Below are 72,089 nucleotides of genomic sequence, written 5' to 3'. Positions count from 1 at the left end.
ACTAGGAGGGCTGCACCCCCAACTTGCAACCAAGCAAGAAAAACTTGCTTGGTTGCAAGTTGGGGGTGCAGCCCTCCTAGTACTGAGACTGAACAGCTGATTGCGTCTCACTTTGCTGTGTATTTTATCTGGGACACAGCTAACCACTTGCCACCATCCATATTGGAGTTCTGACATGACACAAGTCAGGTATTGATAATTTTTTTAACTTCAGTAGGTTAGGGACTGTCTCAGATGGGTACACCGTGACGAGGTGAGACAGCTTTTTACCTTTTTGCAAAAATGTATACACTAAGTACCCTGTTATTAAGCACTTGCAATTTATTTATTTATATTCAGGGTATTTTTCATACAATTTTTCTCCTTGGTTTTTTCTAGTCTTAAGGCTGCAATTCACATGCTTAATGTTGCATGTTTACTGAACATTGTTTCAGCTCAGGTTTTTGTGTTTTTTGTATGTTTTCTTGCTTGGTTGCAAGTTGGGGGTGCAGCCCTCCTAGTACTGAGACTGAACAGCTGATTGCGTCTCACTTTGCTGTGTATTTTATCTGGGACACAGCTAACCACTTGCCACCATCCATATTGGAGTTCTGACATGACACAAGTCAGGTATTGATAATGTTTTTAACTTCAGTAGGTTAGGGACTGTCTCAGATGGGTACACCGTGACGAGGTGAGACAGCTTTTTACCTTTTTGCAAAAATGTATACACTAAGTACCCTGTTATTAAGCACTTGCAATTTATTTATTTATATTCAGGGTATTTTTCATACAATTTTTCTCCTTGGTTTTTTCTAGTCTTAAGGCTGCAATTCACATGCTTAATGTTGCATGTTTACTGAACATTGTTTCAGCTCAGGTTTTTGTGTTTTTTGTATGTTTTCTTGCTTGGTTGCAAGTTGGGGGTGCAGCCCTCCTAGTACTGAGACTGAACAGCTGATTGCGTCTCACTTTGCTGTGTATTTTATCTGGGACACAGCTAACCACTTGCCACCATCCATATTGGAGTTCTGACATGACACAAGTCAGGTATTGATAATGTTTTTAACTTCAGTAGGTTAGGGACTGTCTCAGATGGGTACACCGTGACGAGGTGAGACAGCTTTTTACCTTTTTGCAAAAATGTATACACTAAGTACCCTGTTATTAAGCACTTGCAATTTATTTATTTATATTCAGGGTATTTTTCATACAATTTTTCTCCTTGGTTTTTTCCTGCTCCTATAGGGTAGATCAGAGCAACTGGGGAGGTGGGAGGAGCCACCAGAGGAAAAAGGGGAGACAAGGAAGGTCAAGTGGAGGAGTTGAAGTTGAAGTTGGAGAGGGAGGAAGGAGGAGGAAGTCTGCGGGAGGCAGACAAGAAGGAGAAGCAGAAAGAAAGCTTTAGTCAGACAGGAGCTAAAAGAAGAAAGTGACGCTTCCTGGTGAAGATCCTGGGACTCAGAGGGTCCAGGTGACACCAAGTAGAGAGAAGAAGGGATTCCAGGGCCACAGATAGCTTTTGAGCTGGTGGCCTGTTCCACAGGAACATCGGTGGAGGGATCAAGCTGCAACAGGGGACGGTCCCTAGAAACCGGAGGAGTGAAAAATCATCTCCAACAGTAAAAACCGAGGCCCAGGGAAAGTTGCAAACTCCCCGGGCCACAGCCCACAGCAGAACCTCTAGAAAGGGGGTAAAACATCCGACAGGTGAGCCCCCGGCCTGGAGGCTGTAGTGGAGGCTGAGCCAGGTTCATCCTACAAAAGGCAAGGCTTAAGGAGACAGCTGAAGACAGAGACACTTGAGAGAAGGGTACCGGCTTTCATTCCAGGAACTACCCAGGATCGGCGGAGGTCCCTGACAGTGGGTCTCAGCAGTCCAGAGGCACCAGTGTGCTTAAGCCCAGGAAGTGTGAGTAAAAACCTTGGAATTGCACCCTCTGGTGTTGTCTCAGTTATTGTCGCCTGCATAAACTTCCAACACACCATAGACTCTCACGAGCACCAACTGTGCCCCGGGGCACCGCTCCACCTGTGGGGAGCAGTCCCACCATTGCTGCCATTCCATCACCCCGTAGGCCTCAGACAGCAGCGGCGGCTTAATAGCCGCAAACCACAGGTGGCGTCACGACAACCATAAACTTTATTCACCAGCCCTATTTAATTGACACCCACCAGGGCCACGAAGTCGGGCCCCGCCACCACTGATGACCCCCGGACTAGTCCGGCCCGGCAGCGGGTGTCCCATAGCCCTGGGGTGGGTGAGTCACCTGCATCCCCCTTTCTCCTCACTGCTCCTGTATATGTCTGCAACCGCAGAATAAAAGTTTTGTGCAATTGACGGAGTGAGCTGCCGCCTTGTTCTTCCTTATGCAAGTCCATACAGGCCTTATCCAGCCTTGAGCATCCAGCCCCAATACAGCCTGGTCTACACAAACCTATTACTGCCTGGCGCATCCAGCCCCAGTACAGCCTGATGCATACTGATTGAATCCAGCCTGGTGCATATGTCGCTTCCCGGGGCAGCTGAGCTGCTCGGATCCGGGTGGTCCGTGGCTCGAGGGGTCCCAAACCCGGAGGCACCGTCGAACAGTTTTAAATGAAAAATAAAAATAAAATAAAAGTCCGACTACGCCACTCACGGTTTGCGGCCAGGGATGACAAGGCCGCCGCTGCAGGTTCCCACTGGGGATGATGGATGGGGGCAGCGTGGATGGTGGAGCCCCCCGCAAGCAGGGCTTTTCCCCAGGGGTAGGTGAAGGGTTAACGTGGAGGTGCGCGGCAATGAAGCAGTCCAGGCAAGGAGAGCAGTTTGATGGTGTTTATTCACTGGTTTGATACCCTGAGACGTACTGGATTCCAGGTGCGCCCGTGTTCTGATGGCTGTGCCTGCCAACCTGGTGCCACGCTCCACTTGTGCACTCATGTGTATGTGAGTCCTCCCTGGTGTGGAGCACTTGGAGGTCCTCCTAGTGTCTGGGTCCTGCCGCAGGCAGCTTGGACTATTTAAGGGAAAATGTCCCAGTCCCCACTTTGCTGCTGAGGCCTCGGACGTTAAATGGTGGCAGATGAGTCCTGGAAACCCACCCGCCTGGCAGAGTTAACAGAGGGCTTGAAGTCCGTGTCTGTTCTGGGATCTGCAACGCGTGCGTGCAAAGTACTGTGAGCCCTGGATGTCCACCCCATAGGGTCCCTCTGTCCTTGGGGCTTGCTCTCTCGCTCTGCAGCTACTTTCCTCCTCTGAGTGGCTGTTCTTACTACTCAGGTCTTTGCAGTCTCTTTACTACCACTCTGCCAACTTTCTTACTCCTCATTTTCCTTTCTGTGTGGGGCCCCTGAGTATATCAGGGTGCCACTGGGTACTGCACCCCCAGGGTGCAGGACCTACCCCCCCATGGTTCCAGGTTCTTAACAAACTGGTGTCGCTAACATCAGAACAAATGCCAATCACACCTCACATCCTGTCCTGTAAGACACACAAGTGGGTTGGATAAGCAGAATAAAGCCACCTACCTAGGGGTCAGGAAGACTGGTGGGAGGGAAGGAAGTCAGTTTCAGTTAGAGTTCAGAGGAGAGTTGAGTGAGAGCCCTCAAAGAGTGAGGAACTGGGGAGTAGTAGCTCTCGGGGAGCTAGACCGAGGTTGGGTCGCAGACGGTAGTTCAGAACCAGTGGAATTGGGGACCGGTGGCAGCAACATTGGAAGGGTGCGACGGACATAGTCTAGGAGGACTGTCGGCATCAGACATCCAAAAGAACTGACCGGTACCGAGCACGACGGGGCACAGGACCCTAGATCAGGAGCCAGTTCTTCGTCCTGATAATTAACCTCGGAGGGAGAGTCTCTTTATGAACTTCCCTAGGAGCTCAGAGATTGAAGGTGACAGCACACCGCGGGGGATAGGGCTTTCCAGTAACACAGCCCACTAAAATCCCAAGTGCCAGCCATCAATAGCACAGCTACACTAAAAACATAGTGAGCGGGGCCCCAGCAGCTGGATTACCCAGTGACACCGGTGGAAGCAGACACCTGGACGGGCTCCTGTGTAGATACAATGATGCACAGAGTCTTTGGTTTATCTTCAGTGTGAGTGTCTGCTTTATAATCCTACTCCTGCACCACGACTATCCACAGTGAGTAACCTGGCTCCCCTGCACCCTGCGATCCCAAACATCTCCCCAACAACCCCACAGGCAGGGTCCTTATCTACCTGAGGGACTGACACCTTGCTGCTCCCCACCATCTGCCCCGGTACTCCTTCCAGCAGCGGCGGTACTCCCATTACCGCAACCCGCAGGTGGCGCAACAAACTTCTCCCCTGTAAATAATAACATTTTCAATGATCTGAGTGTCTGCAGAGGTCCGGACCCCTCGAGCCACGACCACCCCGGATCCGAGCACCCTGGTCTGCGCCGGGGCAGCACATCTGTGTCTCAAAAGTCTCTGGTCTGTCTTGACACCCTTCCTCTTTCACTTTCTACTCCAGACTGACTGCTCACTAACACTTCCCAGGTCACTGTCTCCTCCCCCAGGTTTGGTCTCTTCCACCCTGAGTTAGCTGCCTGTTATCTAACAGTGCCCAGCCCTGTCATCTGGCTAGGTGAGTCTCCCAGCCGGGTACAGCAAGTGTAAATGTCCTGGTGTGCTAGTGCGTGTGTAGTGGCTGGCACAGTTATGTTGGACTTGGGCTGTTACCTTAATTGTTACTTTATTTTTGTGACACCTGGTTACTGTAGGGGCGTCACAAATACAGCCATAATACAGCCTGGTTCAAGCTGCTGTAATCCAGTGTGCTGCATCCAGCCCAAATACAATCTCTTCTATAATTGTAATTTTTTAATTTTAAAAACATGAGGAGAGCGTCAAATAGGGAACTAGGACATGGCCGAGGTCGTGCTGGTGTTTTAGGTACTGCAGGGAGAGGACCATCTGTGCCTGTTATGTGCCCAAATGAAACACCTTTCTCTGGTGCACACAGGCCACATGACGTTCTGCGTCATCTCGTAGACCCAAGTACCGCTGGACGAATTTTGAGGCCAGAACACATAGAGGTGGTTTTAGATTGTATGGCTGACAGTGCCTCCTGTTCGGTCACATGGTCTTCCTTCCGGTATCCTGCTAAAAGCTTGCAGTTATATACAGGTAGAGGAGAAAACCGGGTTTATTCCGCGCTAGATGATTTCTTTTCCTGAGGAAGGAGACGGATGTCTCTGAAACGCTTAGAACTGTATAATAAAAAGTAATCTTTTTAATCTACATGTGGCGCCCCAGGACCTGGTCGCCACAACAGCATTGCCCTCCCAAAAGGGTTAATGCTGAGCCTGGAGGTAATGGGGAGATCTATTGGCCAGTAAGTTAACACTCAACACAGTTCTCCCTCCGGCCAGCAGGGGGAGCTCTGAACCTGGAACTTCAGGGAGCATTCCTTAAGTCTGGCTGGAAGGAGGAAGTGGTGGTTAGTCTGGAGACAGGAGTGAAAGAGTGCAGACGCAGAGTAGTGCTGCCTTGTAAACTGGGGCCTAGAGCTGGGATAGCTTGGCCCAGTGAAGCAAGGGGAGCAGAGAGGCACAGCAGGGACTCGGACATCGGAGTCTGTAGTTGCCAGGGCATAAAATCCATCCCTGGTAGCTGAATCCGGAGGGCAGGAGAGCTGTAAGCCCCCTGTCCCAGAAGCAATCTGAAGGTACAGCTGCATCCCAAGGGCCCGGTGTAGACTCCAGCAGAGAAGCACCAGAGAGGGCCTGCGCAGTCTACCACACAGAAAAGGGGACGAACAACAAGTCCCAGCAGCAAGAGGGCAATTGCAAACCCAAAGTGCAGTGTCCTAACACAGCAGAGAAAGATTAAGGAGTAGGCCTCATACTCAACTGGCCAAAGATCACCCCAGGCACTTCCAGGCCGGCCGGATCATCTTTACCATCTGTGACGGTCTCCCTGGACTAAGTTTCTGCCGAGTAAAAGAGGAGAAGGTAAAGAGACTACTGTTTGTGCCTGTTTCTTTCATTGCTGGTCGGCCCTGCACCGTGTTAGTCACGCAGCACCATAGACTTCCACAAACACCAACCGTGCCCCGGGCATTGCTCCACCTGTGGGGAGCAGTACTACCATTGCTGCCATAACATCATCCCGGAGGCCTCACACAGCAGCGGCGGCTTAGTAGCCGCATACCACAGGTGGCGTCACGAACACAAACTTTAATTCAAGCCACATATTCAACTGACACCCACCAGGGCCACGGAGCCGGGCCCAGCCACCACTGACTACCACCGGACTAGTCCGGTCCGGCACCGGGTGTCCCATAGCCCTGGGGTGGGCGAGTCATACACGCATCAGTGGTTTCTAGCGTGGCATAAACCCGGTTTTCTCCTCTACCTGTATATCACTGAAACCTCCTCCGGGGCTGCTGCTAAACCACCAGGCACTCACAGGCTATCATAAGGGGTTGTGACTGGCACAACCTCATCAGGTGAGTGTATCTCTGTCTTGTCTTTCCACCCTCATACCGGGTAAACCCTATTGCGCCTTTTTCCCCTCCTACAGCTTCAAAAGCTTCAAAAGCTTGGATTTGGCACCTGAGGACGATGGGCATCTTTCTTCTTCCTCACCCTTTCGCAAATATGCCAAACAGTGCTAAGGCTATGTGTGCACGTTGCGTTGTCCCTGCAGAAATTTCTGCAGCGATTTGAACAGCACACGTGCGCTTCAAATCGTTGCAGAAAGAGTTCGTAATGGAAAAAAAAGGCGATTTCATGCGCTCTGAGTGCAGCCCCTCCCATAGACAGAGCGGGGTATGCATGCAGAGCGCACGGAATAAGTGACATGTCACTTCTTAGAACGCGCGCTTCGGGCAGCAGCCGAAGCGCTGCACTCTAATACGCCACGTGCGCACGTCTCCTGCATAATCTTCATAGGTTATGCTGGGGACGCAGGACACATGCAGTTACGCTGTGGTGCAGATCGCAGCGTAACTGCATGCAAATACGCAATGTGCGCACATAGCCTAAGCCCCAGGTTACGCAGTAAACACTTCTGCTTTTTGATGACTCTGCTGGCTGAGGTTCCTTGGTCCATCCACCTGGCCCAGATCCAGAAGTAGAAGAGACTGAGTGCACTGATGCCCAACCACTTGTGTTGAAGGATGTGGGAGGGCTAGTGCACATGGTCAGCGGACCACATCTGAGGATGATGGAACACAGGTCCGAACTACTGCGGGTTTTAGCAGTGTGCATACCAGCAAGGACGGCTGAAAACCAACTCTTTAGGAGCCTTTTTTAAATTGTTGCACTATGAGGGAACTATGCCAACCTTGGCTGTGTTGTTCAACTGTGAAAACAGGTTCTGTAGGAGTCTTTTTTTTTATTAAATTGTTGCGTTATGTGAAAACTCTACAAGTCTTGGCTGTGTGAGTCAACTGTGAAAATAGGTTCTGTAAGGGCCTTTTTGAAAATTGTTGCTCTTTGTGGGAACTCTACCAATCTTGGCTGTGTGAGCTGAAACCGGCTCTTTAGGAGACGTTTTTTTAAATTGTTGCTCTGTGGGGGATCTCTGCTAATCTTGACTGTGGCTCAGCTCTGAAAACTGGTTCTGTAGAAGGTCTTTTTTTTTTAAATTGTTGCAATGTGTGGGAACTCTACTAATCTTGGCTGTGTGGGTCAGCTGTGAAAACAAACTCTTTAGGGGCCTTTTTGAAAATTGTTGCTCTGTTGGGAAACTCTCCCAATCTTGGTTGTGTGGGTCATCTGTGTAAACAGGCTCTGTAGGGGGTCTTTTCTAAATTGTTGCTCTGTGGGGGAACTCAAATTAATATCTTTGGGGGCACTCTTAAAATGTTGGCTCTGTAGTGGTAGAATCTGTGATTTTCTCTTACTGCAGAGAAATGATAAATTAGGCTTACTAGACAGAAGTAATCCATAAACTATATATGATAGTGTTGTTAATTAATACCTATGTAAAATATTAGTATTGAAAATGAGAAATAATAGATAAATATATATATACCAGAAGGTGGCCCGATTCTACGCATCGGGTATTCTAGAATTTACGTATTGTGTAGTTAATGTATGATTTTTGTTATATATATATATATATATATATATATATAATATATATAGATGTTGTTGTCTGTAGTTAGCAAGTGTTTGTGTAGGGGCTGTTCATGTTCTGGGTGTTATCTGGGTGTGGCGGGGGGTGAGAGCGGCGTGGTTTGTGTGTTGCGTTGTGTCACGCTCCCCGGCTCCCCTGCTAGGCTCCCCGGCTCCCCTGCCATGCTCCCCGGCTCCTCTGCCATGCTCCCCGGCTCCCCTACCTTGCTTACCGGCTCCCCTGCCATGCTTCCCCGCTCTCAGGTCGCGCTCCGCCGCTCCCGTGCCAGGCTTCCCGGTCCCCCGCTCCACAGCCTTCCTGCTCCATCGCCTGCGGTCCCCAGGCAGCCCGGTCCCCGCTCCCGGCGCCCGTCGGCAACTCGGCCCCAGCCCGGCTCTCCTGCCTCCTGTTCACCGCTCCCTGCTCTGGCTTCTGGCACCCGGGCCTCGCGCATGCGCATTAGGGCGCGCGCACGGTCATTGACCCTCTCTTAAAGGGCCAGTGTCCTCCAACAGGATATTGAAGAATCAGGTACAGGGTATATAGGGGCATCCTTTCCAAGTGGACGGGGCCTGTTCTTCGTGTTTTGCTAAGCTAGGAGTCAGGTCTCCTTGTGTCTTGCGGTATACTTACCTATCTCTCTCCTAGAGCCGCTCCTGCCTCGCCATCCGGTCCTGACGATTCCCGAACCCCGAACGGTGACTGTCCGCCATCCCGTCAGTCCATACCATCTCTGATCCCTGTGGTGACCCGTCTTCTCGCACCGTCAGTTCCGGACTCTGCCTGACAACATCTCGGCCTCTGAACCTGAGCTCCGTCATCCGAACTACCTTCGGTGACTCCGTGGTCCCAGGGACTTCTACACTCCACTCCTTTGAACGGACTGTCCTGCTACCTGTAGTGCTCCAGCTACCGGACCCCTTGCCTTCAGTGAGGTGTTCGGCCCAGTGGATCCACCTCCTGGGTCTGCCCGTCCACCTGGCCCTAACACGTTGTGTGTCGTTATTTGTGGAGCGCTGTGTGTCTGTATCGTTGTGTATGTGTGTTGCGTGGTTTGTGTGGGTGTGGGGTGTGTGTGTGTTTTGGGGGAGGTATGTTTTGTGCAATGTGTGTGTTGTGCGATATTTGCGTATATTTGTGTGTGCCACGGTGTTTGTGTGTTGGGTGTTGTGTGTGTGCGGCGTTGTGTGTGTGGGTGTCTGTGTAGGGCAGTGTTTGTGGTTCCCAGTGTGTGTGTGGTGTGTTGTGCAGTGCGTGTGTGGCAGTGTGTGTGTGTGTTTTGGGGGGAGGTGTGCACCCCCCATCGTGCTCCATCCCCCATGCTGCGCACCCCCCATCATGCTCCATCCCCCATGCTGCGCACCCCCCATCATGCTCCATCCCCACTCCCCATTGTGCTCCATCCCCCATGCTGCGCATTCCCCATCGTGCTCCATCCCCCATGCTGCGCATTCCCCATCGTGCTCCATCCCCCATCGTGCTCCATCCCCCATGCTGCGCACTCCCAAACGTGCTCCATCCCCCATGCTGCGCACTCGACATTGTGCTCCATCCCCCATGCTGCGCACTCCCCATCGTGCTCCATCCCCCATGCTGCGCACTCCCAAACGTGCTCTATCACCCATGCTGCGCACTCCCCATCGTGCTCCATCACCCATGCTGCGCACCCCCCATCGTGCTCCATCCCCCATGCTGCACACTCCCAATTGTGCTCCATCCCCCATGCTGTGCACTCCCCATCGTGCTCTATCCCCCATGCTGCGCACTCCCCATCGTGCTCCATCCCCCATGCTGCGCACTCCCCATCGTGCTCCATCCCCCATGCTGCGCACCCCCCATCGTGCTCCACAGTCACATATCAGACAGTAAACACGCACACATCTGATCGCATACACACACACACACCCCACTTCTCCCTGTGCCCACCGGTGGGCGGTCCCAGCAGCTGTGCTGCACGCCGTGCTCCTCTGCCGACACTCACAGATCCGATCGCATACACTCACACACACACACTCACACATCAGAACACACTCACACATCAGAACACACTCACGCACATCCGATCGCATACACTCACACACACACTGACGATATCGCACATACGCGCTGGCACAATCACAACATCCGGAGATACCACATGCTTCCGGCCATGTGATCCTCCGGCAGGTCCTGGAAGATCACTGCACAGTATCGCCGCCGAGAAGCAAGCGATATCACGGGATGTTGTGAGTATGTGGATGCGATCTGATGTGTGTGTGAGGTGTGTGTGAGAGTGAGTGTGATCTGATGTGTGTGTGTGTGTCTGTTCTTATGTGTGTGCGTATGTGTGTGTTCCGCCGCTGCAGGACCTTGATGCGCTCACCTTGGGGCGAGAAACCATTCCGTGTGGGGGGCGGAGCCTGGGCGAGCGGCCAATCCGTGCGGGGAGCGGAGCCGAGGCGAGCGGCCAATCCGTGCGGGGGGGGGAAGAGCCGAGGCGAGCGGCCAATCCGTTAGGCCGAGCGGCCAATCCGTGCAGGGGGGCGGGGCCATGGCGAATCCGTGAAGCCGAGCGGCCAATCCGTGCGGGGGGGGGGCCATGGCGAGCCCAGCGGCCAATCCGCTGTTTGTCACCGTAAGGACATGGCCAATCCGTGCGGGGGGGGCGGACCCGAGGCGAGCGGCCAATCCGTGCGGGGGGGAGGAGCCGAGGCGAGGCGAGCGGCCAATCCGTGCGGGGGGGCGGGGCCATGGCGAGCCCAGCGGCCAATCCGCTGTGTGTCACCGTAAGGACATGTCACGGTAAGGACACAATTTTGGAGCAAGACAGACAGACAGACAGACAGAATAAGGCAATTATATATATAGATATATATATATATGTATATATTGATAGTTATATTATAGATTATGATAAATTAGGCTTACTGGATAGAAGTAATCCATGGACTATATATGATAGTGTTAAAGGGAACCTGTCACCACTTTTTTGCCTTATAAACTGCGGCCATTACCAATGGGCTCTTATATACAGCTTTCTAACGTGCTGTATATAAGAGCCCAGGCTGCTGGGTATAACATAAAAATTTTTTTATAATACTCACCTAGAAGGTCGCTCCGGTGCAGACTGGTCAGATGGGCGTCTTCGTTCTCAGAACCAGCGCCTCCCCTTTCGACCATCTTGGTCTTTCTTATTCTGAAGCCGCGGTGCATGTCGCATCTACGTCATACACACGCGCCGGCATTGAGGTCCTGCGCAGACGCACTTTGATCTGCCCTACTCAGGGCAGATCAAAGTATTGTAGTGCGCCTGCGCATGACCTCAATGTCGGCGCGAGTGTATGACGTAGACACGTCATGCACCGCAGCTTCAGAATAAGGTAGACAAAGATGGCCGAAAGGGGAGGCGTCGGTACCAGAGAATGGCGCCACCCATCCGACTGTTGTGCACTGGAGCGACCTTCTAGGTGAGTATTATAAAGTGTTTTTTATGTTCTACAGTACAGCCTGGGTTCTTATATACAGTTAGGTCCAGAAATATTTGGACAGTGACACAATTTTCGCGAGTTGGGCTCTGCATGCCACCACATTGGATTTGAAATGAAACCTCTACAACAGAATTCAAGTGCAGATTGTAACGTTTAATTTGAAGGTTTGAACAAAAATATCTGATAGAACTTGTAGGAATTGTACACATTTCTTTACAAACACTCCACATTTTAGGAGGTCAAAAGTAATTGGACAAATAAACCAAACCCAAACAAAATATTTTTAATTTCAATATTTTGTTGCGAATCCTTTGGAGGCAATCACTGCCTTAAGTCTGGAACCCATGGACATCACCAAACGCTGGGTTTCCTCCTTCTTAATGCTTTGCCAGGCCTTTACAGCCGCAGCCTTCAGGTCTTGCTTGTTTGTGGGTCTTTCCGTCTTAAGTCTGGATTTGAGCAAGTGAAATGCATGCTCAATTGGGTTAGGATCTGGTGATTGACTTGGCCATTGCAGAATGTTCCACTTTTTTGCACTCATGAACTTCTGGGTAGCTTTGGCTATATGTTTGGGGTCATTGTCCATCTGTACTATGAAGCGCCGTCCGATCAACTTTGCGGCATTTGGTTGAATCTGGGCTGAAAGTATATCCCGGTACACTTCAGAATTCATCCGGCTACTCTTGTCTGCTGTTATGTCATCAATAAACACAAGTGACCCAGTGCCATTGAAAGCCATGCATGCCCATGCCATCACGTTGCCTCCACCATGTTTTACAGAGGATGTGGTGTGCCTTGGATCATGTGCCGTTCCCTTTCTTCTCCAAACTTTTTCCTTCCCATCATTCTGGTACAGGTTGATCTTTGTCTCATCTGTCCATAGAATACTTTTCCAGAACTGAGCTGGCTTCATGAGGTGTTTTTCAGCAAATTTAACTCTGGCCTGTCTATTTTTGGAATTGATGAATGGTTTGCATCTAGATGTGAACCCTTTGTATTTACTTTCATGAAGTCTTCTCTTTACTGTTGACTTAGAGAGATACACCTACTTCACTGAGAGTGTTCTGGACTTCAGTTGATGTTGTGAATGGGTTCTTCTTCACCAAAGAAAGTATGCGGCGATCATCCACCACTGTTGTCATCCGTGGACGCCCAGGCCTTTTTGAGTTCCCAAGCTCACCAGTCAATTCCTTTTTTCTCAGAATGTACCCGACTGTTGATTTTGCTACTCCAAGCATGTCTGCTATCTCTGTGATGGATTTTTTCTTTTTTTTCAGCCTCAGGATGTTCTGCTTCACCTCAATTGAGAGTTCCTTAGACCGCATATTGTCTGGTCACAGCAACAGCTTCCAAATGCAAAACCACACACCTGTAATCAACCCCAGACCTTTTAACTACTTCATTGATTACAGGTTAACGAGGGAGACGCCTTCAGAGTTAATTACAGCCCTTAGAGTCCCTTGTCCAATTACTTTTGGTCCCTTGAAAAAGAGGAGGCTATGCATTACAGAGCTATGATTCCTAAACCCTTTCTCCGATTTGGATATGAAAACTCTCATATTGCAGCTGGGAGTGTGCACTTTCAGCCCATATTATATATATAATTGTATTTCTGAACATGTTTTTGTAAACAGCTAAAATAACAAAACTTGTGTCACTGTCCAAATATTTCTGGACCTAACTGTACAGCATGTTAGAATGCTGTATATAAGAGCCCAGTGGTGCTGGCCGCAGCTTATAGGGCAAAAAAGGGGTGACAGGTTCCCTTTAATTAATACCCATGTAAAATATTAAATGTTTGGAAAGTGAGAGTTTTGATTTCTCTCCTCCATGTTCAGGATACATATTTTGGATGTAATCTGTTAGGACTGTGAGTAGCATACATCAAATACCTTGATGACATGTGCCTTGTTCTCCAATAACTCTGTAGTTTACTTCTCCAGTCTTCACATTTGCAATGCTCATTAATCGTTACTTCATCATCTTTTTTTATTCTTTATACCATATAAAACATGACTCACTCAAGATTCTTCAGATCGAATATCCAAATGTTGAGTCTTAAGCCTTCTTTACACGTTGCAATTAGTTGTACAATCGCATTTGCGATGTGACACGCCCAGGTTGCATATGGGATCTTATGAGATTGCACGTAGGTCGTTCATTTGCTGTCACACGAGCGTTAGTAGTCTATGTTAATTTGATCAATTTTGTGTGTGATCCTTTAGATCATGTGTTCTGTGACGTATGCATTGGGCACCTTTTTTTTTTTTTTTTTTTATTGACTTGCCAAGCGTGTGCAATGTGTTTCGGGATGCGTTTTTACTATGTCATCTGCCATTCAGCTCTGCTACATGGCCGCTAACAGCAGACACAGACAGCCATGTAGCAGAGCTGAATGGCAGATGACAGCAGACACAGACAGAGCCGCACTGTCAGAATGAACTCGGGTGAACTTCACCCGACTTCATTGTCATGCTGCGGCTCTGTCTGTGTCTTGTCCTGATTAGCGGTCACCTGTGAAGGGCTCACCGGTGACCGCTAAACTCCTGAGTAACTGAATTGAGCAGCCCTCTCTCATACTCACCGATCCCCGATCTCCACACTGCTCCGGCGGCTTTTACTGTTTTGAAAAAGCCGGCTGCCCATTAAACAATTTCGTATTCCCTGCTTTCCCCGCCCACCGGCGCCTATGATTGGTTACAGTGAGACATGCCCCCACGCTGAGTGACAGGTGTGAGCTGCACCCAATCACAGCAGCCGGTGGGCGGGTCTATACTGTGTAGTGAAATAAATAATTAAATAATTTAAAATAACGGCGTGCGGTCCCCCCCAATTTTAAAACCAGCCAGATAAAGCCATACGGCTGAAGGCTGGCATTCTCAGGATGGGGAGCTCCACGTTATGGGGAGCCCCCCAGCCTAACAATATCAGCCAACAGCCGCCCAGAATTGCCGCATACATTAGATGCGACAGTTCTGGGACTGTACCCGGCTCTTCCCGATTTGTCCTGGTGCGTTGGCAAATCGGAGCAGCCGGTGGGCGTGTCTATACTGTGTAGTGAAATAAATAATTAAATAATTTAAAAAAACGGCGTGCGGTCCCCCCCAATTTTAAAACCAGCCAGATAAAGCCATACGGCTGAAGGCTGGTATTCTCAGGATGGGGAGCTCCACATTATGGGGAGCCCCCCAGCCTAACAATATCAGCCAATAGCCGCCCAGAATTGCTGCATACATTAGATGCGACAGTTCTGGGACTGTACCCAGCTCTTCCCGATTTGCCCTGGTGCGTTGGCAAATCGGGGTAATAAGGAGTTATTGGAAGCCCATAGCTGCCAATAACTCCTAGATTAATCATGTCAGGCGTCTCCCCAAGATACCTTCCATGATTAATCTGTAAGTGACAGTAAATAAACACACACACCCGTAAAAATCCTTTATTGGAAATAAAAAACACAAACACATTCCCTGGTTAACCACTTTAATCAGCCCCAAAAAGCCCTCCATGTCCGGCGTAATCCAGGATGGTCCAGCGTCGCTTCCAGCGCTGCTGCATGGAGGTGACTGGAGCTGCAGCAGACACAGCCGCTCCTGTCACCTACACACAGCAACTGAAGACAGCCGCGCGATCAGCTGAGCTGTCACTGAGGTTACCCGCGGCCACCGCTGTATCCAGTGACATACAAACTACCTGAATACTCAGCACCTGAAGCACCTGAGCTGGCCAGGAGAGAGGAATAATGCAGTTGCTTAGCGTTGGAGCCAAGACAGATGAGTAAAAATAATAGCTATTATCACAACTTACTTGGCTAGAAAAGTATGTATTGCTTTTATATGGTTCTGCTTATTAAAATATTTAGTAGGCCGTATGGCACAATGATAAATTATATAATATAGAGTAGACCCCCTATTGAGATTTGCCGTAACATGGCAGGGGTGGCTCAAATTATTGATCACTTGTTTGCGAAAAATCTCACGTTATAGTACAGTAGGAATGAATTTGTGAATTTTACACTTTTTATTTGTTGCATGCTATTCATAGGCAGTGCTGGCTCCTCCTTCTCTATAATGATCTATAAAACTATATACAATCAGTTAGACCATTTTACTGTATACTTGCCAACATGTCAATCTATATTCTTTGGATATTTTACTCTGGACCTCAACGTTATCTACAGTAGAAGAGGGGAGAGAAGAAGGCAGAGGAGAGCTTGGAAACCACTGTAGGCAAATATGAAGGTTGAGACAATGCAAGGAGAAGGAACACAATGGCAGGAGCAACTTATTTTGGCCTTGGGATCGAAAAACAGAAAAGAGGAGTACATAGACTAATAAAATGAAAGAACCTAAGCATGTGTCTGCTAGCAGTTTGAATAGGATGATTGCAAGTAAAACAGGTACTTGGTTTTAACCCTGGGGAAGCAAGAGTCAGTGACGAGGCCCTCAAAGGCCAACAAAATTTTCTGATGTGTCAAGGCAAGCATTGAATCTAGATCAAGGGAGGTCATTATTCCCTTATACTCTCCACTGGTCAGACCCCACCTGGAATACTGTGCACAATTCTGAGCCCCAATTCAAGAAAGACATCAATATATTAGAGCAAGACAAGAGAAGAGCAACCAAGATGGTAGAAGGTCTGAAAACAATGACTTATGAAGACCGGCTATAGGAACTAGGAATGTTTAGTTTGCAGAAGAGAAGGCTGAGAGGAGGCTTAATAGTGGTCTACAAATATCTGAAAGGTAGTCACAGTGCAGAGGGAACCACCCTATCCTCATTAGCACAAGGATGTAAAAAAAGAAATGGGATGAAACTAAAAGGAAGGAGATTCAGATTAGACATTAGGAAAAACCTTCTGACAGTGTGGGCAATCAGAGAGTGGAACAGGATACCATAGGAGATAGTGGGGGCAGTCAGAGAGTAGACAGGTAACTTCGGGAGGTAGTAATGATGTGAAGCCCCACAGGTGTTGTATCGGTGCATACCTTCAGGGACTCCACGTAGCTGGTGCTGGTCACAGGTAGGGAATCTTCAGTTTTAATCGTGACGCCACTCTCAGTATTGCGGTCAGTGGGGACCGCCACTGCAGGTTAGGGGACGCCTGGGGCTGATGGTGGGTGCAGTCGGATATAGTAGCCTCCTGAGAGTGAGGCAAGCCCCAGGGCCCGGTGTGGGTTTGTAGTACCACAAGTCGCAGAATGACTCAAACACAGTCCAAGAAGTCTTTTAACGTGTTTACTCACTGTTTGGAGGTCACGGTGAGATGCCCGGGCGACACTGTGATAACCAGGTGGAACCAGGAATTCCAGGAGGCCGTTCTGAGGGTAGCTGTCCACTCGCCTTCCTTGCACTCTTTCTGTTTTAGGAGGATCCTTTGCTTGAAGCGTAGTAGGACCCCTCCAGGGAAGCTGTTACCACCCTGCTCCCCTCTCTCTGGCTCGTCTGCCGGCAGCGTGGCCTTGGTGGGATGGCTTCTGGCCCTGTCCCCTTATGGGCCTGGTGTGCTGCTTGGCTCAAGCTCTGTGTAGTCGTGGTGAGGGCATGAAGTACCCCCCCCAACCTGTAGGTTAAGCAGCTCTGGATGATCTGCTGCCTGTTCTGGGGACCTAGTTCCCCTTGTGTGCTCGGATACTGGGATCTCCGTACTCAGCCACCCCTCTTTCTCTGGATGCTCTTCAGGCCGACCCACAGTACTCCGTTCTCCTCCGCTTTCAGCTACAGCACTCCTCAGGACCTGTCTGCACGGGAGCTTCTCTGCTCCCCCTCCATACACTTCAACCACTTCCTCTCGACTCCCTCACTTCCTCCTCTCTCTCTGCCCTGCTTCCTAGCAACCAGCCACTGAACACACCCCTAGCTGGGAATTGAAAGTTAACCCCTTCTGGCTACCCAAGGGTCCCCTCTGGTGATGTGGGAGGCCTGATCACTATATGTTTGTGTGTGCACCTCATCCTGGCCTTTGGAGATTACCTGGAAGCATTGCTCCCGCATGGGTGCAATACTCTGTGGTGCCTGACCAGGTCAGGGGCGCCACAATGGCAGTTAGAGAGTAGACAAGCTACCATGGGAAGTAGTGAGGGCAGTCAGAGAGTGGACAGGCGGCCTCGTGAGGTAGTGAGGTTAGTCAGAAAGTGGAAAAGGCCACCGCGGAGGTAGTGAATTCTCCATCAATGGAAATCTTCAAGTGGAAGCTGGATAAATGTTGTGCTCGCAGGGTGAGCACTCTTCTAGTGGGTCTGTGACGCCCTGGACTAGCCAGGTAGTCACAAACATACCAACATACACACCCTCACCCTAGGCAGTTACAGCAGACAAACACAAAAACCCTTGTTGCCTCCCTCCAGAGTCTGATGTCCACACCAGGTGGGGCAGAACCAGGTGGTTAGCCCCACCCACCGAGGAGTTCACAGGCCTGGAGGCGGGAAAAGGAGCAGATTTGTTCAGGAGGTGAAAGTGAGAGGTCACAAACTGCGTGTGCCTGGGTAGGAGCCCAGGCACTGACAGCAAGGTTGGCAGACGGTGGTGGCCATCTGCAGGAGTTAGTGGAACTCCGCAAAGCCGTGAGGACCGGGGTCGGGCGTCGGCCCGCCGGTACTGGAACGGGGAATGAAGTGAAACTAAGCACACAGGCAGGGCCATCGGACCTTGACCAGGCTTGGAGCCGCCGTAAATAGTCAAATCCGAATGTGACAGGAACGCCAGGGGTTTCCCAACTACTAAGTCCCGATTGAAGGCAACCGTCCACCCAGAGAGGATATACAGCCACCGCCACAGGCTAGAGATCCAAGGGCCAGCTCCTGCGGGCAAAACGGGCTCCTATGGCACCTATACGCCGGGGAGCGGACTACCGGTGGGCAACCACAGGAGTCAAGAACATTCTCGAAGGTGCAGTTAAAGACAGCCACCATCAGCCGTCCGGGGAGAGCACAACAACAACACTGCAGCTGGCTGCGGGACCCGTCTATTCGGCCGTTTTTGTTTACCTACGACTCTGTCAGTGATTGTCTGAGTGAGTACACCAGTGCCATCCGGCACCGCGCCGCGCAGTCCCTGCACCCCAGCCATCCAGCCTCCCCGTTACTCCATTGGGCCCCGGGATCACCAACCCCTGCCCACGGAGGGGACAACATCTCAGCTGCACCCTACCATCTCTCCCGGGATCCCCGTTACCAGCAGCAGTGGTGCCATTATCTCCACGATCCGTGGGTGGCGTCACGAACAATCTCCCTAACCAAACCACCCCCTTTTCACTCACGGGTGAGCAGCGCTGCTCGAGCCACTGAGCAGCAGCAGCAGAAGCCCCGGACCCGAGCGTGGCGAGCTCGTCCCCTCCGCCCGCGACAGGTCCACTGGACTGAAGGTCTGGGGAGCCAATTGAACCAGTTACCGAGTCTCCTCCAGGTGCTGGTAAGCAGCCTGCAGAGAGTAGCCCCAGAGGATTAGCAGTATCCTGGCAGCTGGCGCCACAGACATGGCAAGGTCTCTGGGTAGAAGACAGCAATATCAGGCAGAGAAGTGGATCCGTCCGGGATGGATGGATGGGTGGAATGGCAGCAGCAACTGGCATGGATACTTGCGGTGGCATGATAGTCAGCCGATGTGGATGGACAGCAGACTTGTACAGCACTGAAATGCAAAGACACATCAGCAGCAGTCTACAGCACAAAGCAGCACTAAGGGACCTGACAACTAGCAATGTAAATAACTCATTGCTCAGACACCTCCCATAGGGCTGAGGTACCTTAAGTACCTGCAACCTCCCAGCTAACCTGAGAGGCACTTCCTGGTTAGGAGGACGAAGGCCCTTTAGAGGCATAGCCGCAGGTGCACCCTACGGGCAGAGACTGGAAGCCTGCAAGGTGCACAGATGCTCTGGGAAACTGCAGAATTGGACAGAGATGGGACTGCCTCCGCAGGACACCAGGACAGATAAGGAAACCAACGTCCTTGTCGGGGGAGTGGGGCAGGACAGTGCAAACACGTCGGTTTGAGTGTTACAATAAACAGATAACTGGGTTGATTTAGGAAAACTGCACTCACAGGGGATTGGACCCGATGGCCCTTGAGGTCCCTTCCAACTCTACCATTCTATGATTCTATGTTATTTATGAATTTATGATCTGAAAAAACAATGGACCTTCATTATCAATGTTGCTTTAGTGGAAACTTTCAGCATTAAGGGAATTGTCAAAGCAACATATATCACCTATCCATTAGACCCCCACTGATCACGAGAGTGGTGGTGCCAATGTGTTAACAGACGGATAACGTGTTCATATGAGTGGTGGTCATACATGCTCACTACGACATCATTTATACTTAGTATGTAGGTCCCACCATACTCCTTGTCAGTGGGAGTCTCATAAGCTGGACCCCATCCCCCACCAAAAATACACTAATTGCCTATCTTGTGGATGTGAGATAAATGTTTGCAAGGCAAAGGCAGGAGGTAGGAGAATAATCTGCATTGCTGGCTCCGTGCAGATATTAGCCAGGTGTTCTCTGTGACCTGAAGTCAGAAAACATCATTGTTATGAGGAATTTCAGCCAAGTTATGATTAGAAAATGTCCTGTAACCAGAAACTAGCAGCCAAATGAGTGGGAGCATCGATTGTTTTCTTATGTTGCCCGGAATTTTTGTGTTTATTACATAATCTAACACAACAATGGATTGGATGCTAGATAACACCTATGTTTGGTTCTTGCTGTTTCGCGGGGTTGTAGAAAGAATTGTAACTTAAAGACTTAGCATGGTTTGGTGATTTTTGTGACTTTCTGGCCTATTACATCAGAGATAGAATCAGTTTTTACCTTTATGAACATTCAAGTAAATCAAACACGATCCGTTTAAGAATCTGTTTTACAGTATTGCATATTTCCTCTATTATTCATAGGTTTCGTCTACATTTTGCAAAAACATTATTCATTTTTTTTCTACATATTTTTATTAGATGGATTTACACTAGTCCCATGGGTCTATGGGTCAGTCAGGAAAAAGAGCTATAAAATTCTTTTTATAGTGCTTCATATAAAATAATGAAAGCATTTGTAGAGAAAAATGCACTGCATCAATGTTATGCCTAAGTAATACACAAAGCCCTTTAGGGTTCATGTACACAACCACATAATTCCTCTGTATGACCGTACTTTTACAGTTGAAAACAGAAGTTTACATCTGTGGCGCCCTGGACAAGCCAGGACGTCACAAGCACTACACCAACACACCCCACACTCCCGGTCAGGCACACCTAAGTCAGACAAAAACTCTTGTTGCCTCCCTCCAGGGGCTGATGTTCACACCAGGGGGTGGGCCAGGCGGTTGGTCCCGCCCACGGAGGAGTTCACGGTCCTGGAGGCAGGAAAAGAGAAGAGAGGAGTTAGGGAAGTGGAAGTGAGAGGAAGGAAAGTGGTAAAGGAGCGGACAGAAAGTGGTCCGGGTGTGTGGCCCGGACGGAACAGCAAGGTTGGCAGACGGTGGTGACCGTCTGCAGGAGAGGCCTATTGGAGCTAGCCGTAAGGACCGTGGATGGGCGGTGGCCCGGCGGTACCGGACCGGTACGCAAAGAGAAGCCAGCACCATCCGGCAGGGGCTTACGGACCCCGGCAAGGCTAGGAGTCGCCCTTCAATTTGCCAAATCCGTTAGCGAAGGGAACCTCCTGGGTTTCCCAGCAGCCAAGTCCCGACAGAAGGCAACAGTCCAACCGTTAGAGGGAAACACAGTCACCGCCAAGGCTAAAGTTCCCAGGGCCAGAGCCTGCGGGCAAAAGGGGCTCCTTCGGCAACCTTCAAGCTGGGGAGCGGGTTACCAGTGGGAACCCATTGGAACCGTTTACATTACACAGGTGCAGAGAAAGGCAGTCACCATCAACCTGCCGGGAGAAACAACACCGCAGCCGCCTGTGGGACCCGTCCATCCAGCCGTTTGTTTTACCGGAGACTCTGTGTACATCATTGGCTGAGTGAGTACCACCGTGCCGTGTGGCACAGCACTGCCCCCGCGACCCTGCACCTCGCCAGGCCCCGTAACCCGCCTGCCATCCATCCCTACCCCATCACCGGGTCTCGGGACAACCAACCCCCTACCCACGGAGGGGAGAACTAACATCAAAGCTGCTCCCTGTCACCGCTCCCGGGATCCCCGTCCAGAGCAGCGGTGGTGTCACAACCTCACCACAACCGTGGATGGCGTCACGGACAATATCAAATACCCACAATCAAAACCCCCTTTTCACTCACGGGCGAGGAACGCCGCTCGAGTCCCCGGGATCCGGCCCACCGCTCGAGCCACCACCGAACAGTAGCAGCAGCAGCAGCCGGACCCGAGCAGTGGGAGAGCGCAGCGTCCCCTCCCCCGCCCGCGACAACTTGGCGTCACGAACAGGATCTTACCGCTCTGCCGTCTGGTAGAGGTGCGCCTTGTTACCGCCGGAGGTGTCCGGCCAGAAAATTTGAGAAGCCGCCATCTTTGGCGCGAAAGATTCCCGCTCGAGCGTTTCCTCGAGCAGTGGAGGCGCGAAGGCCGAAACCCCGCCCCGATAGAGGAGGAGCCGGAGAGAGACTAAGGGGGACGGAAACAAGATGTCTGCGCTCGACGAAGCCGCTGGAGCAGTGGCGGTTGCAGTCGCGGGGGCACCCGTAGATGGGAATGGGCCCGCCCAAGTCCCGGCCGCGCTGGCGGGGGGCGTCGCGGCCCCAGCTCTCGCTCAGGTGATGCCGTTCTCCTTGCCCTATGTGTCCAGAGCTGCCTGGCTACCGCAGTACGATGGGAAACCCGATGCCTTGCAGGTTTTCCAGAAGAAGCTTAGTCCGCTACTGGAACTGTACCCCCTGACTGATAAGCAACGTGCAGCGCTAGTGCTGGGGCAGCTAACCGGCGTGGCTGAGCAAGAGGCGGAGACCTGGGCCGAGGGGGACCGGTCCTCTGTAGCCACCATCTTTGAGAAGTTGCAGACCGCCTTTGAGACCCGTATCGAGGCAGAGTTGCGGATGCAGTTCTATCAATGCCGGCAACGGCCCGCAGATAGCATTCGGGACTATGCCTTGCGCCTGCAAACCGCACGCCACACACTGAAGCGGGTGGACACCATCAACAGTGCGGACAGTAACAAAATGTTAAGTGAGCAGTTTGTGCAGGGGTTGAGGTCCTCAGAGGACCGCAAACAACTTCGGCTGTGGCCCCTAGAACACCCTGATGTGGTGTTTGCCGTGTTAAAGGAACGGGCCATCAAAGCTCTGCAACCCCCCGCATCTGAAACTCCTGAGCCAGCCCCATGGCCGGTTGAGACTGCTCCCGTCGTGGTGGCCCCTACCACACCAACATCTTCAGCACCTGCAGCCCCAAGCGGAACGATGGAAAAACTCGCTGCTCAGGTTCGCCGCATGGATGGGGACCTCGCTAAGATCCTCGCCGCACTCCAGCCTCCGACCAGATCCCAGGCCCCGATGAAGATGCAGCTCACCGACAGCCCTGAGGACGTCCCCTGGATGCAGCGGAGGAGGGCCAATGACTCACAGTATGGACCCCCAATCTGTTACAGGTGCAGCAAACCCGGCCACTACTCCCGACGGTGTCCGTTAAACGAGCAACCCCTGGGGCCACGGGCCAATCCTCAGGAGTAGAACCCCATGGCCCCCCAGACTGGCGGGACCGGTACATCGGGGCCCCACCCATCATCCCCGTGGCCGTAGATGGCATACCGGTGATGGCTCTCCTGGACACTGGATCACAGGTAACCACTATACCATACACACTGTATCAACGGAATTGGGGAAAAGACGAACTGGCTCCCCCAGATGCCAGTATGACACTGATTGCTGCTGATGGGCTCCCATTGACCCAAGTGGGGTACAAACAAGTGGCCATGACTGTGGGACGAGCTGAACTGCAACACCAGGGTATGATTGTGATAATGAATGAACCCAGTGATCATAACCCGAAGGTAGTGCTAGGGACTAACGTGATGGAGCACTGTATGAGTGACGTGCTGACCCTACTGCAACAGCTGGCCGCCACGGCAGCGGGGAGCCGACAGAGAGCTGTGTAGCGTGAGATTCGAGTCCTGATGTACCGCCAACATGTGAACTCAACAGGAGGAGAGATTGGTGGGGTGAGAGTGATGGATGTTGCCCCTTTGATTGTACTTCCCAGGAGCGAGATGATGATTTGGTGTAGGGCAGCAGTAGGGCCCCAGGGACGTGACTACCCCGCCATGATAGAGCCCATGCCCTCTGAACACTGGCCCACAGTAATGGCCGCCCGAGGGGTGGTAGACATAAAGAAGGAGAGAGTGCCCGTGAGGGTGCTGAACTGCGGGGAGGAAGAAGTCAGGCTTCCCCGGTACGCTACCCTTGCCAGGTTGCTCACCCTGGACCCCCACACCATCCGCGAGGCCGTTCTCCCAACCTCACCACCTACTGCCAGCACTCACCCATCCCAAGGGGAGTTAGACGAGTGGTGCCGACAGCTACACGTAGGCACTGACGATACCCCTACCCATCACAAAGAAGGAGTATACCGGGTGGTATGGGAGTATGAGCGGGTTTTTAGCAAACATCCCCTAGACTTTGGGCAGATTAAAGGGGTCTAACAACATATCCCCACCGGTGAGCACCCCCCTATCAAAGAGAGGTACAGGCCTATTCCCCCTGCACACTACCAATGTGCCAAGGACATGTTGAGGAACATGAAGGAGGCAGGAGTTATTAGAGACAGCTGTAGTCCCTGGGCCGCCCCGTTAGTACTGGTTAAGAAGAAGGATGGCACCATGCGAATGTGTGTAGATTACCGAAAAATTAACCAGATAACGCATAAGGACGCTTACCCTCTGCCCCGCATTGAAGAATCCCTGGCTGCGCTGAGAACCGCTAACTACTTTTCCACCCTTGACCTCACCAGTGGGTACTGGCAGGTGGCTGTGGCACCAGAAGACCGAGAGAAGACTGCATTTGCCACCCCTATGGGACTCTGCGAGTTTAATAGCATGCCGTTCGGGCTGTGCAATGCTCCTGGAACCTTTCAACGGCTGATGGAATGCTGTCTGGGGCATCTAAATTTCGAGACCGTCTTGCTGTACCTGGATGATGTGATTGTGTACTACCAGACATATGAAGCCCACCTGGAGCACCTAGCCGAGGTGTTCGCGTCCCTTGCTAAATATGGGATGAAGTTGAAGCCCTCAAAGTGTCATCTGCTGAAACCCAGAGTGCAGTACCTAGGGCATGTGGTTGGCGCAGAAGGTGTCACCCCTGACCCCGAGAAAATCACCGCCATCCAGGACTGGCCGAGGCCGACCACGATGAAGGAGGTGAGGCAGTTCTTGGGCCTGGTGGGGTATTACCGTCGCTTCATCAAGGGGTACACGAAGATGGCTGCCACCATGTAAGATCTCCTCGTGGGACAGACCAAAGGTGGTAGACCCCTAGGAGCCCCACTGGTGTGGGAAGAAAGGCATGAAGAATCCTTCCGCCAGCTGAAAGCGGCCCTGACCGGAGAAGAAATTCTAGCATACCCTGATTACAGCCACCCCTTCATCCTCTATACCGATGCCAGCAATGTAGACTTGGGGGCGGTCCTATCCCAGGTCCAAGACGGAAAGGAAAAAGTGATTGCTTATGCTAGCCGGAAGCTCCGACCGACTGAGAGGAACCCTGAGAACTACAGCTCTTTCAATCTTGAGCTCCTGGCACTGGTGTGAGCTATCACCGAGCGGTTCCGCCATTACCTGGCAGCAGCTAAGTTCACCGCTTTCACGGATAATAACCCGCTGACCCACCTGGACACAGCCAAGCTGGGCGCGTTGGAACAGCGGTGGGTAGCCAGGCTATCCAACTATGATTTCACCATCAAGTACAGGGCCGGCCGTGCCAACGTTAATGCCGATGCTCTCTCTCGGATGCCCCACCTGTCGGAAGAAGGGCCCGAGGATGACGACCTCGAAGAGATTGAGTTGCCCGCATTTCATCGGCCTCCAACTGAGAAGGTTCATGTCCATCAACAACGGGTAAACCTGGACCCGCTGCCCAGCCAGAAGTGGCAAGAAGCTCAGGACCAGGCACCCGCTGTCCGCCTAGTCAAGATCCTGGTGGAATAAGGCGCCACTGGGATAGACCCTGCCGCCCCAGCCGAAGCCCAGCGCCTGTGGCGAGAACGGACCCGGCTGTATCTACACCAGGGGAAGTTGTACCGTGAGCTGATTAACCCAAAGACCCATGAGAAGATCCGCCAGTTGGTGATTCCCCAAGCTAACGTGTCCACCGTCCTGCAAGCATACCATGATGGTGCTGGACACTTCGGACGGAAGAAACTAGAGATGCTGTTGAGGGAGCGGTTCTATTGGAGTGGGATGCGGGAATCTGTAGAGGCCTGGTGCCGAGAATGTGGCCCTTGCACGCTGAGAAGGAAAGACGAGGCCAGCCAGAAGGCGCCCCTACACCCGATCGTCACACATCAACCGCTAGAGCTGGTTGCTCTGGACCATGTAAAGCTCACCCCCAGCCGAAATGGGTATGCCTACGCTCTAACCATTGTAGACCACTATTCAAGGTTCATGGTGGTTGTTCCAGTCAAAGACCTAACCGGCCGTACCGCCGCTAGAACGTTCCAGGCTTATTTCTGCCGACCACATGGATACCCTGAGAAGGTGCTTACTGACCAAGGCCCGGCCTTTGAAGCGGAGGTATTCCAAGAATTTTGTCAGTTGTACGGCTGCAAGAAAATCCGGACCACGCCTTACCATGCCCAAACCAACGTTATGTGTGAAAAGATGAACCACCTGGTCCTGGGCCTCCTTAAGACGTTGCCGCTAGAAGAGCGGAACCTGTGGCCGGAGAAGCTACCTGATCTGGTCAATATGTACAACAACATTCCCTCCAGCTCAACGAAATGCACCCCAGCATACCTGATGAGGGCTCGCCCCGGCCGGCTACCGGTGGATCTGGACATGGGATTGGAAGCCCCGGAAGCACTCCCTTTGACAGCTGAATGGGACACTCGGCGGAGGGTACAGTACCAACAAATCCAGGAGCATGTTGAGAAGAATTTGAGTCGGAGCCGGGGACAACAGAAGCAGCGCTTCAACCAGAAGGCGTCTGCTGGTCCTTTCCAGCCTGGAGATGTAGTGCTGAAGCGAAAAAGGAGGACCCACAAGCTGGATGACCAATGGGAGCAAACCCCGTATGTCATACAGCCCACAGGATGGGAGAATGGGAAGGCCTACCAGATCAGTCGTGACCAGGGTGGAACTCTGGCCACGGTTTCCCGGGACCATCTAAAGAGGTACCCACCAGCATTGAGGGTAGCGGCTGAAGCTCCGGTTCCCGGACCGGTGGAGAAGACAAAAAAGGTAATCCACACCATGATGGGTGATTTTCCAGCAGACTGGCCTACACAGAACGGCGCGGTGATTCTTCCAGTGATACTGTTCCCACAACCCATGGATGAGGAAGTCATGGAAGTAGCCAACCATGAGCCAGTGCCCAGGGATGAACCTGTACCCAGCTCCCCTATGCCTCCACCTGCCCCACACAATAGCAGGGAAGAGGAACTGATGGTTCCTTCTGCCCCACTGCCAATCACCATTGACACCGGACCTCGAAGGTCCACTCGTCCCAACCTAGGTAGACCCCCATTTAGGTACAGGGAAACTACTCTTTAGAGGGGGGGACTGTGTGTGTTGCAAGTACGGTTTTTGAAAGTTTTAAAAGAATGATAAGTGAATGATAACCGAAGATGTCACCAGATTAACAAACCTTTATTTGCACCGGTCGTTGCCGGCAACTGTTGTCCCCGTGGGTACTGTTTGGAAAATTATGCGTAGAAACTACTACGGACAAGCCCGAGAACTGGCTGGGCAACCACGAACTTGTGGTGTGTAAATAAAAATGTTTTAAGGCTTACACCGTGACCGCCTCCGGAGAGGCAGATTGGAGGAAGGGCCCGCAGTGGAGTAGGCTGGGGCCCAGCCACCACCGGAACCGGTGGCGATCCTCCGGCGGTTTTAGGGGTTCCCCATGGACGTGGGTCCCCTGAAAAGGACAGAACCCGCTCGGGTAACTTGTGCTGGACTGGGGTCAAGGGGTGCTGCCCATTTGCTTAGGGGCAGCATCAGGGCCAGGTTGCTTGGGTGGGAGAGAGCAGAAGCCGACACCGTTTAGTAACGTTAAGAATGTGCCTCCCGATGTGGGAAGAAGTTAATATACTTGTAATCTGTTTTACCGTTTATCTTTTCAGTTGTGAAAATAAAACCGGTGATGGACGGGCAGCCCGCGGACGGTCTGCAATTTACTAAGGGGGAATATGGCGCCCTGGACAAGCCAGGACGTCACAAGCACTACACCAACACACCCCACACTCCCGGTCAGGCACACCTAAGTCAGACAAAAACCCTTGTTGCCTCCCTCCAGGGGCTGATGTTCACACCAGGGGGTGGGCCAGGCGGTTGGTCCCGCCCACCGAGGAGTTCACGGTCCTGGAGGCGGGAAAAGAGAAGAGAGGAGTTAGAGAAGTGGAAGTGAGAGGAAGGAAAGTGGTAAAGGAGCAGACAGAAAGTGTTTCGGGTGTGTGGCCCGGACGGAACAGTAAGGTTGGCAGACGGTGGTGACCGTCTGCAGGAGAGGCCTATTGGAGCTAGCCGTAAGGACCGTAGACAGGCGGTGGCCCGGCGGTACCGGACCGGTACGCAAAGAGAAGCCAGCACCATCCGGCAGGGGCTTACAGACCCCGGCAAGGCTAGGAGTCGCCGTGCAATTTGCCAAATCTGTTAGCGAAGGGAACCTCCTGGGTTTCCCAGCAGTCAAGTCCCGACAGAAGGCAACAGTCCAACCGTTAGAGGGAAACACAGTCACCGCCAAGGCTAAAGTTCCCAGGGCCAGAGCCTGCGGGCAAAAGGGGCTCCTTCGGCAACCTTCAAGCTGGGGAGCGGGTTACCGGTGGGAACCCATTGGAACCGTTTACATTACACAGGTGCAGGGAAAGGCAGTCACCCTCAACCTGCCGGGAGAAACAACACCGCAGCCGCCTGTGGGACCCGTCCATCCAGCCGTTTGTTTTATCAGAGACTCTGTGTACATCATTGGCTGAGTGAGTACCACCGTGCCGTGCGGCACAGCGCTGCCCCCGCGACCCTGCACCTCGCCAGGCCCCGTAACCCGCCCGCCATCCATCCCTACCCCATCACCGGGCCCCGGGACAACCAACCCCTACCTACGGAGGGGAGAACTAACATCAAAGCTGCTCCCTGTCACCGCTCCCGGGATCCCCGTCCAGAGCAGCGGTGGTGTCACAACCTCACCACAACCGTGGGTGGCGTCACGGACAATATCAAATCCCCACAATCAAAACCCCCTTTTCACTCATGGGCGAGGAACGCCGCTCGAGTCCCCGGGATCCGGCCCACCGCTCGAGCCACCACCGAGCAGTAGCAGTAGAAGCCGGACCCGAGCAGTGGGAGAGCGCAGCGTCCCCTCCCCCGCCCGTGACACATCCACTATCTAAAAAGACACATCTGCATGTTTTTCTCACTATCTGACATGAAATCAGAATAAACCTTTCCCCGTTTTAGCTCAATTAGGAACCAAAATAATTTATATTTGCCAAATGACAGAATAATGAGAGAGAGAATGTTTTAAGGCATTTTTATTAATTTCTGCAAAGTCAAAGGTTTACATACACTAAGGGCAACGTCACACGGTACGATCTATCGTGCAATCGCACGAGCGATCGTACCCACCACCGTCGTTTGTGCGTCATGGGCAATTAGTTGCCCGTGTCACACAAAGTCGTTAACCCCCTGTCACACGCACTTACCTCCTGGACGACGTCGCTGTGGGCAGCGAACATCTTCCTAAAGGGGGAGGGGCATTCGGCATCACAGCGACGTCACACAGCGGCTGGCCAATAGAAGCGGAGGGGCGGAGATGAGCGGGACGTAACATCCCGCCCACCTCCTTCCTTCCACATTGCCGGCGGGACACAGGTAAGCTGTGTTTGCCGTTCCCGGGGTGTCACACATAGCGATGTGTGCTGCCTCGGGAACAATGAACAACCGGAGTACAGAAGGAGGACCGACATTTTGAAAATGAACGACGTGTCAACGAGCAACGATAAGGTGAGTATTTTTGCTCGTTCACAGTCGTTTGGAGCTGTCACACGCTACGATATGTCTAACGATGCCAGATGTGCGTCACGGAATCCGTTACCCCGACGATATATCGCCCAATATATCGTAGTGTATGACACCGCCCTAAGACTACAGTGCCTTTAAATAATATGGGACAGTCCATATGATGATGTCATGTCTTTGGAAGCTTCTGAGAGGTTTATTGACAAGATCTGAGTTAATTAGAAACACACCTGTGGATGTATTTTAATGCACACCTGAAACACACTGCTTCTTTGTGTAGCATCATGGGAAAGTCAAAATAAATTAGCCAAGATCTCAGGAAAAGAATTGTGTACTTGCACAAGTCTGGTACATCCTTGGGTGCAATTTCTAGATACCTGAAAGTGCCTCGTTCATCTGTACAAACAATTATACGCAAGTACAAACAAAATGGGACTGTTCAGTCATCATACCACTCAGGGAGGAGAATGGTTCTGTTTCACAGAGATGAACATGCTTTGGTCAGACATGTGCATATCAACCCAAGAATAAAAGCAAAAGACCTTGTGAAGATGCTGGTGGAAGCTGGTATCAACATGGGCTGAAAAGCCACTCTGCCAGGATGAAGCAATTTCTCCAAAAGAAACATAAAAAAGCCAGATTCATGTTTGCAAATGCACACAGGAACAAAGACCTTAATTTTTAAAGACATGCCCTGTGGTCTGACAAACTTAAAATTGAATTGTTTAGCCATAATAACCGTTGCTACATTTTGAGGAAAAAGGGAGAAGCTTTGAAGCCTAAAGGGTACTTTACATGCTGCGACATCGCTAGCGATCTCGTTAGCGATGTGAAATTCTAGATCGCAAGTGCGATCTTTCGAGATCGCACATGCGTAAAATGACCTATGAACAATCTCGAAAGGTGCACTTGCGATCTAGAATTTCACATTGCTAACGAGATCGCTAGCGATGTCGCAGCATGTAAAGTACCCTTAAGTAAAAACCATCCCAACTGTGAAACACAGGGATGGCAGCATCATGTTGTGGGGTTGTTTTGCTGCAGGAGGGACTGGTGCACTTCACAAAATAGATGGCATCATGAGGAAAGAAAATTATGTGGCAATACTGAAGCAACATCTCAAGACATCAGCCAGGAACTTAAACATTGGGTGGAAATGGGTCTTCCAAATGGACAATTAACCAAATCTATTGCCAAACTGGTTACAAAGTGGCTTAGGAGAACAAAGTCAATGTTTTGGAGTGGCCATCACAAAGCCCTGATCTCAATCTTATTTAAAATTTATGGGCAAAGCTGAAAAGGTCGGTGCGAGCAAGGTGACCTACAAACATGGCTCAGTTACACAGTTCTGTCGGGAGGAGTAGGCCCAAATTCCTACCAACTATTGTGAGAAGCTTGTGGAAGGAGATCCAAAACATTTTACCCAAGTCATACAGTATAAGGGTAACCAAATACTAATGAAATGGAAGTAATAAAAATGCCTTAAAACATTCTCTCTCTTATTATTCTGGCATTTGGAAAATATAAATAATTTTGGTTCCTAATTGACCTAAAATGGGAAAGGTTTATTCTGATCTCATGTCAGATAGTGAGAAAAACATGCAGATGTGTCTTCATAGAGAGTGTAAGCAAACTTCTGGTTTTAACTGTATATAGCTTCAATGTCTGCTGTATGCATGATGTAGAAAACTGACCCTGCATCCATATTAAATGTGACTATATCTAATGTATTGTCACTATATACCTAATTATCTCAAATATGCGTTAATTAGGTTTTCCATCAGTGAGACCGTTATTCCGGATCTTCATATAGGAAAAGAGTTGATGCAAAGACACCAAACCTCGGGTCCGCACATCTCTAACCAAGATTTTGCAACTTTTCGTGCTTTCACAACAGTTTCTCCCAGATCTGCCAAAATGGATGGGGGCGCTGTGGGTGTTTGATGCCACAGATCATCTAATTCATGACGAGTAGTGGCATTTCGTATGCCAGAAATCTCATTCCAATACCTGACTGGTGTAAGATCTATGGCATAAAACACAAAGACGGGCTCATCGAACACTCAAGATTCAAATATCCAGTCTTGATAAGTCAGGGCTCTATTATGGACATACCCTTTGCCATGATCCAGGTCGGCTTTTTCCTGCTGTGGTTACACCCAGATCTGGGCTGGTCATGTCAGGGGTTAACTTCCCTTACCTCGTTCTGGATCCCAGGACATTATATCTTACCTCTCTACCTATGGTTCAGTGCCAGTGATATTTCTGCCTTACAGCATGTATACTGGCTCTGGTGAGTGTTCCCGATCTGTCCTGCCTCCCTGCTACTGTGTCCTGACTTGTACTGTTATGATCTGGTCACCGTGGATGATCAAAAAAATCCCATCAGCCGAAAAAACACAAGAGTATTTGGAACCTGAGCTGACCGCAATCCCCTATCTGTCAGACCACACAAGAAGTAGCCGTGGAGCGTTCCTAAACACACTTAGACGCCTCATCACAGCCAGAGAAACTTACTAGAGAAACTTACTACACCTCACAGATGGAAATGAGGAAAGCTATCTTGCCTCAGAGTACTGAGACCACACGGACACTTCCCCACTATATCAGGTACTCTTGTAAATAATGGGAGAAACGAAATGCCAAAAAAACACAAGAAATACAAAATTGCAAATAATCAAATAGAACAGGGAGAATCTCCCTTTTCCTGCAGTGGAAGCTGCAGAGCGGGAATCCCCATGCTCATCAAAATAGAAAGACAATTCCTCTCCTGCAAGAAAACAGACTTTAAGCAAAACAAAAAGAAAAACAAACACCCTTAGGTGTGGATCAGGCAATAAAGCAAATAACTTGCAACTTATCTGGAATAGGACAGGCACAGAAAAAATGGAAGGATAACTCCAAGCCAATTCAGAGACTGAGGAACAACAACAATAACCGGCCGAAGCCAGCAGACACTGCTCTACTATATAACCCAGGCTGATCTGCAATTGGGCTTCTCAAACTCCCAATTAACTCCCACACCTGTTGAGGCACAGTCAGCTTCACCCCCAGTCCTGACCACCAGAGGGAACTCCAAACCATCACCCCCTCAGATGACATTCACAACAGTACCCCCCCTTGAGAAGGGGTCATCGAACCTTCACCAGAACCACCGGGCCCGTCAGGATGGGCATGATGGAAAAACCAATCTGTCAGCATGAATGTCAGAAGCAAAATCCCAAGAATTGTCCTCCTGACAATAACCCTTCCACTTAATAAGGTACTGAAGCTTTCGTCTATTAAGACAGGAATTCAAAATTTTCTCAACTTCATACTCCAGATCTCCTTTTACCAACACAGGGTCCAGGGGCTTATGATAAACATTGTGAATTTTAAACGACTTAGGAAGAGCCAAACGAAAAGATACGGGATAAATGACCTCCAAAATCTTATAGGGTCCAATAAATCTTGGCTTAAATTTAGAAGAAGAAACTCTCATAGGAACATTCCTGGAGGACAACCAAACCATCTCCCTCACTTTAAACCGGGGACCAACAGTCCTACGTCGGTTGGCAAACCTTTGAGTATTCTCCTGCAATTCAAACAATCTGTCCACTACTTGCCCCCAAATCTGCTGCATTCTCTCCACCACAGAATCAACTCCTGGACAGGCCGAAGCCTCAACCTGCCCTGAAGAGAACCTAGGAGGAAACCCAAAATTGCAGAAAAAAGGAGACATAAAAGTAGCAGATCTAGCCCTATTATTGAGAGCAAACTCTGTCAATGGCAAAAAAGAAACCCAGTCATCCTGATCCGCAGATACAAAACATCTCAAATAGGTTTCCAAGGTCTGATTTGCTCACTCAGTCTGACCATTGGTCTGAGGATGAAAAGCAGAAGAAAACGACAGCTCAATTCCTAATTTAGAACAAAAAGCTCTCCAAAATCTGGACACAAACTGCACTTCTCTGACACAATATTCTCTGGAATACCATGTAAACGAACCACCTGTTGAAAAAACAAGGGCACCAACTTTGAAGAAGACGGCAACTTCGGCAATGGTACTAAATGTACCACCTTAGAGAATCTATCACAAATAACCCAAGTAACCGTCATCCTCTGAGATACAGGAAGATCCAAAATAAAATCCATGGTGATACGAGTCTAAGGTCTCTTAGGCACCGGCAATGGCAAACAACAACCCACTAGAACGTGAACAAGGCTTGGATCTAGAACAAATCCCACAGGATTGTACAAAACGTCTGACATCCCGAGATAAAGAAGGCCACCAAAAAGACCTAATCACAAGATCCCCAGTACCAAAAATCCCAGGATGACTAGCCAATACGGAACAATGAATCTCAGACATAACTCTAGTCCTCCATTGATCAGGAACATACAGTTTCCCCATAGGACATCTCTCAGGTTTGTCCCCCTGAAATCTCTCAAGTGCCAATCTCAAATCGGGCGAAATAGAGGAGAGGACCATACCTTCATTCAGGATGGGAGATGGGTAAATAACATCAAGAGAATCAGCAAAGAAACGTCTAGAGAGGGCATCGGCTTTAATATTCTTGGTGCCCGGAAGAAAAGAGACCACAAAATTGAAACATGTAAAAAATAGAGCCCACCCAGCCTGCCTAGGATTCAGTCTCTTGGCAGATTCAAGGTAGGTCAGATTCTTATGATCGGTAAGCACCACAACTTGATATCTCGCCCCCTCCAGCCAGTGTCTCCATTCTTCAAAGGCCCACTTCATAGCCAATAATTCTCAATTACCCACATCATAATTTCGTTCGGATGGAGAAAGCTTCTGAGAAAAGAAGGCACAAGGCTTTAACTTGGAAGTTCTAGGAGACAAAACAGCTCCTGCTCCAATCTCTGAGGCATCTATCTCCACTTGAAATGGAATAGAAACATCAGGTTGCTGCAGGACTGGGTGAGAAGTGAACCTCTTTTTAAGCTCCTGAAAGGCCATAAGTGCCTCTGGAGTCCAATTTCAATAGAAGCCGGGAACAAAATAAACCCCAAAAAGGAAATTATTTGCACGCCAAAGAGACATTTCGATCCCTTAACGTACAATGCATTTTCCTTAAGTACCTGAAAAACTGTCTGAACTTGCTCAACATGAGCATCACAATCATCAGAATAAATCAAAATATTATCCAAATAAACAATCAGAAATTTGCCAATCCGGTCCCGAAAAATATCATTCCTGAACGACTGAAAGACAGAGGGGGCATTAGTAAGCCCAAAAGGCATCACTAGGTACTCAAAAAGCCCCTCAAGACTATTAAAGGCCGTCTTCCATTCATCACCCTCCTTAATTCGAATGAGATTGTAAGCCCCCTTAAGATCAAGTTTCGTAAACCACTTAGCCCCCTTTACTCTGGAAAACAGGTCCGACATCAGGGGTAATGGATACTGATATTTAACAGTGATTTTATTAAGGAGACGATAGTCAATACAAGGTCTCAATGACCCATCCTTCTTGGACACAAAGAAAAAAACAGCACCCAAAGGTTACGAGGATGCTCTAATATGACCTTTCTCCAAAGACTCCTTAATATAGGTTCTCATAGCATCATGTTCGGGCACAGATAGATTGAAATTCCGTCCCTTAGGAAATTTGCAATCTGGCACTAATTCAATGGCACAATCACACTGCCTGTGGGGAGGCAAGGAATCAGAACCAGTCTCATTAAACACCTCAAGGAAATCTGACAAATATTCAGGTACATCATGCGGCTGAGAAGAAATAGACAGCACAGAAAAATCATTATGCACACATTGACAACCCCAACTAACCACAGACAAGGATTTCCAATCTAGAACTGGATTATAGGTCGGCAGCCAAGGGAATCCCAGTACCAAAATACCATGCAAGTTGTGTAAAACTAAAAATTTACAAACCTTCATAGTTACATGAGTCCAAAACTGGGGTTTATTTTCAGCTAGGGGAGTAGCATCAATGCCACTTAAAGGAATAGGAGTTTGAAAGGCACCATAGGAAAACCACAATTCTTAGCAAACTCAAAATCCATCAAGTTCAGGACAGCCCCTGAATCAAAAAAGGCCATAGCTGAAAATGAGGATAAAGAGCAAATCAAAGAGACGGACAGAAGAAATTTAGGTTGCACAGTACCCACAGTAAACGAACAAGCAAATCTCTTTTCTCGTTTAGGGCAGACAGAAATATTGTGAGACGCTTCTCCACAATAGAAACACAACTTGTTTCTCTGTCTAAAACCCTGCAGCTCAGCAGAGAGAGAACCCTATCACACTGAATAGGCTCTGAAGACTGTTCCGCAAGCAATACATCAGCACGTATCGTTTTGCGCCCACGTAAACGTTTGTCAATCTAAATAGCTAAAGTCCTAGAGGCATCAAGACCAGAAGGGTTCGGAAATCCCACCACAACATCCTTCACTGTATCCGCGAGACCCTTCCGAACAGTGCCGCAAGGGCATCATCATTCCATTTAGTAAGAACCACCCACTTTCTGAATTTCTGACAAAAAACTTCAGGGGACTCCTGACCTTGGATCAATGCCAAAAACGCCTTCTGAGTTTGATCAATCACATTGGGTTCTTCATACAAAAATCCCAGGGCCTTTAAAAAGGAATCCACAGTAGCAAAAATCGGATCATCAGGAGCCAAAGAAAAGGCCCAGTCCTGAGGGTCATCACGTAACAAGGAGATGACAATCCTAACCTGCTGCACAGGACTACCTGAGGACTTAGGTCTTAAGGCAAAAAATAATTTACAATTATTTTTAAAGTTCAGGAATTTAGACCTATCTTCCGAGAACAGTTCAGAAACAGGAATTTTAGGTTCTAAAACAGTTGTCTGTCTAAAGTAATCTGATATTGCCTGAACCTCAGAGGAGAGCTGCTCAACACTCTCAGCCAACTGTTTAGTATCCATACCAGCAAAAGATATTCCAAGGACCCCAAAAATAAGAGGAAAAATATACAGAATAAAGAAAAAAAATGTTTTTCTTCTTTTGAGCATAGCCGGCTTTATGCATGTGCGAGTTGTGCGGCCGCACAGGGCGCCGGCAGGCCGACAGCAGAGGGGGCGCCTAGGGAGCAGCTGTTTACTTTCATTTTGCTGTTCGCACCCTTCCCCCCTCCTCTGTGCCCTGCGTCTGGTCTCCTCCCGCTCAGCACAGCCTCAGGCAGGGGGTGCCCTCCTCTCCTCTCCCTACACAGCCTCCTGCAGAGAGCGCCCCTCCCCCCTCCTCTGTGCCCTGCGTCTGGTCTCCTCCCGCTCGGCACAGCCTCAGGCAGGGGGCGCCCTCACCTGCTTTCCGTTCTGTGTCCTCCTGTCTTTACCATAGAGAGGGGGGAGGGGCAGCAGTTCTGCCGGAGATGCAGTTACAAAAGCCCCACTGAACTCCTGCAGCCCAGGAAGTGACTGTGAGTATAACATGCTGTGTGTCATATCTGTAATGTGCTGTGTGCTGTGTGCTGTGTGCTGAGTGCTGAGTGCGTGTGTCTGTCCTGTATACTGTGCAATGTCTGTCTGTGTATCTGTCTGTCCGTCTATTGCCTGTCTGCCTATCTTGCTATTATCTATCTATCTATCTATCTATCTATCTGCCTATCTATCTATCTATCTGCCTATCTCTCCATTATATATCTGTCTATATCTATTATCTATCTATCTTTCTATTATCTATCTATCTGTCTGATATCTATTTGCCTATCATCTATCCAGCCTCGATCTAGTACACAGGCACCAGTCAATGCCCCAGAAAGCTCTCTTAGGGTATGTGCGCACGTTGCTTTTTACCTGCTTTTTTGCTGCTTTTTCTTCTGCGCTGTTTAATGCCAAAATGGATGTGTTCTTCTATTCAAGCAAAGTCTATGGGAATTTGGGTTTCTTGTTCACACTATGTTGTTCAAAATGCTGCCTTTTTGTGGCAGAACTTTGGTCAAAAACTCAGCTTTTCAAAGAAGCAACATGTCAATTGTTTTTGCCATTTGGGTTTTGCACTGCAAAGCTGAGTTTTTGACCAAAGTTCTGCAGAAACTGCTGTGTGAATACTGACTTGAAAAATCCAATAGCTATATGTAAGAGTGAAAATGTGAAAAATGGAATCTGTATTACTGCCATGAACATATGAATCAAGAGAAATTTAGCTACTGAATTGATCAATGCAATAGAGCCCCAACACTACGCCAAAGTATTTCTCTACGTTGGGGTCCCTAGCTTGTGTGTGTCCTCTCATGCAGTTAAAAAACCTACCGTGTATGGGAAGCTGACACCCAGGCTATTTATGCGTATGATATGGATTGGCAATAGGTGTGGTTGGGGAGGGTTCACAAACGAAAAACTACTGACAATAAGGAATAACGTTTGGAACACCATTCTAAGTCCGAACTGGGTGCAAAAACCTAAAAAAACATCACTATGGGGAGATAAGGTATGCACACCAGTGACTATGTAAGGGGAATACATGAAATAGCAGAAACTGCTGTGTGAATACTGACTTGAAAAATCCAATAGCTATATGTAAGAGTGAAAACCTAAAAAAAATCACTATGGGGAGATACTCATCAGACTCAGAATTGGAGCTCCAGACGTTATTTCTTAATTGATTTGTAATCTTTCGTTTGTGAACCCTCCCCAACCACACCTATTGCCAATCCATATCATACGCATATATAGCCTGGGTCTCAGCTTCCCATACACGGTAAGTTTTTTAACTGCATGAGAGGACACACACAAGCTAGGGACCCCAACGTAGAGAAATACTTTGGCGTAGTGTTGGGGCTCTTCTGCATTGATCAATTCAGTAGCTAAATTTCTCTTTATTCATATATTCATGGCAGTAATGCAGGTTCCATTTTTCACATTTCATTCTTACAAATAGCTATTGAATTTTTCATGTCAGTATTCACACAGCAGTTTCTGCTATTCCATGTATTCCCCTTCCATAGTCACTGGTGTGCATACCTTATCTCCCCATAGTGATGTTTTTTAGGTTTTTTGCACCCAGTTCAGACATAGAATGGAGTTCCAAACGTTATTCCTTAATGTTAGTAGTTTTTCGTTTGTGAACCCTCCCCATACACACCTATTGCCAATCCACATTATACGCATATATAGCCTGGGTCTCAGCGTCCCATACACGGTAAGTTTTTTAACTGCATGAGAGGACACACACAAGCTAGGGACCCCAACGTAGAGAAATACTTTGGCGTAGTGTTGGGGCTCTTCTGCATTGATCAATTCAGTAGCTAAATTTCTCTTTATTCATATATTCATGGCAGTAATGCAGGTTCCATTTTTCACATTTCATTCTTACAAATAGCTATTGAATTTTTCATGTCAGTATTCACACAGCAGTTTCTGCTATTCCATGTATTCCCCTTCCATAGTCACTGGTGTGCATACCTTATCTCCCCATAGTGATGTTTTTTAGGTTTTTTGCACCCAGTTCAGACATAGAATGGAGTTCCAAACGTTATTCCTTAATGGGTCTCAAAGGTAGTCTGTAGTTTCTCAAAGATGGTGGCTACAGTGAACCGGTCCCCCTCTGCCCAGGTCTCCGCCTCCTGCTCAGCCGCGCCGGTTAGCTGGCCCAGCACTACCGCTGCACGTTGCTTATCAGTCAGGGGGTACAATTCCAGGAGCGGGTTAAGCTTTTTCCGGAAAACCTGTAACGCATCAGGTTTCCCGTCGTACTGCGGTAGCCAGGTAGCTCCGGGCACATAGGGCAAGGAGAACGGCATCACCTGAGCGAGAGCTGGGACCGCAGCACCCCCCGCCAGCGCGGCCGGGACCTGGGCAGGCCCATTCCCATCCACGGGTGCCGCTGCAGCTGCGACCGCCGCTCCCCCAGCAGCTCCGTCGGGCGCAGACATCTTGCTTCCGTTCCCCTTAGCCTCTTTCCGGCTCCTCCTCTATCTGGGCGCGGTTTTGGCCTTCGCGCCTCCACTACTCGAGAAGATGCTCGAGCGGGAACTTTTCGCGCCAAAGATGGCGGCTTCTGAAATTTTCTGGCTGGACACCTCCGGCGGTAACAAGGCGCACCTCTACCAGACGGCAGAGGGGTAAGATCCTGTTCGTGACGCCAAGTTGTCGCGGGCGGCGGAGGGGACGCCGCGCTCTCCCACTGCTCGGGTCCGGCTGCCGCTGCTGCTGCGGCCGCTGCTGCTCGGTGGCTCAAGCGATGGGCCGGATCCCGGGGACTCGAGCGGCGCTCCTCGCCCGTGAGTGAAAAGGGGATTGGTTTTGGGGATTTATTGTCCGTGACGCCACCCACGGTTGTGGTGATTGTGTGGACACCACCGCTGCTCTGTATGGGGATCCCGGGAGTGATGGTATGGAGCAGCTAGATGTTAGTTCTCCCCTCCGTGGGTAGGGGGGTTGGTTGTCCCGGGGCCCCGGTGATGGGGTAGGGGTGGATGGCAGGCCAGGTGTTGGGCCTGGTGAGGTGCAGGGTCACGGGGGCAGCACTGTGCCGCACGGCACGGTGGTACTCACTCAGCCTGAGACGTTGACACAGTTCTCGGTAAAACACACGGCTGGAAAGACGGTTCCCACGGACGGCTGCTGTTGCTTCTCCCCGGTAGTTGGCGGTGACGGTCTCTGTCCCTGCACCTAGTGTAATGTTGGTAGCGATGGGTTCCCACCGGTTACCCGCTCCCCGACTTGGATATGGGCCGGAGGAGCCCCTCTTTGCCCGCAGGCGCTGGCCCTGAGAAACTGGTGCCTTGGCGATGGCGGTGTCTCTGTCCTACGGTTGGACTGTTGCCTTCAATCGGGACTTTATTGTTGGGAGACCCGGAGGTCCCCTTCACTGACGGATTTGGCAAATTCACGGCGACTCCTAGCCTTGCCGGGATCCGAAAGGCCCCTGCCAATGGTGCTGGCTTCTCCTTGTATACCGGTCCGGTACCGCTGGGCCACCACCCGTCCACGGTCCTTTCGGCAACCTCCGATCAGCCTCTCCTGCAGACGGTCACCACCGTCTGCTAACCTTGCTGTCTCGGTCCAGGGCACACACCCGGACCAACTTCAGGCTTTCCAAACTGTCACTTTCTCCTTCACGTCAACTCCTCTCACTTGCTCCTCTACCACTTCCCTCTCACTTCAAACTCTCTCCTCAACTGCCTTGTTTTCCCGCCTCCAGGACTGTGAACTCCTCGGTGGGTGGAGCCAACCGCCTGGCCCACCCCCTGGTGTGGACATCAGCCCCTGGAGGAAGGCAACAAGGATTTCAGGTCTAGCTTAGGTGTACCTATCCAGGGTGTAGGGTGTGGTGGTGTCATTACCTGTGACCCCTGGCTTGCCCAGGGCGTCACATGTGTATAGGAGGCTGGGTGGGGGCTCCTGCTGTGTGTGTATAGGAGGCTGGGTGGGGGCTCCTGCTGTGTGTATAGGAGGCTGGGTGGGGGCTCCTGCAGCGATTTGCATATAGTTGTGTGGCCTCTAGAGTTAACTCCTCCTGTGGACTCCACACATCCCAGTCCAACCCATCTATCTTTTCTATAGTATCTATGTGTGTGTCATGTATATGGTGTAATTTACGCAGTGGCAAAATGACTGATCCTGTGGGTGATGGGGGCCATTGCTATTTTCTCGGATGCATGGTTGAACACCATTGAGGACTGGCTGGCCTCTGGCTCTCTGTTTCGCCCTTGCTCTGCAGCTGTGGGCCCTGGATAGGTGTAATGACATCAGGGGGAGCCTGGGACGTGATGCCAGTGGGCCCTGCAGCTGTGACAGAGTGGGTGCAGAGCATGTGTAGGGGTAATAGATACATATAGATACAGTGCCTACAAGTAGTATTCAACCCCCTGCAGATTTAGCAGGTTTACACATTCGGAATTAACTTGGCATTGTGACATTTGGACTGTAGATCAGCCTGGAAGTGTAAAATAAACTGCAGCAAAAAAGAATGTTATTTTTTTTTTTTTTTTTAAATTGTGAAAAGTTTATTCAGAGGGTCATTTATTATTCAACCCCTCAAACCACAAGAATTCTGTTTGGTTCACCTAAAGTATTAAGAAGTATTTCAGGCACAAAGAACAATGAGCTTCACATGTTTGGATTAATTATCTCTTTTTCCAGCCTTTTCTAACTACCGTATTTTTCGGACCATAAGACGCACTTTTTTCCCCCCAAATGTTGGGGGAAAGTTGGGGGTGCGTCTTATGGTCTGACTATAGGGCTGCGGCCGGGAATGAGGGTGCTGCGGGTCATCGGGGGCACGAGCAGGCAGCAGCAGCGCCTGCTCGTGACCACGTGGGCCCGCTCATTACATATGCACGCCCATCCTCCCGCCCATCTCTCAGCGCTGAAGCCGGCGCTGACAGGTGGACGGGAGGATGAGCGGGGACGCGCGCATAGCAAAGAGCCGGCATGATCACCCCTGGCAATTACAGCCTGGAGTGATCATGTGCGGCTGTATTCACTGCCCCCCGCGCGTCATTACCAGCGCGGGGTGCAGTGAATCAGTACACTCACCCGTCCCCGTGTGTGGAGCCGCCCCCCTGCTGCACGCGATGTCTTCCTGTCTGTGCCGGTCAGCTGATCTGTGCCGGTCAGCTGATCTGTGCCGGTCAGCTGATCTGTGCCGAGCTGGTCAGCTGATCGGCACAGACAGGAAGACATCGCGATGTTGCAGGGGAACGGCTCCACACACACAGGTCAGCGTGCCAGAGAGGAAGATGATCGGTGCTGCAGGGAGTGAGGAAAAGGTGAGTATAAACGTTTATTTTTTTCTCTGTGCTATAGGATACAGCCCATATACCAGGATGGTATATGAGCACGATGGGAGTATATGAGCAGGCAGGATGGGAGGGCATGTGAACAGGCTGGATGGGGGGGGGGGTATGTGAACAGGCTGGATGGGAGGGCATGTGAACAGGCTGGATGGGGGGGGGGGGTATGTGAACAGGCTGGATGGGGGGGGGGTATGTGAACAGGCTGGATGGGGGGGGGGTATGTGAACAGGCTGGATGGGGGGGTATGTGAACAGGCTGGATGGGGGGGTATGTGAACAGGCTGGATGGGGGGGTATGTGAACAGGCTGGATGGGGGGGCATGTGAACAGGCTGGATGGGGGGGCATGTGAACAGGCTGGATGGGGGGGGCATGTGAACAGGCTGGATGGGGGGGGCATGTGAACAGGCTGGATGGGAGGGCATGTGAACAGGCTGGATGGGAGGGCATGTGAACAGGCTGGATGGGAGGGCATGTGAACAGGCTGGATGGGAGGGCATGTGAACAGGCTGGATGGGGGGGCATGTGAACAGGCTGGATGGGGGGGCATGTGAACAGGCTGGATGGGGGGGCATGTGAACAGGCTGGATGGGGGGGCATGTGAACAGGCTGGATGGGGGGGCATGTGAACAGGCTGGATGGGGGGGCATGTGAACAGGCTGGATGGGGGGGCATGTGAACAGGCTGGATGGGGGGGCATGTGAACAGGCTGGATGGGGGGGCATGTGAACAGGCTGGATGGGGGGGCATGTGAACAGGCTGGATGGGGGGGCATGTGAACAGGCTGGATGGGGGGGCATGTGAACAGGCTGGATGGGGGGGCATGTGAACAGGCTGGATGGGGGGGCATGTGAACAGGCTGGATGGGGGGGCATGTGAACAGGCTGGATGGGGGGGCGTGTGAACAGGCTGGATGGGGGGGCGTGTGAACAGGCTGGATGGGGGGCGTGTGAACAGGCTGGATGGGGGGGCATGTGAACAGGCTGGATGGAAGGGCGTGTGAACAGGCTGGATGGGGGGGCATGTGAACAGGCTGGATGGGGGGGGCATGTGAACAGGCTGGATGGGGGGGCATGTGAACAGGCTGGATGGGGGGGCATGTGAACAGGCTGGATGGGGGGGCATGTGAACAGGCTGGATGGGGGGGCATGTGAACAGGCTGGATGGGGGGGGCATGGGAACAGGCTGGATGGGGGGGGGGTATGTGAACAGGATGGATGGGGGTTTATAGCAGGATCATATACAAGGCAGGAGGATCATTACCAGGATGGGGTACCTTAGTAGAGAATTTGGGGACATTACCCCCATAACAGTGTCAGCAGCAGATCCTCGCCCTATAACAGTGTGTCAGGACCACATTTTTTGCTTAAAGTTTTATTTTCCCATTTTCCTCCTCTAAAACCAGGGTGCGTCTTATAGTCCGGTGCGTCTTATAGTCCGAAAAATACGGTAATTAAGACCCTCCCCAAACTTGTCAACAACACTCATACTTGGTCAACATGGGAAAGACAAAGGAGCATTCCAAGGCCATCAGAGACAAGATCGTGGAGGGTCAGAAGGCTGGCAAGGGGTACAAAACCCTTTCCAAGGAGTTGGGCCTACCTGTCTCCACTGTTGGGAGCATCATTCGGAAGTGGAAGGCTTATGGAACTACTGTTAGCCTTCCACGGCCTGGACAGCCTTTAAAAGTTTCCTCCCGTGCCGAGGCCAGGCTTGTCCGAAGAGTCAAGGCTGACCCAAGGACAAGAAGGAAGGAGCTCCGGGAAGATCTCATGGCAGTGGGGACATTGGTTTCAGTCAATACCATAAGTAACGTACTCCACCGCAATGGTCTCCGTTCCAGACGAGCCTGTAAGGTACCTTTACTTTCAAAGCGTCATGTCAAGGCTCATCTACAGTTTGCTCATGATCACTTGGAGGACTCTGAGACAGACTGGTTCAAGGTTTTCTCGTCTGATGAGACCAAGATCGAGATCTTTGGTGCCAACCACACACGTGACGTTTGGAGACTGGATGGCACTGCATACGACCCCAAGAATACCATCCCTACAGTCAAGCATGGTGGTGGCAGCATCATGCTGTGGGGCTGTTTCTCAGCCAAGGGGCCTGGCCATCTGGTCCGCATCCATGGGAAGATGGATAGCACGGCCTACCTGGAGATTTTGGCCAAGAACCTCCGCTCCTCCATCAAGGATCTTAAGATGGGTCGTCATTTCATCTTCCAACAAGACAACGACCCAAAGCACACAGCCAAGAAAACCAAGGCCTGGTTCAAGAGAGAAAAAATCAAGGTGTTGCAGTGGCCTAGTCAGTCTCCTGACCTTAACCCAATTGAAATCTTGTGGAAGGAGCTCAAGATTAAAGTCCACATGAGACACCCAAAGAACCTAGATAACTTGGAGAAGATCTGCATGGAGGAGTGGGCCAAGATAACTTCAGAGACCTGTGCCGGCCTGATCAGGTCTTATAAAAGACGATTATTAGCTGTAATTGTAAACAAGGGTTATTCCACAAAATATTAAACCTAGGGGTTGAATAATAATTGACCCACACTTTTATGTTGAAAATGTATTAAAATTTAACTGAGCAACATAACTTGTTGGTTTGTAAGATTTATGCATCTGTTAATAAATCCTGCTCTTGTTTGAAGTTTGCAGGCTCTAACTTATTTGCATCTTATCAAACCTGCTAAATCTGCAGGGGGTTGAATACTACTTGTAGGCACTGTATTTACTAGCTGTAGTACCTGGCGGTGCCTGGGATAGTAACTGTCTCTCTCCCTCTCTCCACTCTCTGTGTCCCTCTCTGTCTGTCTGTTTCCCTCTCTCTCTCTGTGTTTCTGTCTCTGCATGTCTGTGCTTGTGTTTGTATGTATCTGTGTGTCTCTGTCTCTGTGACTGTGTCTGTCTCTGTGTGTCTCTGTGTGTTTCTGTCTTTGTGGGTCTCTGTGTGTGTCTGTCTGTGTATCTCTGTCTGTGTCTGTCTCTGTGTGTCTCTGCCTCTGTTTCTGTGTGTGAATGTGTCTCTGTATGTGTCCGTGTTTCTGTGTGTGTCCGTGTCTTTGTCTCTGTATGTGTGCCTCTGTGTGTCCCTGTGTGTGTGTCTTTGTCTGTGTGTCTGTGTCTCCATCTCTTTCTCTGTGCCTCTGTGTCTCTGAATCAGTCTTTGTGTGTCTATGTCTCTGTGTATCTCTTTATCAGTCTCTGTATCAGTCTGTCTCTGTATCAGTCTGTCTCTGTGTGTGTCTTTGTGTGTCTCTTTGTGTCTCTGTATCAGTCTCTGTCTCTGTGTGTCTCTTTCTCTGTGTGTCTCTGTGTGTCTCTCTCTCTCTTTGTCTCTGTGCGTCTCCTCTCTGTCTCTATATCAGTCTCTGTGATTCTATGTCTGTGTCTATGTCTCTGCGTCTGTCTCTGTGTGTCTTTCAGTCTGTGTCCCTGTGTGTGTCCCTGTGTGTGTCCCTGTCCCTGTATGTGTCTCTGCATCAGTCTGTGTGTGTGTGTGTGTGTGTCTCTGTGTCTCTGTTTCTGTGTCTGTCTCTGTGTTTGTGTGTCTCTGTCTCTGTATGACTCTGTCCCTGTGTGTGTCTGTGTGTCTCTGTCTCTGTGTGTGTCTGTGTTTGTCTCTATTGACATCATATTATCTGACACATTACCTGTCTTAAAAAAAGAATGTCCTTTGTTGCCTATAGCAACTAATTACAGCTCTTATTAATGACCTGTAGTTCCCAGCACCATTGATTTTAGTGTAAGCAGGTTTTTGCAGCGAATAACTGTAAAGTGCGGGGTTAAAATTTCTCATCAAAACATAGTCTGTGACGTTCCCTGAGTCACATGAGGAGTCTGTGCAAAATTTCGTGATTGTAAATGCGACGGTGCAAATTCCTTTATTGGACGGACACACATACACATACATGCATACATACACATACACACAACACACACATACATACACACACATACATACATACATACATACATACACACACATACATACATACACACACACATACATACATACATACATACATATACACACACACACACTCAGCTTTATATATTAGATTGTACACCTTTCATATGCCCTGTACATGTCACGTATAGTGTGTAATGTAATGTAATTCTGAATATTGACCTGCCATATCCTATAGGTGTGTAATATGCGCTCTGTTAGGATTTCACTTGCTGATTCGAGTAGTTGTCACCTGATCACTCACATGCGATTTGCAATGTGTGGTCATCTGCTGAATGACGTCTCCTCCTGTTCCTCTCAAATTGAAAATGATAACAATGAGAGAAGCAGGAGGAGACGTCATCAGCAGATGACCCCGAGTCTGCAAATCACTTGTGAGTGATTTCATTGGCAAATGAAATCCTAACAGAGTGTATTACACATTTTGGGGGTTCGACCAGTCAATGTGCAGCAGAGCAGGGAGAAGCCGTTGGGCACCGGCCTCCCGGGCTCCTCATCTGACTGCATCGTCCTCGGCAGAGATAAAATGTGTTTTATCTGAAATGTGGAAGCATCAGAGTAAAATATACACGACTGCAATAATAGAGCCGGTGTCTGATTCCTTCCGCTCGGAGGTTGTGCAGGAGGAATCGCCTGTTAGATTCCTTACCTGGTAGCAGAATAACAGTGGAGTCTCATATGTTACATGGCGTCACTGCTGTCTGCACATTACATGGAAGGGTTTAGGGGATGTTCACACGGGGCATCTTTTTTACCACAAATATGCAGTGTTTTTGTCCCAAGAATGCACCAAAAATGCACCGCGGCAAAAACGCATAAAAAAACGCAATGTCTTTTTGACACATTTGTACCGCGTTTTACCTAATGCGGTTTTTAAAGGGGACTAACATGTAATCTCAACCCTATTTTAAAATGTGCAATTTTTATTAATATTCATTAAAATGTACCCACAAACAGACACACAAACATAAATGAGAATGGATCACGATATCCTTGTAAATAACCAAGGAATTTTATATACACACTCACTTTAGGAAAGGGAAGGGAAACTAATATAGCCCTATAAGGGTAGTGTATCCCTACCTAACAACGGAGGGTATGACACCATAAGTTACCGGGCGCCCCCGTTCCACGTCGGCTCTCCCTCTACCTGACCCTGATATAGGGATGGGTGGAAAGCCCTATAGTGGTGCTGGCACAGTACAATATATATGAGTTCCCAAATGGTAATACTCTTCCCTGTATTGTTTTCCTTAGATCAAGAAGGTATCAATTTACTGATCTATAACCAGGAATTCCTATTCATGATACTAGCACTGTACAAGACGTATAGACTTCTATTCCTAATAAATTATCTTTATGCAAGGTAGTGATCCATAAGAGCTATTTACAACCACATATGTTACAGGGTGGTATACCCCACAAGTATATTACAGTCACCTAGAGTCATATCACAAGGGGCTCAGATAATCTCCCCATTATACCCCAGGAGCTGAAAGAAAAATGGGATACAGACACCCCTGCAAATTACTGCTAAATAGAAAAGGTTGCTCCAATCATATTCTATATAATATAGTATAACAGGGAGAAAAGATGAATTACTTCCCTGAGAAGCAGGAATCCAGGCCTGCCAGGCCTCAACGCGTTTCTCCTCTCCCTTTAGAGGAGCGGCAGCGGGTCCTGTTCAATAACAATCCATGGCTGTATCGCTTACAGCCATGGATTGTTATTGAACAGGACCCGCTGCCGTCTCCCCTTAGCCGCCTGATGACCCTCTAAAGGGAGAGGAGAAACGCGTTGAGGCCTGGCAGGCCTGGATTCCTGCTTCTCAGGGAAGTAATTCATCTTTTCTCCCTGTTATACTATATTATATAGAATATGATTGGAGCAACCTTTTCTATTTAGCAGTAATTTGCAGGGGTGTCTGTATCCCATTTTTCGTTCAGCTCCTGGGGTATAATGGGGAGATTATCTGAGCCCCTTGTGATATGACTCTAGGTGACTGTAATATACTTGTGGGGTATACCACCCTGTAACATATGTGGTTGTAAATAGCTCTTATGGATCACTACCTTGCATAAAGATAATGTATTAGGAATAGAAGTCTATACGTCTTGTACAGTGCTAGTATCATGAATAGAAATTCCTGGTTATAGATCAGTAAATTGATACCTTCTTGATCTAAGGAAAACAATACAGGGAGGAGTATTACCATTTGGGAACTCGTATATATTGTACTGTGCAAGCACCACTGTAGGGCTTTCCATCCCATCCCTATATCAGGGTCAGGGAGAGGGAGAGCCGACGTGGAACGGGGGCGCCCGGTAACTTATGGTGTCATACCCTCCGTTGTTAGGTAGGGATACACTACCCTTATAGGGCTATACTAGTTTCCCTTCCCTTTCCTAAAGTGAGTGTGTATATAAAATTCCTTGGTTATTTACAAGGATATCGTGATCCATTCTCATTTATGTTTGTGTGTCTGTTTGTGGGTACATTTTAATGAATATTAATAAAAATTGCACATTTTAAAATAGGGTTGAGATTACATGTTAGTCCCTTTTTGAGCACTCTACCCATCTATTTAACTCTGTTAATGCGGTTTTTAAGTCTAATCTATTGACTGGAAGGGCTCAAAAACGAAAACGCAAAAAGAACTGACATGCTGCATCTTCAAAAACGCAGTCAACAAAAGATGCCCGGTGTGGACCGCAAAAGAGAAATCCCATAGACTTTGCTGGGAGGAGGAAATGCTGCATATAGGGGCATCTATGTGACCTCAAAAATGCTACAAAAGATGTCCTGTGTGAACTTAGCCATAATGTTGTTATGAAGGCCATTATATCAATGTAATGCATCGTCAGCAGCTGAGGTGTATTATGAGTAGAGATGAGCGAACCGGCCGTGGTTCGGCTCGAGTTCGGTTCGTCGAACGGAGGTCCCGTTTGAGTTCAGTTCGTCAAACGTTCGACGAACCGAACTCGAACCGCATAGGAAACAATGGCAGGCAATCACAAACACATAAAAACACCTAGAAAACACCCTCAAAGGCCTTGCAAAGGACAGTCTAAAAAAATTATGAAAAGATTCAATAAAATTGCTGTTACCAGCACCAGATACGGTGCTACTGGTACGGGTAGACTGTTGAAGATGACGAGACCGCCCCATGTTTGTCAAGTTACAACTGGCAGATTCACTCCCTGCACCTGCACGGTTGTTTGGTGGAAAAGCCGAGCTAAGATCGAGTAACAGCTTCTGCTAATACTCCTGCATACGTGCGTCACTTTCTATGGCTGGAATTATGTCACAAAATTTGGACTTGTACCGGGGATCTAATAGTGTGGCAAGCCAGTAGTCATCATCACATCTAATTTTGACAATACGAGGGTCATGTTGGAGGTAGTGCAGCAAGAGGCGCTGCCATGCGGACCAAGTCCATGCTGTGTTTGTGGCATAGAGGTGCTAACCGTTCTTTCTTCCTCTGACATCTCCCCCCAACCTCTTTCAACTGAAATTTGACCAAGGTCTCCCTCATCCGCTGAGTCTTCTATGTCCATGAACAGTTCGTCCTCCATTTCTTCATGTTCTCCTGCACCTTCCTCAACATTTCGCCTGCTACCATGCGCCCTTGTTGATCACTGTCCCCCATGGTCCCATGCCTGCCGCGTTGGTGATGATGAACGTCTGGACCTTGGTGATGTTGTTGCGTCTTGCGCATATGAATCCTCCTGTAGTTCCTCCCCTTCCTGTTGTCCCACCCCCTGACTCCGAATAGTGTTTAGCGTGTGCTCCAGCATGTAAATGACTGGAATTGTCATGCTGATAATGGCATTGTCAGCGCTAAACATATTCGTCGCCATGTCGAAACTGTGAAGAAGGGTGCATAGGTCCTTGATCTGAGACCACTCCATCAGGGTGATCTGCCCCACCTCTGCATCTCGTTGGCCCAGGCTATACGTCATGACGTATTGCACCAGGGCTCGGCGGTGCTGCCATAGTCGCTGTAACATGTGTAGAGTCGAATTCCAGCGTGTCGGCACATCGCATTTCAGGCAATGAACCGGCAGGCCGAAAGACTTCTGGAGCGATGCAAGTCGCTCAGCTGCGGCGGTTGAACGGCGGAAGTGAGCAGACAGTTTTCGTGCCCTGGTCAGAAGGCCATCTAGGCCGGGATAGTGTGTTAAAAATTGCTGGACAGCAAGGTTCAACACGTGAGCCATACAAGGCACGTGTGTCACCTTGCCCAGGTGAAGGGCCGCACCCAGGTTTGCAGCATTGTCGCACACGGCCTTACCAGGCTGCAGGTTGAGTGGAGACAACCATTTATTAAACTCAGTCTCCAGAGCTGCCCACAACTCAGTCGCTGTGTGACTCCTATTTCCAAGACATGTCAAGCTAAAGACCGCCTGATGCCGTTGCGCTCTGCTGCCAGCATAGTAATGAGGGGTGCGTGATTCCTTCTGCGCAGTGAGAACGCTGGTGGCCTGACCAGGCAGGCTTGGGGCGGAGGTGGAGGACCCAGATGAGGTGGAGGAGGCAGAAGCAGTGGCGGAACTTGGACAGACAGAGGATTGACACATGAGTCGTGGGGACGGCAAGACTTGTGCAGCAGACCCTTCACCATCTATAACCATAGTTACCCAGTGCCCAGTCAGCGACATGTAATGTCCCTGTCCATGCTTACTGGTCCAAGTATTGGTGGTGAAATGCACCCGTTCACACACAGAGTTTCTCAAGGAAGCGGTGATGTTGTGTGCGACATGCTGGTGTAGCGCGGGCACACCTTTCTTAGAGAAGTAGTGGCGACTGGGCATCTGGTACTGGGGCACAGCGACAGACATAAGGTCTCTAAAATCCTGTGTGTCCACCAGGCGGTAAGGCAGCATTTCGGTAGCCAAGAGCTTACAGAGAAATAAAGTCAACCTCTTAGCTTTGTCATGGGTCGCAGGAAATGGCCTTTTATTGTCAACATCTGAGGGACAGAGATCTGGCTGCTGTGTGTAGACGGTGTTGAGTAGGGTGTCCCTGGAAAAATGCAGGTTTGTGAGGAAAGTGCAGGCATAGACATGATGTTGCCTTCATCCAACGTTGGTGCTATCGATGTCTGAGAAAGCTGTACACACGCACTTGTTTCCCCTTCCAAACCAACTGACGACCTACCAAGCAAACTGCCTGTTGCGGTTACAGTGGTGGAAGTTGTGCGTGGAAAACCAGGTGTGACAGCTGTCCCCACAGTCCTAGAAGATGAAGAGCGCACGGATGCACTGGAAGGGGCAGGCGGTGGATGGTTCGCTCCGCTAGGCCGCATTGCAGCACAGTGAGCTTCCCACTGGGACATATGATATTTATTCATGTGACGATTCATGGAAGAAGTTGTCAAACTGCTGAGGTTTTGCCCTCTACTAACAGAATCACGACAAATTTTACAGATCACATAATTTGGGCAATCTTTTGCTATGTCAAAAAAGGACCAGGCTAGGCAAGGCTTAGAGGGCATGCGACCTACTGAGCCCCCCCGACTAGTGCTCAGAGGCAGAGTGGTGGCTGAGGATGCAGTTGTAGATGTGCTACCAGTGCTCCGACTCTGTCCAGGAAGGCGCAAGGTAACTTCGTCGTCGGTTGCATCCTCCTCCACCGCCTCTGTTGACCTCCTCGAGTGCCTGACTGTGGGTTGACAGTAGGTGGGATCTAGAACTTCCTCATCAATTGTTGTGTTTGCACTCCCCTCACCCTCAGACTGAGCCTCTTCTTGCCCTGACCGAATATTTAAGTTAGCATCCCAATCTGGTATCTGCGTCTCATCGTCATCAGTATGTTCCTCATTGTCTATAACAACAGGTTTTACAGTTTGTGAAAAAGGGTCAACATTATGCTCAGAAACTTGGTCCTCACGGCCTGAATCAGAGTCACAAAGGTTCTGGGCATCACTGCAGACCATTTCCTGGTCTGTACTCACTGTAGCTTGGGAGCAGACTTCTGATTCCCAGGCTATAGTGTGACTGAACAGCTCTGCAGACTCAGCCATCTCAGTTCCACCATACGGTGCAGGGCGGATGGAGACTTCAGAGCTGGGAGAATGCAAGTGTGATTGGCCTGACAACTCAGAGGACTGGTGTTTTTTGGATGCGTTAGTTGAGGTGGCGGAGAGGGCACTTGTTGGACCACTTGAGATCCATTCAAGCATTTTCCTTTTTTGGCCATCATCTACCTTTGTTCCAGTTGTTCGTGTCCGTAAAAAAGGGAGCACATCGGATTTTCCACGGTAAGTAGTAGACATCTTACTTTTGCTGGAAGATGGTCTATCTTCAGCAGATGTTAATGGAGCTTTGCCACCTTCCCCACGGACAAACCCTTTTTTTCCTTCTCTAACACGCCGCTTCCCCTTTCCACCAGCATCTGTCATTTTGCCACTCATTTTGATTGCGACAAGATTGTGCACTTAAAATGTGGTAGTAAAAATTGAGAGGTGGTGTAGATTTCAGCGGTGGTCTAGCTTTATTAACAGGAGAATAAACAACAATAATTATCCCTGACAATGCAACTACGGCCCTTAAACTGGCAGCAGTGTTTGCTAGTATAATGGCTTAGTAACAATGAGTTTGAGTGTGCAATGCAGGCAGACGTGCTGCAACTATCTTTGCACTAGTGGGACAATACAGAAGTCCAACAGCCACTTTTAGGATGCCCCTAAGTTTCCTCAGTGTTTGCTAGTATAATGGCTTAGTAACAATGAGTTTGAGTGTGCAATGCAGGCAGACGTGCTGCAAATATCTTTGCACTTGTGGGACAATACAGAAGTCCAACAGCCACGTTTAGGATGCCACTAAGTTTCCTCAGTGTTTGCTAGTATAATGGCTTAGTAACAATGAGTTTGAGTGTGCAAAGGGCAGGAGGGTACAATGGCAGGGTTGTGGGTCTGGGTAGGGGAAAGGAAGCCGCCCTTTCTATCCCTCCTAATGGGGAAATGCAGCGAGGAAATCCCTGACCTTAGCTACACAGATGCTGTCGTCTTGTGTAGCTGTTAAAATCTGTTTTCACGGCCCTGACTGTCACCTATGGCTCTGACCCTGCCGGTATTAGCCCTTACAAAGGCTGAAAGAAACTTGTATCCCTATTCTGTATAGCACTGTGTATAGAGCGTACACAGCAGTATCGGAGACAGGAGCTATGCCAGTGGTGACTGACACCCAGACGCAGAAGAGATAATGGCGTCCGGACGGGCAGATACTCGTTTTTATAATGCAGGGACATGTGACATGGACATCCTATCACACATGCCGTTGCTTCTCTGGCTAAAAGTCCACTTAGCTGTGTGTGTGTCTGGGATTGGCTGACATGCTGGTCCGCCCCACTACACGCGCGCGCTTAGGGAAGAAAGACAAGGAAAAAAAAAAAAAAATGGCGATCGCCATTATCCAAACAGCAGTGATCTGAATGCGCTGTTCCCGCACACTATACACTGAAATTTCATAATAGTGTGAGTCACAGAGTGACTTACACTATTACAGCGGAAAGCCAGCTTGTAATTAGCTGGTCTTTTTGCTGCTAGAACCATTCTCGAATGTATCTAGAACTATCGAGCTTTAGCAAAAAGCTTGAGTTCTAGTTTGATCTAGAACAGCCCCCAAAATCACTCGAGCCGCGAACTGGAGAACCTCAAACCTCGAACCACGCTCAACTCTAATTATGAGGTTCTGCAGCAGCTGAGTTGTGTATGATGAGGTCCTGCAGCAGCTGAGGTGTGTATTATGGGGTTCTGCAGCTGTTGAGATGCGTATTTTGAGGTTCTGCAGCAGCTGAGGTGTGCATTATGAAGTTCTAGAGAATATTACATTATTCGGTGTGGATTTATCTTACAAATTTTTCAACAAAATTATTTGCAGCATTGCCAAATGGGGTGTGCCCAGTCTGGTTAATAAAAGGATTAAAATATATATGCCGTAGTTCTTCCATACACAGCGCCCACCCATCCTCATGGTGTGTATGTGGTGCTGCACCTCAGTCTGTTCAGGTCATTTTAGCTGAGAGGCAGCGACACATATAACCTGAGGACTCTTTATTATGTAGAAAGCAGAGATTTTGTTCTAATTTCGTACATTCTCCTTTTACATCTGTATTTTGGACTTTTTGGTTCGGCGTACACACAGCATCGGCCGCCGGCTCCATGGTGCTTTATCTATCATCTGGTATATTTATCCTCAGGATTTGTATAGTAGATGTTGATCCCATCAATGGGACCTTGACCTGTGCCGCTCTAAGGGCAGCTTTGCACGTTGCGACATCGCACATGCGATGTCGGTGGGGTCAAATCGAAAGTGACGCACATCCGGCGTCACTTTCGACATTGTACTGTGTAAATGCTAGATGATACGATGAACGAGCGCAAAAACGTCGTTATCGTATCATCGTTGCATTCACCGACAATTCCATAATGCCGGTGCCGCGACAGGTACGATGTTACTCCTCGTTCCTGCGGCATCACACATCGCTGTGTATGAAGCCGCAGGAGCGAGGAACATCTACCTGCCGCCGGCGGCTATACGGAAGGAAGGAGGTGGGCAGGATGTTTACATCCTGCTCATCTCCGCCCCTCCGCCGCTATTGGCCGCCTGCCGTGTGACGTCGCTATGACGCCGCACGACCTTCCCCCTTAGGAAGGAGGCGGGTCGCCGGCCAGAGCGACGGTCGTAGGGCAGGTGAGTGCATGTGAAGCTGGCGTAGCGATAATTTTCGCTACGCCAGCTATCACACGATATCGTACCTGCGACGGGAGCGGGGACTATCGCGTGCGACATTGCAGCATCGGCTTGCGATGTCGCAACGTGCAAAGTCCACCTAAGTGTATAGGAATTTATATCATCTCTCCACAAAGAGCAGCAGCGCCTCATTCTACAAATACATGTGCGCCCCATTGGGGGGATCCATATGTACCATCCATAATGTAATATCCAGGCATACAGCATGTACGAGATGAGAAGACCCCAATAACAATAATTTTAGATGTGGTGGAATTAATGTGGATTTGAGGTGCAGATTCTCCAGCACAAATATGGAGGACTTTATTGTATATTTGAAGAAATCAATTTTCTTAGGATATAAAAAAATATGGCCTCTGATCCTCATTTGTTTCCTGGAAATCGGGTACAAAATCAGTAGGGGGGCACCAAAGGGCAGTTTTCAACAGGGCGCCATACAGGCTAAGGCCGGCCCTGCTTTTGAGTACCTGTGTTTTTGTGTGGCTGGTTATACTGTTATGATGTGGTCACCGTGGATGATCACAAAAATCCCATCAGCAGACAAAACACAAGAGTAGTTGGAACCTGAGATGACCGCAATCCACTATCTGTCAGACCACACTAGAAGTAGCCGTGGAGCATTCCTAAACACACCTAGACATCACGTCACAGTCGGAGAAACTTACTACACCTCACAGATAGAAATGAAGAAACCTATTTTGCCTCAGAGTAGTCCCCAAAGGTATAGCAAGACCCCAACATATCAAGCCAACGGTGATGTATGAAAGCACAATAAACAGATAGGAAATGTAGATTAGCAAAGGCGAGACCCGACTTCCTGGATAGAACAGGACAGATAACCGATTGCGGTCAGTGCAAAAACCCTGTGGAAAAATACCAATCTCCTGATAAGAAAAATACTGAGACCAAAAACAAACACTTCCCCACTATATCAGGTACTCTTGTAAATAATGGGAGAAACAAAATACCAAAAAAACACAAGAAATACAAAATTGCAAATAATCAAATAGAACAGGGAGAATTTCCCTTTTCTTGCAGTGGGAGCTGCAGAAAGAGAAGCCCCATGCTCATCAAAACAGAAAGACAATTCTTCTCCTGCAAGAAAAACAGACTTTAAGCAAAACAAAAAGAAAAACAAACACCCTTAGGTGTGGATCAGACTATAAAGCAAATAACTTGCAACTTATCTGGAATAGTACAGGAAAAATGGAAAGATAACTCCAAGCCAATTCAGAGACTGAGGAACAACAATAATCACCGGCCGCAGCCAGCAGACATTGCTCTACTATGTAACCCAGGTTGATCTGCAATTGTCAAGGAGAAAAAAAAGTGTTTCAGGATCAGCTCACCTCTGGACTTGCTGTGGCCGATATCAAAGATCAGTGCACAGACAGTCAACGGGTCGGTTCGCGAGAGTTGCAAGACAGAAAAGGATTTACTTCCAGCACCTGAAGATATGTCATTCCAATTCCAAGATATTCAAGTCTTTGAATATCCTGGAATGGAATGACACATCTTCAGGTGCTGGAAGTAAATCCTTTTCTGATCTGCAATTGGGCTTCCCAAACTCCCAATTACTCCCACATCTGTTGAGGCACAGTCAAATTTACCCCCAGTCCTGACCACCAGAGAGAGGTGCAAACCATCACACCCTCGGATGTCATTCACAACATTGTACCCTCCCCCATTTGTCTGCCTGTCCCGGTCCCTGACTTCCCTCTCCTGTCTGTTGTTTGTGTTTCCCTCTGCATACCTGATCTCCTGGCTTCTGACTCAGTTCTGTTTTCTAACTTGATTGTGATACTCCCCTTGCTGTGACTTGACTTTTCTGGCTAGACCCTGACTGCTTGACTACTCTATAGCCCTCTGGTGGTTCGCCGGTGAACTGCCTCCTCAAGTTTCTCTGCCTTTCTGTTACAGTGTGACTTAGGGGTACTTTGCACACTATGACATCACAAGCCGATTGTAGCGATGCTGAGCGCGATAGTCCCCGCCCCCGTCGCACATGCGATAACTTGTGATAGCTGCCGTAGCAAAAATTATCGCTACGGCAGTTTCATGTGCACTTACCTGCCCTCTGACGTCGCTCTGGCCAGCGACCCGCCTCCTTCCTAAGGGGGCTGGTCGTGCAGCGTCACAGTGATGTCACACGGCAGGCGGCCAATAGAAGCAGAGGGGCGGAGATGAGCGGGACATAAACATCCCGCCCACCTCCTTCCTTCCTCATTGCAGCTGGGACGCAGGTAAGGAGATGTTCCTCGCTCCTGCGGCTTCATACACGGCGATGTGTGCTGCCGCAGGAACGAGGAACAACATCATACCTGTCGCTGCAGCGACATTATGGAAATGCCCGACACTACACCGATCATACAATTTCAACACTTTTGCGCTCGTTAATCGTAGTAAAAAGGATTCACATACTCCGATGTCGACAACGACACCGGATGTGCGTCACTTTCGATTTGACCCCACCGACATCGCAGCTGCGATGTTGTAGTGTGCAAAGTACACCTTAGTCTCTCCTTTACTACTCTGCTGCCACCTAGTGGGGAATATGCTGTACTACGTCTTACTAGCCCTTTGTACAGCATGACACTCTTATAGTTTTTTCCTTTGACAAGCTTTTCCAAATGAAATTCTTCTCCTGATATGGACATGATAAGATTGTGCTACTTCTGCTACTATCAGTAATGCAATCACAAAAATGTAGTTTAGGAAAGCTTTCTGTTACACAATTGTTAACATTTCAGAATCAAGATATTTGGCCATTTATAATTTGTATGTTATACAAAAAGCCTATCAGATTCCTCCTGAAAATATTTTTTATCTTGCTCTGATTCGAGGAAAATGGAGAAGGATGACGTAAAATAAAAAAAAATTTAAAAAGTCCTTCTGCTTCTTTGTGTTGTGGCCAAATGGATTATGTCTCCGACCTGTAGCAAACAGTAGTAGATCAATTAAAGCAGGTAAAATCCTCACCAGATATACTTTATCAAAAATGAATGCGTCATCAGTATTCAGTAATTTTTTGTACTGTCAAATAACTGCTTAAAATGTTATAGAAACGGTATTAAAAAAAAATAAACAAAAGGAATTACTTAGGATAAGGTTTTCCCACAATCAGTAATTTCTCTGGCCATGGGCTGTGCCTGGCACTGCAGCTGAACCACGTAGATTTGGCCCTATTTTCTAATTCCTGACATTCCCATAAACACGTTCTAAAGAGAAACTGTCACTTGCCATAAATATGTATTTGTTTTTACCTAGTGTCTAAGGGATAAGGTTTCTCCTTGTGGAGACACATCAGGTCTGGCATGCCAGTGTAAGGAGACTTATAGGCCTTGCATGCTCCTCTGTCAAATTAAATATGCAAACTGCCTCTTTAGAAAGGAAGATACTTGGTATCTAGTGCCACCTATTGGATGTAGCAATCCTAAATGTTTAAGGGCTAAGGTTTCTCATTGTTGAGAGTGACACAGCAGGTTTGGTATATGAGCAGGAGGAGATTTAAAGCCTCACTTGCTCCACTGGAAAGATTAAATAACCAAATTGCCTCTTTAAAGAGGAAGAGAACTTGATCTCTAGTGCCACCTTCTGGATGTAGCAATTCTAAAAGTAAATATCAACATTTAAAGAGCCTTGCCATATGACTTAGGAAAAAAGCCAAACCGGAGTCTCAATTTACAGACACAGTGTTTGTGACTTTTGTCCCTCATCAGTGAAAAGTATAAGATCTGATTTGGATGGGGAGAGGTTAAGACTGGGTTCTTAAGGATATGGTTTCTCATTGTAGAGAGTGATACACTTCGTCAGGCAGGCCAGTATGAGGAGACTTAAATGCTTTGCATGCCCCTCTAGGAAATTAAATATGCAAATTGCCTCTTCAAAGAATAAGATGACTTGAACTCTATTGCAATCCATTGGATGTAGCCATCATGAAAGTGATTATCAACCCTTTAAGAAGCCTTGCCATATGACTTAGGATAAAAGCCAAAACAGAATCTTAATTTGCAGACACAGTGTTTTGGGGTTTTGACTCTCCTCAGTGCAAAGCATGAAATCTGATGTGGCTAGGTGAGAGGCTAAGACTGGGATCTAAGGGGTAAGAGAGACACACCATATCTGGTCAGGATAAAACGCCTTGGGAAATTAAATATGTAAATTGCCTCTTCAGAGAGGAAGAGGAGTTAAATTATATTGCCACCTATTGGAAGTAGCCATCCTAAAAGTCGATATCGACCCTTTATCAAGCCTTGCCACACGACTTAGGATAAAAGCCAAACCAGAATCTCAATTTTACCTGGTATAAATGCCGCAATTCTGAATCCGGTGTTTTATTGTGTTGTTCTGCCTTTCCATTCCTGAGATATGGCCCCCTCTTCCCTGTATATAAATGTAGGGTCTCATTCAACAAGAATGGTCCAGACATGAGGAGCGGGCACACTGGATTAGGTTGCTTCTGATTCATGAAGAAGGCATATAGTGAGTCAGATACTGGAGTAAGATTTCTGGGGTACAGAACGCCACAGTTCATCAGGAATTAGTATTACCTGCCGACCATTTGGGGGCCCCTACAAAACAGCTTTTGATTCTTGCCCAAAGAGAAATGGGTTGAATGATGGACTTTCCTTTATGACATTAATATTTTTTAAAAGGGCACATAGACAGGGCTTGTCCTCATTGGACAACCCCTTCAAGGTGCTTTTCATTGGAGTCTAAAATGCTTTATAAGGGTTTATCATCTTCTATTCTTCTTCACGTTGTTGGCCCTTTCTGGCTATGAGCTCTTGAGAATACCTGAATGGTCATCCCTAATATATCTAGCATTTTCCCCAGTTTTTATCCAATATTTTCCTAGCAACACATTAGAAAATATGATGTCAAGGTCATCTCTCTGTTGTTGATATTAGTGACAAGTGCTGGGCCAGAGTCTCTTTTCTTTGAGACTCTGCACATCCTTTTCTTTTGGCAAGGAGATGGTTAATGTCTGCATCCATTGCAACAAGTATGTCTAACCTCTTCAGGTGTCTCTGTAGCGCCCCATGGGGCAGGTGCGGTTAGCTTACTCGTTGCTGGGCTGTCGACTGTCGTGGTCACGAGTGGCCTAGCCCGGCTCCGTTGCCCCGAGGCGTACAGAAGATTGAAGGGGAGAGATGATGGTGGTAGTAGTGAGGTGAATGTTTGTTGTGATGCCACCTGTGGTATGCGGCTAGGTAATGGGCCGCCGCTGCTGTCATTGTTCTCCGGGGCAGATGGTAGTAGCAGCCAGGGATGGTCTCACCCTCCACAGGTAGAGCGTGCCCCCGGGAAGATGATGAGGGGAGTGGTAATGGTGGCTCAGAGCAGCAGTATTGGTAATAAAGAGTTAGAGTCTATGGCTGTGGTTCCAGGTTGTTTTCTCACTTTTGTACGATGACGCTCACCCAGGTAATACTGGTCACTTACTATGATGGGCTCCTTCGAACCCAAATCCCTTTAGAGATCAGTACGGTTTTTTGTTCGGTGGGTTTTTCCTTGTAACACCTGTCTGTGGATCCCCTGACTTGAAGCTACAAGGGGACCCTGAGTTTCACGAGATATACTCTTGTCCCTATTTGCAGGTGCCGCGGTCCCGATGTGGGGTCCGGCTTAAAGCGAGGCCACGGATCCTATATGGCACTGTGCTGTCGGATGCTTTGTGGACAGTAAAGCTTGAAACTTTCCCCGTCCAGGCAGATTCTGGAAAACTAACTTGAAGTATGATCTTCCCTAGGGTCCTGCCGCCCTGTGTTGCATCGGTTCCGAGGAGAGCAGGTTCACTCTCTCCATGGCAACCGTGTGAACTTTCTTCTCCTTCCCACCGGAGCACCTGTGAGACAAGTCTGCTCCGCTGCTCTCCTGCTGGATAACTCTCTAACAGTTGTATTGTCTCCTGACTCCACCTGCTGGCTGCACCTCCCCCCTCCCAGGTTCTAAGCTAGTGGGACTGGGGCCCCTGTTGAGGGCATCCTGTAAATGCCTCTCTGTAGGCAACCCCTTGATTATTTGACCCTAGCCCAGTCCCCAGTGGGAACAGAGCAACCTGATGTGTATTGAGTGTGTAATGTGGTGAAACCGGGACTGATCTCCTCATGAACCGAGTTTAGCATTACACCCAATACTTGGTGCAATACTCTGTGGCGACTGAAGCCTCAGGGGAGCCACCCTCCAGTGATACACCTGTGCCTCCCTCCAGTTATACACCTGTGCCTCCCTCAAGTGATACACCTGTGCCTCCCTCCAGTGATACACCTGTGCCTCCCTCCAATGATACACCTGTGCCTCCCTCCAGTGATACACCTGTGCCTCCCTGCAGTGATACAGCTGTGCCTCCCTCCAGTGATACACCTGTGCCTCCCTCCAGTGATACACCTGTGCCTCCCTCAAGTGATAGACCTGTGCCTCTCTCCAGTGATACACCTGTGCCTCTCTCCAGTGATATAGCTGTGCCTCCCCTCCAGTGATATAGCTGTGCCTCCCCCTAGTGATATAGCTTCTGTGAATACATTTTCCAGTTTGGGGCTCCCTCTTGTGGTCAGTGCTGGTGGTGCATTTGGCTTGTGGAATGAGAGCCACACACCTGTGGAGGACTGGCAATCAGGTCTTTCAGATTGGGCCTATATAACTAAGTAGTTTTCTCCTGTTACTTGCTGGTGCTCAATGGATCTCCTGTGTACTAAGGACATTCTGAAACCAGCCCTTCTCTCTACCAGAACTCCTCTCAGATAAGTTGGTCTTTGTACCTCTGCTTATTGTTTCCACTTTCTTGTAGTTTTTTCTGTTTTGATACTAATGCTTGATTCCTATTTTGCCTGTGTGGCGTTCTTGGTGGAATTGGATCATTCCCTGCTGGGAGTGTCTGTATACTTAGCTCTATGATTCTTCTATGTATTGTGTTTTATCATGCTTAGTATTAAATTCAGTCCCTCATCTATATTAGTGTTTTTGGATCCCAGTAACATCAGAATACTGATATAGTAGGGGAGAGCCTGTGTGGGCTCAGGGTCTTTCCATATCAGGCGTGCTGAGATTTATTAGGGTTTATATGGCTGCAGACAGTGCTCTTTCCTATCCTTTCCTATAAAGATAGTTTGGGCCTCATCTTTGCTGAATCTGTTTTCTAGCTTTGTATTGTGTTTTCCTATATCACCGTAGTCTTTACATGTGGAGGGCTATCTATATCTTTGGGGATTGCTCCGAGGCAGATTAACTTTTCTTATATTTCTATCTGTAAGAATATTTAGTTCTCCGGCTGTGTCGAGGCGACTAGGTCATCGTAGGCTCATCCCACGGCTACTTCTAGTTGTGTGTCAGGATTAGGTCTGCAGTCCGTTAAGGTTCCAGCCACTCTGGTTACTTTCTGGGTTTCCGCATTTTTTGATCCTCCTCGGTCACTGAACCATAACATATAGCTTTGCCTCCCTCCAGTGATACAGCTGTGCCTCCCTCCAGTGATATAGCTGTGCCTCCCTCCAGTGATATAGCTGTGCCTCCCTCCAGTGATATAGCTGTGCCTCCCTCCAGTGATATAGCTGTGCCTCCCTACAGTGATATAGCTGTGCCTCCCTACAGTGATACAGCTGTACCTCCCTCCAGTGATATGGCTGTGCCTTCCTCCAGTGATATAGCTGTGCCTCCCACCAGTGATATAGCTGTGCCTCCCCCCAGTGATATAGCTGTGCCTCCCTCCAGTGATATAGCTGTGCCTCCCTCCAGTGATATAGCTGTGCCTCCCTCCAGTGATACAGCTGTACCTCCCTCCAGTGATACAGCTGTGCCTCCCACCAGTGATATAGCTGTGCCTCCCACCAGTGATATAGCTGTGCCTCCCCCAGTGATATAGCTGTGCCTCCCTCCAGTGATGTCTGTGCCCCAAGCCCCTCTTGTGATGTCTGTGCCCCCAGCGTCTCCTGTGATGTGCATGTCCCCAGCATCTCCTGTGATGTGCATGTCCCCAGCATCTCCTGTGATGTGCATGCCCCCAGCCTCTCCTGTGATGTGCATGCCCCTAGTGTCTCCTGGGATGTGCATGCCCCCAGCGTCTCAAGTGATGTGCATGCCCCCAGCGTCTCTTGTGATGTGCATGCTCCCAGCGTCTCCTGTGATGTGCATGCCTCCAGCGTCTCAAGTGATGTGCATGCCCCCAGCATCTCCTGTGATGTGCATGCTCCCAGCGTCTCCTGTGATGTGCATGCCCCCAGCATCTCATGTGATGTGCATGCTCCCAGCATCTCCTGTGACTTATACATAACATTGCAGATGCAGGGGGCATATAAATCACAGGAGGGGCTGGGGGCATATACATTACAAGAGGGGCCATGGGCATATACATGTCCCCAGCCCCTTGTGTGATGTATGTGCCCCCAGTGTCTCCTGTGATGTATATACAGCAGTCCCAACGTCTCCTATGTGATGTATATACAGTAGTCCCAATGTCTCCTATATAATGTGTATGCCCCCAGCTCTCCAATGATGTATGTGACCCCAGTGTCTCTTGTGATGTATATACAACAGTCCCAGAGTCTCTTGTGCTGTATACAGTGTCTGTTATGTGATGTATATGATTTACCAATCTTATTATCACAAAGAGTTGACTGTGCTCCAGACAGAGACAAACTTGAAAAAGCAGCTGTGAGAAGAAACATGATTAGTAGCACTAAACAACATGGTCGCACCAAAGACAAGCAGCTCTGGCCGCCACAGTAGCGGTGAGTTAATTATTTGACCAAATATAGTAGGGTCATTTTCACATTGATAATTTTGTGCGGCCCCCGAAGGTTGGTAGAAATTTCCAAATGACCCCTGGCAGTAAAAAGGTTCCCCACCCCTGATCTAGCGCACCTCTGAGCTGAGTGACAGTGCACGTTTGCCCAGTCTGAGGGTCAGCCTAGGTGTCCTAGTTCTGTCTTCCGGGCCCCGTGACATATGAACACTGGGAAAAGGTACAATTTACATTCTTAGGCCTCATTCAGACATCCATTTTTGTTCTTGAGCGTGAATATCAGTTTGGTGGATCGGTGTTTGTTGAGTTTGTTCCTTTTTATGATCATTTTCTCTTATGCCCAAAAAGTAGTAAAGCTTCTACCCATCACAATGTTAAAAACAAATGGCAAATGCATGGCGTCTGTGTGAAAATCATGAACTCAGACTTTCATGGGTAATTTGGATTAAAAAAAAGATGTCTCTGTGTTTTTTTCTGTGGACACACACTGTCCTCTAAAATACCTGGAGAAGTAAAATGCATCACATACAATAATTGGATTTTTTTTTGTGAAAATTACCGATAGAACTCATACATGAAAAATGGAAGCCTAAAAGAAACTGTTTTCCTGGAGTCAGAAGAATGACTATACAGGTTAACTTTAATACTCATATTTTCCCTTTTACTTTTTACTACTCATAGAATTACAATAACACATTTATTATTAGCAATAAAGTTTCCAATTCGTCAAGAATGAGGTCATTTTACAGAATATCGTTACTTTGTCATTACATTCCTAGTGAAAGCTCTTGACAATTCACTAAATTCCCAGCACACAGGATAAGTAGCAGTTTATATTTAGCTAAATTGGTATCATAAATATAATAGTGTATTTATAGTGAGTGTCCTATTTATGGAAACTACATCTTAGGTTTGCATGCCAAAATGGAAAGTTAGTACACCCAGTATGGGATGATGAGCGGGGTATGTCAAGTTGTTTCCGCAGCAGGGATGTGCTTTGGATAAAGAGGTTGACCAGTCTAAATCCTTATATACTATCCATAAATCCTTAGACTATCCATAAAGTTTTGTCAAAGCCAAATACCAAGAAGTATAAAAAAAAATTACCTTCATGTAATATATGACAACCCAAGAAGAGACAAAAACAACAGTCAAAAACGAGAGAAAATGTATGTAAAAAAATGGACTAATAGGAGCAGAAATATTGCAGAAAAAAATATAATATCTAATATTTATATACAGTGGCATGTAAATGTTTGAGCACTTGTTTTGAACAGTTAAAAATTATCTCTAAAAGTCATAGAGTTAAAGATGACATATATCCTTTGTATTTTAGGCAAAAAAATAGATATATTTTCATCTTTTACATTTTAAGATAAACAAAAATGGAAAATGGACCCATGCCAAAGTTTGTGCACTCTGCGTGGTTGGTACCTATTATCACCCTCTTTGGTAAGTATCCCAGCTTGTAAATGCTTATTGTGGCAGCCAAGAGTCTTTCAAATCCTGTTTAAGTGATTTTTATCCATTCTTCCTTGGAAAGTCTTCCAGTTCTGTGAAGTTCCTGGCTCGTCTTGCATGCACTGCTCTTTTGAGGTGTAGCTATAGATTTTCAATGGTCTTCAGATCAGGGGACTGTGAGGGCCATTGTAAAACCTTCAGCTTGCGCCTTTTGAGGTCATCTATTGTGGATTTTGATGTGTTTAGGATCATTATCCATTTATAGAAGCCAGGCTCTTTTCTCCTTTTTTTTTCTTCTTTTCAACTTCAGCTTTTAAAAGATTGTGTTATGTTTGTATCAAGAATTTTTTGAAATTTCATTGAATCCATTCTTCCCTCTACCCATGAAATGTTCCATGTGCCTTTGGCTGCAGCAAAACCCCAAAGCATGATTGATCCACCCCCATGCTTAATGGTTGGCAAGAATTTCTTTTCTTGAAATTCTGTACTCTTTTTTTTTTTTTCTCAATATCTTTGGACAAAAAGTCTACATTAACCTCATTGGTCCACAGGACTTGATTCCAAAATGCATCAGGCTTGCTTAGATGTTATTATACATACTTCTGAAACTGAATTTTATGATGAGGACGCAGGAGAGGTTTTCTTCTGACTCTTCCATGAAGGCCATATTTGGGAAGTTATCTCTGAAGAGTAGAACAGTGTACGACAACTCCAGAGTCTGCTGAATCTTACTGAAGGTCTTTTGAAGTCAAGCAGGGGTTCTGATTTGCCTCTCTAGCAATTATATGAGCAGCTCTCACATAAATTTTGCTTGTTCTTCCATACCTTATCTTACCCTCCACTGTGCCTGGTAACTGCCATTTCTTAATTACATTACAAACTGAGAAAAAGGCATCTAGAAAACTCTTGCTTTTCCTGCTTTGTGGGTCTCCACCATTTTCATTTTCAGAGTGCTAGGCAGCTGCTTAGAAGAACCCATAGCTGCTGTTTTTTGGCACAAGGTCAGAGGAGGCTGGGTTCTTATAAAGCTGTGATATTTGCATCACCTGGCTTTTACTAACAATGATAGTGAACAAGCCATAACCCTAACAGGCTAATTTTGCCTTTTGCTATGGAACCCCAAGATTTACATGTATGCCTCTGTGTCCACATACTACAAACTATGAATTCCATTCCAAACAACATATGCTGGAAACCACTATACCAATATTAAACCAGAGAAAAAAAGTGGTATAACTCCATTATAATAAAATCAGTAATTTTTTATTTCAAAAATTCTTTTTTAAAAACATAAACACAAAAAATACATAAATTCACAGCAAAAATTCTCAGTAGTGGGTGAACTGTTACCATGCCGCAATGTATATATGGTTAAGTTCGTACAATAACAGGTCAATAATAATCGGCAGTAATATTTTATGCAAACAGACTACATTAATAGAATGCAGGACGCATATCAATTGGGGCTTCAATAGCATATCCGCCACCTCCTAGACAATATAACCACAGTATAGCATGAAGGCCTGAGTACTAAACCTATTTAAATGGCCATAATGTTCTATGCATTTAGACTATATTATATATAGATTATTATTGACCTGTTATTGTACGAACTTAACCATATATACATTGCGGCATGGTACCAGCTCACCCACTACTGAGAATTTTTGCTGTGAATTTATGTATTTTTTGTGTTTATGTTTTTAAAATAAATTTTTTAAAATAAAAATTTACTGATTTTATTATAATGGAGTTATACCACTTTTTTTCTCTGGTTTAATACTACAAACTATATACAAAGCATATACTGAGAAGAGCTGCAGGTCTGAGATTGATAGCATGCCAATTTGTGCATTGGATGTAAATGCAAGGTGGTCAATGGTGCTGGGAATATCACTGGGTGGGAATGTCATCTAAATCCCTCCTAAGGTAACATTAGTACTAGGGTCCTGATTTCATAGATATATGAAAATAAATTTTTGTAATTTTTAAATATTTAAAGGATACTCAGAACTTTCATTAACCGGAATTGACATTTTTTTCATGCCTCGGCCTTTTTTTCTGTCCACTAGTCACTTCGCTGTGCTAACTTTCACACATCCGGTTTGAGCCCTGCGGCTCAATCCGGCTGTGAAAACTATGCAACGGATGCGGTGAAAACACCGCATCCTTTGCATAAGTTTTTACATGCGGCCGGTCCGGTTTTTTCCGGTTGCGGCATGCTACTGAGCATGCGCAGTGGAAAATACCGCATGCGGCGACCGGATGCGGTTTTTTCCGCATCGCGCCGCATCCGGCCTCCATAGGGATGCATTGAAAAATGCGCCGCAGCGGCCGGATGTGGCGCGATGCGGTGTTTTTTGCCGGAGCAAAAAACGTTGCAGGGTACGTTCGATCCGGCCGCCGCATCGGCTAAATCTGCCGCATGCGGCAAAAACCGGACCGAACGCAAGCCCCTACGGCACAATGCGGCACTAATGTAAGTCAATGCAAAAAAAAACCGCAATCGGCGTTAAAAAAGCCGGTTGCCGTTTTTCTGCAGAACGCCGTATTGTGCCGCAGAGCAAAAATCCGGATGTGTGAAAGTACCCTTACAAGTCCACCTCTTTTGCTGGATTCTCCCGTCAGAGGGTTGGATTATCTCACTCCTTACTTTTTTAGTTTATCCTTGTGTGAATTTTCAGTCATCGACAGTCATGTTTGATATAATGGGGAGTCTGTATTAGATGCTCTTTATTGCTCCTGTGTTCAACCCGCCTACAGCACAATTTCAGTAGGTTCAGACTTCCTACATCTGCTGCTTTTTATGACCTGTGTTTCAGGATAGAATAATTGTGCCCCTTGGCTCTGGGTTAATAACTTTCAAGGCTTAGAATTGGTATTAATAGTGAGAGGTAGCAGACCAGTTCTTAAAGGACCCCAACTCTGTTCTTCAAAAGCCTTAGAAATGTGTGTGCCTAACATCTGTGCTTTCCTGTGCATGTTATATAATGGTAGCTTTAATGGCCAAGTAGGAAATGTTGCATATACAATTTTTCAAAGCACTAAGGTCACTAAGGTAAAGGCTGTAGATATGAGAAAATAATTAAAAATGATTTACTTTTTTAGGAAAAACTGTTCCATGAATGTTTTATGAATGGCATTCAATGCATGGACACTTTACCATCCACAAAAGGCACTTACCCAGTCCCTAGAAAAGGAACTACTATCAACTAAAGTTGGGAACTATGGTGGAACAATGAGCCATCTCCACTAGGTTAAAGGGAACCTGTCACTAGATTTGGGGCCTATAAGCTGCGGACACCACTAGTGGGCTCTTATATACAGTATTCTAACATGCTGTATATAAGAGCCCAGGCCACTGTGTAGAATGTAAAAATCACTTTATAATACTCACCGAACGGGCAGTGCGGTGAAGACTGGTTAGATGGGTGTCTCCGGATCTAGCGCCTCCTCTTTCAGCCATCTTTGTCCTCCTTCTTCTGAAGCCTGGGTGCATGACACGTCCTACTTCATCCACACTAGCCGGCATTGAGGTCCTGCGCAGGTGCACTTTGATTTTCCCTGAGCAGGGCAAATCAAAGTATTGTAGTGCGCCTACGCAGGACCTCAATGCCGGCTAGCGTGGATAAAGTAGGACGCGTCATGCACCCAGGCTTCAGAAGAAGGAGAACAAAGATGGCCAAAAGATTAGGCACCGGACCCAGAGAATGTAGACACCCATCCGACCATTCTGCACCGCACACCCTTTAGGTAAGTATTATAAAGGTATTTTTACGTTCTACAAATCAGCCTGGGCTCTTATATACAGCATGTTAGAATGCTGTAAATCAGAGCCCACTGGTGGTTGCCGCAGCTTATAGGCCCCAAATCTGGTGACAGGTTCCCTTTAAAGACATTAGCATACCAACTTCCTATACTGTCAGTACAGGTAGCATTATTATACGAGAAAGCATTGTTTCTTTGTGGGGCACAGAAGAAGGTTAGGTAGCAGTACTAGTTTGTGAGTTTGTTTGGTAGTAACCCAAAAAGATTTGGACAGCACCATATATGAGCAGGGCATGTAGGAAGACTTGCTTCACCAAGTCCAAGCACGGTATGTAGCCAATGTCTATACCTTATTGATCCCTAAGGTCTGACTATTGTGCCAAAATGGCTTTAGATATGCTTGTTAAATTTATGTTTTCTTTCTTTACTAAAGGGGTTGTCCACTACTTTCACAATCCCTTCTCAATCCCCATGTTTGGCCATGTTAAAATAAAGAAACTTATACTCACCTCCCGTACAAGTGCCATTCAAGCACTCATGTTCCCGCTCACATTTTGTTAATTACTTATACATTCGAAGGTGGGGAGAGAGAAGACGGCGGTGATTGGGAGCAGAGCTCACATGACATCACAACCTCGCATGAGCCCCAAAAACACGTCTGCCTGCAGCACTGGTATGAAGCTGGCAGTGGAGGTGAGTATGAGCTTTTATTTTATATTAATGGGACCAAAAATGGGTAATGGGAAGGGGTTGTTCTAGTAGTGGACAATCCCTTAAAAGTGTTATGCATATATAGTTGCCATACTTCTCAAAGGGAAATTCTCTCTCTGTCTCACTCTTTCTCTCTTTCTCTCTCTTGCTCTCTTTTTCTCTCTTTCTCTCACTCTCACTTTCTCTCTATCTCTCTCTTTCTTTCTCTCCCTTTCTCTCTCTCTTTTTCTCTCTTTCTCTCTTTCTCTCTCTTTTTTTTCTCTCCCTTTCTTGCTCTCTCTCTTTCTCTTGCTCTTCCTTTCTTTCTTTTTCTTTCTTTCTCTCTCTCTTTTTCTCGCTCTTTCTCTCTCTCTTTCTCTCTCTCTTTTTTTCTCTCTCTTTCTTTGTCTCTTTTCTTTTTTTCTTTCTTCCTGTCTTTATTTTTTTTTCTCTCTCTTTCTCTCCCTTTCTCGCTCTCTCTCTTTCTCTTGCTCTTTCTTTCTTTCTTTCTCTCTCTCTCGCTCTTTCTTTCTCTCTCTCTCTTTCTCTCTCTCTTTTTTCTCTCTCTTTCTTTGTCTCCTTCTTTTTCTTTCTTTCTTCCTTTCTTTTTTCTCTCTCTCTTTCTTTCTCTCTCTTTTTTACTCAAATTCAAAATATTACTATTGACAGGACTAAGTACATGTTGGTATTGCCAAATCAAGTGCTAAAAATGGGATGAGGATAGGGGCTCGTCAATGGTGGGGTATAGATGCCCATCCAGGGTGAGGTTTCTCTCTCCTTCTTTCATATATTATAGTCTAATAATAAAATAAAAATTCTTCAAAGGTGTTTTCATGCAGAAAAGAAAAGTGACAACTTTGGAGAACATCATATTAATGACATATATATGATATTATGATATTTATATTTATATATATATATATATATATATATATATATATAATTGCCTTATTCTGTCTGTCTGTCTGTCTTGCTCCAAAATTGTGTACTTACGGTGACACAAAGCTGATTGGCCACTGGGCTCGCCATGGCCCCGCCCCCCCGCACGGATTGGCCGCTCGCCCAGGCAACTCGCCCACGCCCCGCCCCCCTCACGCAATGCACGCTCGCTCTGGCCCCGCCCTCCGCACGCATTCCCCGAACTGACCGACACGGAGCCACGACTCCCAGGTGAGTACTGTACCCCCGGGAGCCCACATCAGCGTACGCCGCCAACCCAGCCGACACATACCCTCGCATTGCTGGGGTTGCCGCCGTATGCTGGTGTGGGCTCCCGTGCGAGTGGGAGACGGGATACGCTGGTAACCATGGTAGCATAGTTACCAGCGCATCAAGTTCCTGCAGCGGCGGAACATACACACACGCACGCACACACAAACACACACATCAGATCACACTCACTCTCACACACACCTCACACACACATCACATCGCATCCACACACTCACTACATCCTGAGATATCGCTTGCTTCTCGGCGGCGATACTGTGCTGTGAACTTCCAGGACCTGCCGGAGGATCACATGGCCAGAAGCATGTGGTATCTCCGGATGTTGTGAGTGTGAGCGCGTATTATTATTATTATTATTATTATTATTATTTATTTATAGAGCACCATTAATTCCATGGTGCTGTACATGAGAAGGGGGTTACATACAAAATACGTATACAAGTTACAGTAGACAGACTAGTACAGAGGGAAGAGGGCCCTACCCTTGCGGGCTTACATTCTATATGTGCAATATCGTCAATGTGTGTGTGCGTGAGTGTATGCGATCGGGTGTGTGTGAGTGTATGTGATCGGGTGTGTGTGAGTGTATGCGATCGGGTGTGTGTGAGTGTATGCGATCGGGTGTGTGTGTGTGTGTGTGTGTGTGCGATCGGATCTGTGTCGGCAGAGGAGCATGGCTTGCTGGAGGAGGCTGATCCTGGGGAAGGCTGGGAGGAGGAGGCTGAGAGAAGAGAGGCTGATGCTGGGGGAGGCTGAGGCTGGGGTAGGCTGGGAGGAGAGAGGCTGATGCTGGGGACAGAAAAGGCTGATGCTGGGAGGAGAGAGGCTGATGCTGGGAGGAGAGAGGCTGATGCTGGAGGAGAGAGGCTGAGCCTGGGGAAGGCTGGGAGGGGGAGGCTGAGAGAAGAGAGGCTGATGCTGGGGGAGGCTGAGGCTGGGGTAGGCTGGGAGGAGAGAGGCTGATGCTAGGGACAGAAAAGGCTGATGCTGGGAGGAGAGAGGCTGATGCTGGGAGGAGAGAGGCAGATGCTGGGAGGAGAGAGGCTGATGCTGCGGGTAGAGAGGCTGATGCTGGGAGGAGAGAGTCTGATGCTGGGAGGAGAGAG

This window comes from Anomaloglossus baeobatrachus, chromosome 10, assembly GCF_048569485.1.
Source record: "Anomaloglossus baeobatrachus isolate aAnoBae1 chromosome 10, aAnoBae1.hap1, whole genome shotgun sequence".
In the NCBI taxonomy this organism is placed as follows: Eukaryota; Metazoa; Chordata; class Amphibia; order Anura; family Aromobatidae; genus Anomaloglossus; species Anomaloglossus baeobatrachus.
The sequence above is the reverse complement of the archived record's forward strand: the minus strand, read 5'-3'. Positions refer to the sequence as shown.